The following is a 70,821-nucleotide window of genomic DNA, read 5'->3' as shown; positions in this document are numbered from 1 at the left end:
AGGTTGAGTCTGGGACCTAGGATAAAGGAGGTGGAAAGAGGGAGAGTAGTTGGCCAAGGCTAGGAAGCCCTCCCCTCAGGAGATTGCTAGGGAGTGAACCCCAGAGGTCGAGTCAGGGTCCCCATTTCCCTATTTACCGATGCTGTCACTTGGGCAGGGGCCCAGATCTCTGCTCTCACGTCACCGAGCACACAATGCTCTGAAGAATAGTTGCCACCCAGCTGTACGTACATTGCACCTTTGCTTACACACAGTAGGCGCTTAATCAATGTTCTCTCCACTCGCCAGTCTCACTGGTGGCTCATCTGGGAAGACGATCTTTGCTTCAGGGCTCAAGAAACTACGGAAAACCAAAAGTTAGGGGATTACTTTGGTCCTTGAAGAAGGCCTCTTTGCATATGTCATGTTCAGAGTTTTGCACCTGGTTGGCCCCAAGCAGGCAGCCCAGTTGTCTGAAGGCATCAGGGGGACCCTAGATGTCCAGAAGGACCCCTTTCCCCAGGTTTCAGGGAAGAAGGCTTCCTTCAAGGACAAAGCTGAGGTTGAAGATGTTCTTGTGTGAGGATCTCTCTCTCTCTCTCTCTCTTTCTCTCTCTTTCTCTCTCTCTCTCTGTCTGTCATGGGGCTTGAATTCAGGGCCTGGGCTCTGTCCCTGAGCTCTTGTGCTCAAAGCTAGCACTCTACCACTTTGAGTTACAGCACCATGTCCAGTTTGCTTCTGGTAGTTAATTGAAGAGAGAAAGTCTCATGGACTTTTGCTGCCTTGGCTGGCTTTGAGCCCCGATCCTCAGGATCTCAGCCTCCCGAGTAGCTAGGATTATAGACGTGAGCCACTAAGCGCCTGGTCTATGTGAAGACCTCTGATAGAACAATGCCAGCTGTGCAGCCCACGAAGGAAGATTTTATACCAACAACTGTAGTAATAAAACTACAAGCACAAGGCAGACACTTAACATTAATAGCAGGACAGTTTATCAGCAGAGCACTCAGCGGGCCTTAACTAATTAAAACTGCTTCAAGGTAAGCAGTTATTGATTAGTGAGGAAAGATTAAAAGAGCTCCACATAGAGGTACTGACGTCCAGCCAGGCTGAACAATGAGTCAGTCGAAGAACACATCTCTTGGTGTTCAGATGGCTTTGTTCCCAGGGACTGGTGGCAATGCTCACTGGGTGCTGTAGGAGGCGGAATACTTGGAGGGCTTGGGTCCCCTAGTATGTATCTACTGCAGAAGGGAGACAGCTGTCCTTGCTCTCCTGGGTGGGTGTGTGGGGTAAGGAGACGTGCTGTCAATCACAGTAACATTTCCTACTATAAACAGAACACTTGCTATGTGCTGGAAGTATTTAGTTACACATCTCATTTCATAGGAACAACCGCTCTACCTGGGAAGTTCTATTGTCCCCGATTAAAGATTGAGATATGGAGGCTGGGAGAGATGAGGTCATTTCCCCCACGGCCTCTTCAGTCTCTTCGTTATTAGGGGAAGAGCCTTATCTCAGTATTCCCCTGATCCTTGGCTCAGAATACATCTCTATTTGGCTCTTAAAAAAAATCAACCTCGGGGCTAGGAAGGTTGCTCAGAGGTAGAGCACTTGCCTTGCATGCATAAGGCCCTGGGTTCGATTCCTCAGCACCACATAAGAAAAAAGAAAAAAGCCGGAAGTGGGGCTGTGGCTCGCGGTAGAGCGCTAGCCTTGAGCTGAAGAGCTGAGGGACAGCGCCCAGGCCCAGAGTTCAGGCCCCAGGACCGGACCCCCCCTCCCCCCCAAAATCAAACTCTTCCAGGCACTGGTGGCTCATGCCCATAATCCTTAGCTACCCAGGAGGCTGAGATCTGAGGATTGGATTTCAAAGCTAGCCAAGGCAGGAAAAGTCCATGAGACTTTTTTTTCTCCAGCTAAACTACTAGAAAACTGGAAGTGGAGCTGTGGCTCAAAGTGGTAGAATGCTAGCCTTGAGCAAAAGAGCTCAGGAACAGTGCCCAGTCCCTGAGTTCAAGCTCCACAACTGACAAAAGGAAAAACAAATTAGCCTCTGTCACATGTGTAATCCTTGTTATTCAGGAGGCTGAGGTCTGAGGACTGTGGTTCAAAGCCAGCCTAGGCAGGAAAGTCTGTGAAACAATGATCTCCAATTTACCAGCAAAAAGCCAAAAGTGGAGCCGTGGTTCAAATGGTAGAGTGCCAGCCCTGAGCGAAAAAGCCAAGTGAGAGAATGAGGCTCTGCTCTGCTCTCTCTCTCTCTCTCTCTCTCTCTCTCTCTCTCTCTCTCTCTCTCTCACACACACACACACACACACACACACACACACACACACACACAGAAATTAACTCTGGGTAAGCAAGTGTTCTCCTCTTACAGATGGGGAAACTGAGGCCCACAAGAAGGGCGCCACTTTTAAGTGGTGGGACCAGGGCACAAGTGTTTGACCCCAAGACCCCTTCTGTCTTTCTTCCTTGCTTGTGAGGAGGGCTGCACTGGAGAGATGGCTTCTACGTGGCGTGGTGGTGAGCATGTGCCCTCCTTTCCACCTATTAGCCCAGGGGGCGAGGGTCATAAATTCGATTCTCTTATCCTTCTGAGAGCGCGGGCTCTTCCCTGATCCATGTCCCCGCAAGGTGACTTCCAGTCCGCAAAGTTCTCTCGTGTTTTTTTCTCAGTGCTGCCCCAGGCAGGGTCCAACCCCCCAGGCAGACCTGCCATGGAGCTTGGAGACAAGACTCTTTTGCTTCCTGCCTCTCAGGAACAGGGTCCACCTCTTTGAGCTAGGATGACAGGCACAAGCCACAGAGTCCAGCTATTAATCAAGAAAGGCTCTGGGAGCTTCTTTTGTCTGAGCTGGCCTTGAACCTTGAGCCTTCTCATCTCAGCCTCCTAAGCAGGCTCATCAGTGTGAGCCGCTGGTGCCCGGACTTGGACTCCATTGCCACATGGTCTACCTTCCTTCTGTAGCCATGTATATCAGCATGTCTGTCTGCCCTTTGATCCTCACTCCTGGGACCTTGTCCTCTTGTGAGCCTCTTCCTTCCCGTTGGACTTGGCTATGTCATCAGTCAGGGATTGCAAAGACTCCATGACTAAAGACTTGAGCAAGTTACGGTGGAGGGAAGCATGGAGAGGAGGTGGTGAGGGAGCAGGGAGGGTGTGGGTGTGGGGGACGTCACTCCTGTGGGGCCTGACTGTCACCCAAATGCTGGCATTTACCACCAGCAGATGAGGGACAAGTAGCTCTGATGCCCAGTGCTGGTGGACTTGGGCTTGCGTCTGGCCATTGGCCTGAGATTCCCCTGGATGCTGATCTGGCTAGTCTTAGCCCACTGCCCTTCCCAGCATGCCACAGGACAGAACTCCTCACGGAGGCAAAAGGGACCTAATGTGCATAGGCTCTTGAGCGAAGGAAGAGGGGGCTCTCTCTTCCACATCTACCCATCCATGGATGTGAGGGGCAGAGGTCAAGAAGAGCTTTAAGAGTGAGAAGGGCTAGGGTGGTGTGTAACACCTTTTGAGTAAGAGGATCTTCCAAGAGGATTGTTCTTTCCAGGCACAGGTGGTTCACGCCTGTAATCCTCGTTAATCAAGAGGCTGAGATCTGAGGGCTGTGGGGCAGGAAAATCTGTGAGACTGTTTGACTAGAAATCAGAAGTGGAGGTGTGGCTCAAGTGCTAAAACTCCAGCCTTCAGTGCCAAAGCTAAGAGACAGCACTCAGGTCCTGAGTTCAAGCCCCAGTACGGGCACAAACAAAGTAATGAAAGAAAAAGGAGGATTATTCACAAGGCTGGACCACTCCCCCGAGGTCTGCTCTGCCGTGTTCACAGGGGAGTTCATCACCAGGGAGTAAGAGGCAGTGTGCACCTCACACACTCCTCCTCCTCTTCCTCCCCCTCCTCCTTAGTCCTCCCCTTTCCCCTTTCTCCTCTTCCCTCTCCTCCTGCTCTACCTCCTGCCTGACCTCTTTCTGCCTCAAGCAGAAGCTGTAGTACACACATGTCCTGGAGAGAGAGAGAGAGAGAGAGAGAGAGAGAGAGAGAGAGAGAGAGAGAGAGAGAGAGAGAGAGAGAGAGAGAGAGAGAGAGAGAGAGAGTGAGTGTAGATGCTGTGATCCCCAGCAAGCATCCAGACGCAGTTGCGTTCAGGGCTTCATGCTTTGGGTATCTGGCAAGGCCAGGGGTGGGTGCAGGATCTATCTGGGCCTGGCATGCCATCCCATCCACCTTCCTGGACCCAGGAGCGGTCCTGGGTGCTCTTCTTGGGCAGAGAGCTCAGATAGCGCCGTTTTGTAAGCAGGCGGCCTTCTGCAAGCCCTGCCCAGGCAGATGTTTGTATCCAGAGCCATAAAGTGGGACTAGGAAAGAATTTACAATCTCGGCTGTAAAGTGATATCAGTAATGAGGCCAATTCGTTGGGTTCAGATGGAGGTGAAGGAGGAGTTCAGAAGTTCAAGACCTCCTGGTGTTTCCTGCGTGGCTGATACCCTTCCTGCTTTGAGGCCTGCAGGTGTGCAGCCCCTGGCTTCTCCTACTCTGCAGCCTTTGTCTGAATTGATGAACCCCTGCAGTGGCTCCCCAAGATAGGGGAACGGTTTCTCAACTTCCATTCCATTCTGGATGCTTGAAGGGAAGGGGAAGAGGTTTAAGAAGCATGCCTGCCTTGGTGTTCTGACTCTTCACATGGCTGTGTGGCTTTGGGCAAATCCCTCTGCTTCTCTGGTCCTGTTTCTGCATCTGCTTATGGGGAACCTCACACTTTGTGTAGCTGAACTTAGTGCTGGGGCACCCCAGGCTCTAGTATCTCAAGCTCAAAGAATTGGAGTCAGGATCCAGCTTGGATATTTCCTAGCTCTGACCTCAGGGGGCTTACTTAACCTCTCTGAGTCCTATCTACCCCTGCAGATGGCAGATTTTGTGTGTGTGTGTGTAGCGGGGAGGGCTGTTCATTTGGTCTTCCTGCTCTCCGAGAGGAGAACAAGGCCTTTGCTTTCATTGATGCATCATTTATTGGTGGGGAGAATGAGTCCAAAAGGGTTGGGTCAAGATCATGGGGGAAAAATGCTTCACCCAGCCAGGCACCTAGTTGGTGTGCAATAACTGGTAGCCATTTATACGACTCTTATCAATAGACGCATGGGTTAGGGAGGTGATTTTTTAGGCTTTGTTCAAGTGAGCAAGGGCTCGGATAGAATCCCATCTCCAATAGTAGGGGTGGGATGGCCTGCAGGAAATGAGTATCTTGTGGCTGGAGGCATTCAAGCATTTGTGTGTGGAGAGCTGAGGGGTCACTGCGTGGTAACAAGAACACTTTCCAGCTGGAAGAGAAATCGCTTGGCTGTGGCTCATTGGCTTCTTCAGCCAGAGAGGTTAATCCTAAGACTGAGTTTTCCTAACCCTGTGTAGGAAAATGCCGATGTGTGAGTCCCTAGCAAGGAATCTGGATCCAATAAGATAGGGAAGCAAGGAGGCTGAGCTCTGAGGATCACGGTTCGAAGCCAGCCCAGGCAGCAAAGTCCATGAGCTCTTCTCTCCAATAAACTACTCAGAAAAAGCCAGAAGTGGCTCTGTGGCACAAGTGGTACAGCGCCAAGGCCAAGTTCAAGCCCCAGGACCAAGGGGGGCAGGGGTGGGGTAGGGTGGGGGGGTGGGGGGGAGATTGGGAGGCAGCAGACACTGTTTTTTCTTAGAGATTCGCTACATCTTATCTGCAAATGCAAGTCTCTGAGCTGACCTGCTCATGGAAAATCACCCAAGAATGTGGTTTTAAAATAGAGCCTCTATTCAGGCATGACAGGGCAGTTGCGTGTTGAATAGAACATGTTCTAGAAACATCTATTAGCAAAGTTCCCACCTTTGATGTTTGTTCAAGTTGGTGACCCACCCAGACCCTTGTGAGAAGCTTCTGGAATGGCACCCTCTCAAATGCCCTGTCATTTCCAAAGGGTCGTGCATGTGTAACTGTGAAATCACCCCGGCCCTTGTGGCCAGCTGTTGGCTTCTGTGATGGGTGCTAAGTCACAGATGGAGGTGAGTGTGGGTCTGCCAGACATTCAGAAAATGGGCAGGAGGAAGGCTCCCTTGGGGCTTTTTGCACAGGGCACAACAGCAATTAAGGAATGACAGAGCCTGGGGAGGACTTACCTCTGGCTCCCATGTACAAAGCCGCCCAGGGTATACAGCACTGGTCTGGTTTGCTGCTGGCTCTTCAGGACGAGGATAGCGTCGGGCACATAGTAGGTGCGCAGTGCGAGCGGCTGAGCGAAGGAACATCTTGTTCTTGTTCCTGAGGGTCATATGGAAGTGGAAACTGAACTTTGCTTTAGGGTTGTAAATGTAATTTCAGAGATCCCATACTTGATAAGGAAACAACTTTGTCCTGCCTGGCTGGCGACATTGTGACAAATTCAAAGACAGCCCTAAGGATGGGTCCCAGGGATTTCCCAACCTTCCTCCCGGATGGGCCGGCCCTCCCTGCCTTCCCATCGGCCTTCCCTTCCTGCCTCAGGGACCTGGTGCATTCTGCCTCTGCTCTGGAAAGCCCGTCCTCCACATCTGTCTGTCAGTCAGTCTGCCTCTGTCTCTCTTTCTCTTTAGTTCTCGGGTCAGTTAGACATCTGCCTGACCTTCATGACATCTCCAGACCCCTCAGCATTTGCTCCCCTCTCCCCTTTCTTGAATTTCTTTGCCAGGACTCATTTTGCCACACTTCTGGGCTTTGAGGGGGGTTTCACCACCTCCTTGCCTGTAATAGCCTGGCTGTGAGGGTCTAGCAGCGAGGCAAGATATTATCATTAAAGAGAAACAGATGAAGCATGTGTGGGCCCACCTACCCTTATTCCTTACAACATAAAGAGCACCCACTTGTCTCCACCTAAAATTGGCAGTGGAAGAAAGCATGGCTGAATGCAGGAATGGTAACTTCAGGTGGCTGGAACTAGACAGTGCGGGCTCAGAAGGCAGGTGTGGCTGGAGACTGAGGTCTGCAGGAGATGAGGTTGTAGGTGAGGCCTGCGGGAGCCGAGGATGGAGAGGTGAGGATGGCGTTGGATGGTGGGACAAGGCTCACCAGAGACTGGGCCTCTGGCCTTTTTCCCTAGACATCCTGGCAGGGCTGGATCTTGTGCACATTGCCAGGTTCGGGGCAGTGGGGCTTGAGCTCTGGGTCTGGGCGCTGTCCCCGAGCTCTTCAGCTCAAGGCTAGTGCTCTACCACTTGAGCCACAACGTCATTTCCATTTTTCTGGTGGTTTATTGGAGATAAGAGTCTCATTGGGGCTGGGAAGGTGGCTCAGTGGTAGAGCGCTTGCTTTGCATGCATGAGGCCCTGGGTTCGATTCCTCAGCACCATATAAGCAGAAAAAAAAAAGCCGGAAGTGTTGCTGTGGCTCAAGTGGTAGAGCGCTAGCCTTGAGCTAAAGAGCTGAGGGACAGTGCCCAGGCCCAGAGTTCAGGCCCACAACTGGACCCCCCCCCAAAACAAAGAGTCTCATGGACTTTTCTGCCTAGGTTGGCTTTGAACTGTGATCCTCAGATCTCAGACTTCTGAGTAGCTAGGATGACAGGCGTGAGCCACCAGCACCCGGCTTTCATGCAGTGTTTCTGTGGCGAGGGGTGCAGTGGGTGATTCTGGAAATGGGGGTGGGGGGGTTATGGCCCTTGAAGCTAGGTGGGGGTAACCTTCCATGTGGCACAGCTTGAGCCTTGCTTTTAAGGCCATTTTCTAACGCTCCCTGCCAGCACCCCTTTTCTGTCTCAGGGCTGAGAGGCCAGAAGCCAGAGGAAGTCCAGGGGCTCCCCAATGCCAGCTCCTCTCTCCCTGCTCCCAGATATCAGCTGGGAAGGTGACAATGGCTCTGTCCTTGAGCTTCGGGCATGGCTGCAATGGAGGGGAGAGGAGTTGACTGTATATGTGTGTGTGTGTGTGTGTGTGTGTGTGTGTGTGTGTGTGTGTGTGTGTGTGTGTGTGTGTGTGTGATCCTGTTCTTTAAAAAACAATTAATGACATAAAACAATAGCACAAAATGACACGGAGAGGTAGCTGATTGTAGCAAGGTGCTACCCCCGGTGTTCTTTCACCCAGTAGACTCTGAGGGGCCACAGGGCTGGCCTGTCACCCCCTTCCCCTCCTCTTGGTGCTCTCCCGAGAGGTGACATTCAGCCCTCCTCCTGGAAGTGAGGACCTGGAAGTGAGATCAGAGGCAGCTCCTGGTGTTGAGTGGTTTTGCTGTGACACCCAAGACCTCAGAGAAGGCTCATCCACGGCTCTCTTTCCATCTACAGAAGACGTGAGCGCGGGGTGTGAGGCTGCTGCTGTTTAGAACCCATCCAACAGGACCCCATCTAGAATCTTCCCATTGGTTGTCTCCTCTGCCCCCCTGCAGCTTCTCAGAGGCTTTGCCATACACTAGAGAACAGGCTGGACATGGTGACACGGACAGCAAATCGCCATGCTGTTGTCCCCACCTGACAACCCAAAACGTGGGACTCTTCAGCTTCTGTGGAGCATCAGAGCGGGGAAACCTCCCAGGGCCCTCCTGGAGGGCTGTGCCGATGGGGGCAGGTGGCTGAAGGAGGACTAGCTGATGGTGATGTGACAGTCTTTAATTCCAGCCTTCAGCTCACTGAAAGGCAAGGAATAGAGTCTCCAGATGACAGCGGATTGCATTGGGGGTTGCAAGCTGGGCTCATTGATTCGGAAGGCGCTGCAGGGGTAGTCCAACCGTGGCTTTGGGAATGCATGTCTGCTATCAGCAAGGGCTATGAACGTCTTCTCCCTAGGTGGGTTACAGAGCAGGGAGCTTTTCTTGTAAGTGGGCAGAGGAACTCTGGTGGGCAGATGGGTTCCAGCGGCTATGGGCCAACATTCCAGCAGAGAGTGAAATTGCTTTCAGCAAGATGAAGGCCAGTGGTGAGGAGGTGAGCCAGAAGACCTGGGAGGTGCTGAGCCCGAGGTAGCCTGGAGGGGCTCGTGAGTAAAGGGACTTCTGGAGTTCTAGGGGTCAGGAACTAAGGTGGAGCAGAGCCATTCCTGGGTGGAGCGTGTGACATGCTCATATTTTATTTCTAAATATGTTTTTATTGTTATTATAAAGGTGATGGACAGAGGGGTTACAGTTACTTAAGTCAGGTAGTGAGTACATTTCTTTTTGGATCATAGCACCCCTTCCCTTAATCATTTCCACTTACACTCATATATTTGAGCCATGAAGTTTCTTTGGTGGTTTGGCGACACTGTGAGCCCCTTTTCCAGTTGTGCTTTTTAAATCTGATGAAATCACCGAGAACTGGAATCCAGCTATCAGAGTCTTCAAACATTTGTAATTCTGTAGTGCATGTGCTTCTTTATTCACATCCAAAATATTTTGAGATGTTTGCAGTCACTGTGGGGGTAGGGGTGGGGGTAGGAATAAGTATGTTGACATAGTTACAAGGCCTTTTTAACGCCATCGTATAATTATTATTTGTATTCATCATGGAAATAAAATGTTTCATCCTGGTGAGAGGTTCATGGAAACACACACACACACACACACACACACACACACACACACACGCACATAGATTGTGGGTGTATAATGAGGAAATAGTCAAATCCACAGGCTCGACTTAATGCTCATATAAATTGATTGCACTTAACGTTAATGAAAAGGTATTAAATAACACCCTTGTTTGCTTTATGAGATTTTTGGTCTGAATCCTTTTCCAATTTCTTTTTTTTTTAATGTGATAGAATGTGCTAAATATATATTTAATGAAAGTAAATGTTTCCTTTCAATATAGGAGGGAAAATGAATTCATTCCTCTCTCTGTTAACCACAGAGAGGGGAGAAAGATACTGGTTGGTTCTTAGGCCTATGATAGAAAACAAGTGACACTTGTCTCTCTGAACCTGGCTTATAGCACTTAACATGATGAGCTCCAGTTTGACCCACTTCCCTGCAAATGACATTATTTCATTTTTTAAATGGTCAAATAATACTCAGTAGCATATATATACTACACTTTATCCATTCATCGGTGGGCACCAGGGTGGCTTCCATAGCTTGGTTATTCTCAACAGCTCTGCCATAAGCTGGGTGTGGTCCTGACTTACATTCCTTCAGGTCTGTGTTCTAGACTGGCATCGCAGGACCCTATGGTAGTTCTGTTTTTAGTTTTTGAGGAACTCCATACTGATTTCCACAGGGGCGGAACTAATGTAAATGATAACAGATAGTACATAACTGTCCCTCAATGCTTGCTAGTATTTGTTGTTCATTTTCTTGGTGATTGCCACTTAGACTAGAGTGAGATGGAATTTGTGTGTGTGTATGTGTGTGTGTGTGTGTGTGTGTGTGTGTGTGTGTGTGTGTGTGTGTGTGTGTATGTGTTGGTACTGGGGCTTGAATGTAAGAGTCTGGGTGCTATCTTTTACCAATTTGGCTCAAGGCTGATGTTCTATCACCTGAACTGCACCTTCACTTCTGGCTCTTTTGTGGTTAATCAGTGGTTCACACCTATAATCCTAGCCCTGATGCAGAAGAATCATAAATTTGAGGTCATCTGAGCTTCTTAGCAAGATCTATATCATCATCATCATCATCATCATCATCATCATCATCATCATCATCATCATCACCTTAACAACAGGTTTAGGCTCAGGCCACCATGTCCATATTTGATTACTGTATAGAAGCCTACAGTACAAAGACACTGATTGGGTAAGTGACTCTACACTCACTTTTGAGCCTATATACAGCACCATGCCATCTAGAATCCTCCTAGCAGCACCAGGAGGTAGACGATAATGATATTCCTGAGGTCTTGGTGGGAAATTTAGGGACAGAGCCTCTTGGGACTTCTACTGTCCAGTAGATGTACAACCTGAAACTTTGAAAATACTAGGAAAAAAATAGAAGAAACCTGAAAAGCGTACACAACCAGTTTCCAACTAGGATTCCAATTACTCAGGAAGTAAGAGCAAGAACTGACAAATGGGACTGCGTCCAAGTGGAAAGCCCTTGCAAACCACAGTGACTCACACCTGTAATCCTAGCTACTCAGGGGGCTGAGACTGAAGGACTGTCATTCAAAGTCTCTGAGATTCTTATCTCTAATTAACAACCAAAAAGCAAGACATGGGTGGTTCAAGTGGTAGAGCTCAGGGACAGCACCCAGGCCTTGACTTCAACCCCCAGGACCTGTGTGCGCTCGCTTGCGCGCGCACGTGCTCACACACACACACACACACACACACACACACACACACACAGAGCTTCTGCACATCAGAAGCAATAAGTATCAGAATCAAGAGACAATCAACAGAACGGGAGAGAATTCTTGCTAGCTATTCAGTAGAGAAAGGATTAAAATCCAGACCATATAAAGAGCTCCAAAAATTAAAGCCTAAAGACAAACAATTCAATTAGTAAATAGACAATTACCGAATGGGCAAATGAACCAAACAGATAGTTCTTCAAAAAAGTATAAATGGCCAATAAGTATATGAAGAAATGGTCCATATCTCTAAATATAAAGGAAGCACAAATAAAAAAATCCCCATAAAATATGGCACCCTGGACTCACACCTGTAATCCTAGTTATTTAAGGAGGCTAAGATCTGTGGGTTGAGGTTCAAAGCCAGCCCAGGCAGAAAGGTCCATGCCTTTACCCTCTGCCATCATCCCACATCAAGTGCTTAAAAGCTTTCTGATTCTCTGACAGGATGTGTATTTCTTAGTTTCTTTGATTTGTACCTATTTCTTTCCTTTCTTCATCAGATTATAAGCACCACAATAGGGAATTTCTCTGGTTTGCCTCTTGCTTGATACCTTTAAATTCTGCTTTGAGCAATATAGATTGCACTTTCTACCTGAATACTCCTTTCCTACAGGGCCTGTCTTTATGTGGCTTACACCCTTGTGCCTTTAAGGAGCTTACTACCTGCTCGTGTGTGTGTGTGTGTGTGTGTGTGTGTGTGTGTGTGTGTGTGTGTGTGTGTGTGTGCACGTGCGCGTGCGTGCGCAAGTCCTGAGGCTTGAACTCAGGGCCTGAGCTCTATCTCTGAGCTTTTGTGCTCATAGGTAGTGCTCTACCACTTGAGCCACAGTTCCACTTGCAGCTATTTTGGTAGTTTAGTGGAGATAAGAGTCTCACAGACTTTCCCGCCAGAGCTAGCTTGGAACCACGATCCTCAGATCTTAGCCTCCTGAGTAGCTAGGTTTCCAGGCGTGAGCCACTGGCATCTGGCTTGCCTGCCCTCTTGATTGTCAGAAAATATCTTCTTCACTGGTCAGTTGTGCCCCATTGGGACCTGCAGAATGTCTCCCTTTAGAGGTGAGCTTCATTGCTCCTTCAATTGATTACCCCATTTCTGATTTGTCAGAAGATTGTCTTTTGCTGCCTTTTCAGGTGCTCTCAGAAAAGACAAAGAAACGAGGGTCACCCCTTTATCTTCCAAAGGTACCTCAGACTTCTAGCTTCCCTGTGCTGAGAAAGACCCTATTTTAACCCGGTGCACCTGTTGCCATGGTAACAGCACCCTCTGGATCCAGTTTCAGATGGAGACAGGAGTCAACATGACAATCAGACTGGTCTCAGTTGCGATTGGAGCAAAAAGCTCAGTGGTCACAGTCCAAGGCCTATAGGTGTCACCGGGTTAAGCTTTCCTACAGATCCTGTTCCACAGACCTTTCTAGAACCCGGGGCACTCTTCAGAGGCCCTCAGAATCTCCAAGACAGAGGTATAGGTCACAAAGTTCCCAACAGGATCCACCTTGGGGTCACTTAAAAAAAATCATCATCAAAGAGTTGTTCACAGGTGTTTCACTTTAAGATGTCCTTTTGTGGCTAGAGTGCATCTTGACTAGAGCCGCCTCTTTCATTCTTCTTCCTCCTCTTTCCCCAACCGGTCTCATCGAGTTTCCTTGTTCCATTTTTGTATGTGACACAGATGATCATTCCTGGCATCATTTTTTTTTAACCAAACACCTATTGACTTGACTCGTCACCAACCACTCGGAGTCCGGGGTATCTAATTTGGGAATTGCTGGGCTGGATGTTGCTCTAGGGTTCTGTGATTCTGGAGTGGAAACTTGTCAGGATGGCCACGATGGTCCTACTTAGTTCCTGGAGAGGAGTCTGACACAGTTGATGGAGGGGGCTTTAAAAAAATCTCTCTCCAGGGCTGTCATCTGTCCTCCTTGTCTCCCCAGATTTTTCCCCACCCCTCAGCCCGGTCCTCTTTATGACCCCCTTCAAATAGCATCATATAACATGTCAGGATTCTTAGGCGATAAGAACCACTGTGTAATTGTTTGGGAGCTGTAAATGACTGACATTGGTTAGGATTCTAATTGCTGCGAAATGACTTTATTGCCCACTGGAGATTACTGAGCTGTAACCTTCCTCCCCAAGGGAAAACAAGTCCCCACCCGTAGAGGGTCACACAGCGGTCAGGGCCCTGGTGGGTGGGGGGTGGGGAGGCAGGGTCGGAATGGGTGGGGGAGGTGAGGGCTTCTTCTCCCAAAGCACCTGCTATCTAGCCTGGGCCACAGGAAGTGATTACACTGGAGACCTCATGGGTTCCTTTCCTCCCTCCCTCCATCACCCCTCAGCTTCCTGGGGACCTTGGCTAGCCCTTGCCTCTCCGTCTGGATCCTAAGCATATCTGTAAAGATTTCCCATCTATTTAGTATAGAAACTGGGACTAGGAGTCCCAGTGGTTTTTTTTTCTCCAGCTGTGCAGAAGTTGTCCAAAGTTGGGGTTCAATATGGGTACAGGGGAACAGAAAGATGGTCATTCACAGAACAGCCTTGATTCCTCACCCATATGGTTCTGGACACTTAACCACTTGCTAGACAAGAAGCTGGAAAGAATAGACTCAATGAATAAGGGGAGAGTATAGAGATCTTCTCTCTCTCTCTCTCTCTCTCTCTCTCTCTCTCTCTCTCTCTCTCTCTCTCTCTCTCTCTCACACACACACACACACACACACACACACACACCCTGTAGACACTTACATAGGTATTATGAGCCATCATGATTTATGTAAGCAAACTAAAGATATCCTCCTGACTGTCCTTGAGATGATTAGAAACTTTGGTACCCGGCAAACCTGAATTCAAATGAGACCCCCCCCCCCCCGCCCCGTGTGAGTTTGGGGAAGTGTCCTCCCCTCTTGCATTTACAAAATTGGTCATTGCACAGGTGTGAGAATGAAAACACCAGCCCATCAGGACTTTAGCCACTTACACACATGACAAAGGTCCACAGGGTTGTGGGAAACAGGGGGAAGACTCAGGATAACAGATAGTATATAACTTATCTGTGATTTCTCTCTGTAAGGATAATATATTGCTTTTCTAAGCTCCATATCATATGCTTGTCATATACACACAGCAGCCATCAGCATAACCTAAGCGCTTGGATTATGTAAAAGACATTCTTCTCTCAAAGGGGACATTGAGGACAGCAGGGGCTGGATGGGGGTGGGGGAGAGGAGAGCCATCTAGAACTTCCATGCAGACAAGAATTACAATCAGCGGGGACAAAGAAGTGCCCACACTTCTGGCCAATGGGATGTAGGGCAAAGGCTGTGAGCTAGGAACTCCAATATGCCTTTAGGATGGCTCCAGGTTGGAAGAATAGAGGGCTCATGGGTGAGTGGGGTGGGGTGGGGGAGGGCGGAGGAACAGCTGGGGAAGGTCCAGGGAAAGGACCTATGGGGAGCTGCTCAGCCAGTTCTTTGTATTGAATGGAAACCTGTCTTTCCATACTTTCCAAAGGGGACCCGGTTAGCACCAGACATTTGAACTTAGGGTTGCAAGGTAGAGCAATCACTTTGTTAATTGCCATCCATTAGTGGAACAAAGGGGCTTCATTTTGATCTGTGCACATGTGCACACAATGCACCTTCATCGGCTCATCCCCTTTGCTACTCTCCCTCCTCCCATCCACTCCCTTCTCACACCAATCCCTGTAAGCCCTGTTGTTCCTGTACTGGACATACAGTATATTCACCACAGATGTGAAGCAAATGCGGTGTTTTTCACCCTCCCCAATTCCCCAGTACCCACACCGCACCTGGACCGCCTTTTATCTTCCTGTCATATGCTTTTATTTTGTGTATGTGTTAATTGTACATGCATATACAGTACTTTAATCAGATTGGCTCCCCCCTTTAATTACTCTTACTTTCTCTGTCTTTACCACTTGGCATTATTTAAGAGCTTTTAGTGAGTTCCATTTTGCTGTCTTCACAGGATTATCAGTTGTATCCTCAGTATCCCTTGCTCCTTGGTATGACTCTCAGGACTTCTCGTTTTCAGAATCTGGGCTTTCCAGATGCATTTTTATGTTCTTTTCTGCCTACATCTTCCTTTCTTCCTTCCTCCCTTTCCTCCCTTTCCTCCCTTCCCTCCATCTTCCTTCCTTCCTTCCTTCCTTCTTTCCTTCCTTCCTTCCTTCCTTCTTTCCTCACTTTCCTCCCTTCCTCCTCTTCCCTCCTTCTCTCCTCCCTCCCTCCCCTCTCTCATCCCTCCCTCCTTTCCCTCCCTTCTTCCTTCCTTCCTTTCCTCATCCCTCCCTCCCTCCCTCCCTTCCTTGCTCCCTCCCTTCTTCCTTCCTTCTTTCTTCTCTCCTCCCCTCTCCCCACTTCCTTCCTTCTTTTCTTCCCTTCCTCTTTCCTTCCCTTCTTCCCTCTATCCCGCTCTTCAAAATAAGTGATTCCTGGATCATAGATTTTTTATTATAGAAAGCAGAGAGGATAGCTAGTGACTCTTAATGTCCATTAGCAAGTTTCAACAACTATAAACTTGGCGTTGGCCATGCTTTCTCCATCTTTCTTCCCCTCCCGTATCTGTGAGTTTGCAGGCTCGAGTCCTTCAGAGCAAACATCAAACACGATGTCTTTTCACCAGTGAGATTTTAACTGCATCTCCGACAGAGGGGCCATGTGACTGTGGAAATGGACACAATTAGCAGAATAGTTTTAAATTCTCCACACGGCCGTTTGCATTCAGAATTATTTAATTCTATCAATTTGTTTTCACAGTTTTGTTTTTAAGTAAAGATCCCTCAAAGCCTCACACACAGCATTTGCCTCACACACAGCATTTGCCTCACACATAGCATTTGCTTGTCATGTCTCCTAAGTGTCTTTACTTTGGCTCTTGTTCCTCTCTCTTTCCCATGCCACAGATTTACTGGAGAAACAGAATCCGTTGTCCTATTCACTGTGCCATGTTTTGAAGATGCTCTATTGCTTCTCCATGGAGTTTCATTTTTTCTATCTTCTATACTTCCTGTAAACAGCTAGTTAAGTCTTAATAATTGGAGTCAATATCAATTTTTTTGGAGGTCTTAGGGCTTGAATTTAGGGCCTTGCACTCATTCAGCTTGCTGGCTTGGCATGTGCTCTACCATTTGATCTATGGCTCAAGCGCTGCTTTCTGCTAGTTGTTTCCGAGATGGAATCTGTCAGACTTTTCTCCTTGGGCTGCAGTTACGATCCTTTGGATCTCAGCCTTCTGTGTAGCTAGAATTACGGGTATGAACCACCAGTGCCCAGCTTCATTACTGCATTTTAATTCTGCAGGGATTGGGTCACCTGCTCAACTGTTGCACCCTGGCCCTCAGAACAGGTGCACACAGTAGGTGCTCAAGATTATGGCTGGCTAGCTGAATGAACTCACTACTGCTTTCAGTTCTTGTTTCTCCTCCCAAGTTGCCACCATAGCTTTGGTATCCTTACCCAAAATTGTTGAGCATAATCACCCAAGATATCCTCCAAACTCCAAAGTCTGATAGCAATCCATTAATTAATTGAATGATTCTGTAAACATATGGCTGAGTCCACCTCAGGGAGTACGAGATAGCAGGGGGATGAGGAAGCAGAGAAAGGGAGGCGGAATTTCTGGGAGGTGGGGAGGAGGGCTCTCAATTTTAAAGGTGTGATTGGGGAAAGCATCCTTGAGAAGTCGATGTAGGAACAAGGAAAGGGGGAAGGTGGATTGAGGGAGCCATGTGGGACTGTGGGAAGAGAGTATTTCAGATGGAAGAGGCAGCTCAAAGGCCCAGGGGCTAGGGATGTCTCTTGTGTCTACTGTACTTTGTTGAATTCACCCATGTGGACCTGTCCAGCCCATATTCTCCCCACATTTCTATGAAAACAAAAAATGGTGTCAAATGCCTCAATGGCAGCCATTCATGGGCCCCACACAGAGTGAGTGACCAAGGTCCCCGTGTGTTTGAAACAGTCCTGGTTCATGTCTCTTGCCCTAGTTTGATGATGACTAGCCGCACCTTTCATTCGCGAAGCTGTCCTGGTTATGATGCTAAATGAGCTGGTCATCCCGATTCTATGAACTCCTCTCACTTGTTAAAGGTTAGTTCGCACACTGAAAGCCATGACTTTCATAGAAACCCCTGCGAGGGATTTCACTGAACTCCATCGATGTATGAAGTCAAAAGGCCCCGTTAACTCTTTCAAGAGCCAGCAGAATGGGCCAACAGGCTTGCACAAGGATTGGACTGGTGGTCGATTTATATTATCTACCAGATTAAATTCCTTTGCCCTGCTGGGGACAGGAACTGCTTGCTCACCTTGTGGAGCAGGAGACATGCGGGTCTCTGGAACTTCTGACAGTGAACTTGATCTCTGCAGAGCTGCTGCAGGCTCCAGACTAAGCAACCCTAGGTGAAGGGCCACAGGGTCCGCTGACTGAGGGGCTTCTCTGCAGACTCGCTGTCTGCTGAGAGGGTCCAGCAGGGCTGGCAGGATGGGCAATGTGGCCTCCAAAGAGCCTTGCTCTTGGCTTGACCTATGCGTCTGTCCTGTTGTAATTCTTAGTGATTATGCCCTAGGGAGCCCTGGCTGTCCTTTGCAAGGGGACACTTCTGACACCTCTTGAGTGTCTCCCACATCCTGACAGCAGCTCCTCTGGCTGCTCTTCCTCTGTGATTTAGTTCCAGACGATTAACCTGAGTACCTCAGGGGAGACTCTATGGAGGCCAGGACCCCAGAGAAAGATCAGAACAACTTCCATCTGTAACTTCTCTGTGCAAATGCCCTGGGCCGGGCAAACCTTACTCTGGAATCCATTCTCTCCCTCTTTCTGGAGAATGGGGAGTCACCACCTGAGTTACTTTCTCACCAGGGTCCTGTAGCTCCATGTTTCCTGGGGAACCTGAGAGTCTGAGCCAACCCTGGCTTCCCACAGCTTGATGGTTCTAGAATCTCAGAGCTGGACAAGATCTCAGAGGCTGTCAGTATGTTTCTACCAATGAGAAAATGGGCTCATTGAGAAGGGGCAAATTAGCCACCACAAGACAGGGACACAGCCAGAACTCCAGGGGTCCTGGATCCCGGCTGGAAGCTAGCCCTATGTGCCAGCACAGGGCACCGGGAAGGGAGGAGGGCGTGAGTGAGGACTTGGAGTAAGTAGAGGGCACAGGAAGCTGGGTGGGCTCAGAGATGGAGTCTTGGGACATAGGGGATACTGAGTGTGAGTTATGCATCCTCACACCAGTCCATCACATGCCACAGGTTTGCCTATGTATGTGCAAAGTGAACTTTTCCCTTCATCCAGCAATTTCTTCCAAATATTAGGTCCTGGACCTGAGGGGAGACCACACTGCCTTCTGTCCTTCCAAATCTATGGCAGTGACAGCCTCTGGAAGGGACAGTTGCCCAGAATGGGCAACCATGAATGGCCCCAGGATCGGGTAGCTTTGTAAGTGACTGACTGGTGTATTGGAGATGAGGGAAACTAGTGTTAGGGGAGATTCCTGCTAGCAGGGTTATGTACCTGTTGAAGGTAGATAGATAGGCACACTAATAGATAGATAGATAGATAGATAGATAGATAGATAGATAGATAGATAGATAGATAGAATGATGACTGCTTCTTCTTTTAAATATAATCAGGCCTGGCAAGCAGGCACCATATCAGGCCTAGGAAGAGCTGCTCAGAGCTGAGTAGTGTCTCCTCAGTCTTAGATAGGATGTGTGCATGTGTGCTACCATAGGTCAGTGGACTGAGGGCAGAGATCTTTGAGTGGCAATGGGACAAAATGAAAAAGTGAGCCAGTGGCTCCCTGGCTGGATGAGGTTTTTATACAGGAATGTACCTTGATACTTTCCTTACTTGAATAGAATCATACTATACAACTTTCTATTTAAGAGCATAGCTAGTGGAAATCTCCCATGACACAGATTTCAAATTCTCTCTCTCTCTCTCTCTCTCTCTCTCTCTCTCTCTCTCTCTCTCTCTCTCTCTCTCTCTCTCTCTCTCTCTCTGTCTTTCTGTCACTGTCTGCCTCTCACATACTGAGGTTTGAACCCAAAGCTTGTGGCATGTTTGAGTCACATCTTTAATCCCGATCCTTCTAGTTGTTTTTGAGATAGGTCTTGATTGAAGTGGGTGTGCATTGGTGTAAGCCTGGGCTCACACTCTCTCTGTTAGGTTTCCTGTCTAGCCAGGACCATAGGCATGCACTACCTTGTCCAGCTCTTCACTGAGAATCATGAATTTTTCTGCTCCGGCTGGTCTCCTTCCAAATTCAGCCTCCAGGGTAGCTGGGATTACAGGGATGAGCCTCTGGTACCTGGCTGTCTCAATTTTCCTCTTTTCTTTTTTTTAAACCAGTGGGATGAATTCATCACTGTAGGCTCAACCAGGTACCATATTAGGTAGTTCCTGGTTTCTGCTGCCATTCTGCTGAACATTCTTATCTACAGTTGTATTTATGGTCATATGTTGCTTTACAACAGGCAGGCATGCTGAGAAATCTGCCAGGTGGTTCTGTTGCTATGTCAACACCACAGAGTGGGCTCAGCCAGATGACAGCTGTGATGTCACTAGGAGGAGCACTGCTAAGGCACCAATGTTGTACATGTGATCTGCCGCTGACCAAAATGTCCTTATGTGGCACAAGACTGCACACAGGCATTAATCAGGCAAGTTCTCCCAAATAGAATTAGAGTCATGCATTAGAATATTAATAGCCAGTGATAAATGGCTTCCAAGATGACTTCCCAATTCAGACTTTCTTATGTGGGAATACCTGCTTCATTCAACCCACACTATTATTGTATCTGCCAATCTCAAAGGTAGAAAACTATGTATTGCATTAGTGTGTGTGTGTGTGTGTGTGTGTGTGTGTGTGTGTGTGTGTGTGTGTGTGTGTGTGTGTGTGTAAGTACTAGGGCTAGAACTCAGGGCTTTGAGCTCTTGCTTACCACTCTTTAACACCCTACCCCTTGCTTGAGGGTAGAACTCTATCACTCGAGCCACGTTTCCAGTTGTTGCATTTTTGCTGGTTAGTTGGAGAAAAGACTCACACAAATTTGTCTCCTGGGTTGTCTGTGAATCTTACCCTCAGATCTCAGCCTCTTGAATAGCTAAGATTAGAAGAGTGAGCCACCAGTGCCTGGCTTATCTGTGTTTTTAATCATCTATGAAATTGAGAATACTTTCCTTTGTTTGATATCCATTTGTACATTTCTAAAAACAACTCTAAAATGTCAATGGATATGAAAGAAATGTTATGATATTTAAAACACTTTGCAGATATGGATTTTAAGTGAAGTTCTAGAGGACCTTGAAAAGCAATAAATAATAGTTTCTGTATCCATCAAGTTTTTTTAAATAAGTACAAAGCCTTAGCAGCTGTCACCTAATATGATCCTCACCGCCATCTCCTGAGGCTGCTCTCACCCCATTCATGGATGAGGAAAGTCAGAGCCAGAGAGAGAAAAGCTACTGTGTTGAAAAAATTTGGAAAGACATTTGAAATGGGCAGATAAAAATCACCAGCAGTAAGCTGGGAGCTGGTGGCTCATGCCTGTAATCATAGCTACTCAGGAGCCTGAGATGTGAGGATGGAGGTTCAAAGCTAGCTGGGCAGGAAAGTCTATGAGACTCATTTGCAATTAACCACCAAAAAGGCAGATGTGGAGCCATTTCTCAAAGTGGGAGAGAGCCAGCCTTCAGCACAAAAACCCAGGGATAGTGTCCAGATGTTCAGTTCTATCCCCAGGATTGGCACTTTACCAGGAGTTGGGATCAGCCCATTTGTCTAGGCTATTTTCCTCTTTCATTGTCATTGAACTATTTTTCAACTCAGGCAAATAGAAAACTGTTACCAGTGCAAATGATTCTTGTCCATAGCCATGCAAATGTACCACAACTGGTGGAGATGAAATCAATAATTCCTGGTGGTTGCTTTCTCTTTGTCTCTATGTGTAATTTATTTCAGTATACTGACTTGCCTGTCCTTTCTGCTTATTATTTTTGTGTGTGTGTGTTTTTGAAATAGGGTTTGCTACATAACCCACATTGGCTTCAAACTCATGATCTTCCTGCCTCAGCCTCCTGTGTGCTAGGATTTATAGGACAGTACCATTACATTTGGCCTTGCATCTGTTTTTTGAATAAGTATATTATTCTTGAAGTTGGTTACAGCTTCCTGTACCCATTTGTTAGTGAATTACATAAAACTTTCCCGCGTATTCATTTTATATTTATCTTAGTTTGTTCAGTCATGTCAGTAGTTAGATGGAGAAGTTAGATCACAGGGAGTCTATTGAAAGGGATGTTGGGACACCACCACTTCCTGTCTTTCTCCATTTTGTTTTCTGGCTACCATGGAGTGAACAGCCTTCTTCTATCACATGCTCCCACCATGATGTACAGTGCCACCACAGGGCCAAAGCAACAGAGCCCAGCAACTCTGGATGGAAAGCTCAGACCGTTTGGCTATATCAGAAGACCACAAACTGGGTAATTTCCATTGCACAGAAATTCATGGCATAGTGTTACAATTCTGGAGGCCAGGAAGTCCACGATGAAGGGCCTGGAATCTGCAGAGGACCTTCTTGCTGTGCCATTACAGGGTAGAGATGGGGAGAGCTAGACTTGAATGGTAATGGGATGGGTTTGCTCATGATGCAGGTAGGAAACTGAGTTATGAGGGTATTAGAATAAAGAAAGAGCAGCAAGCAAACTCAACAGACCCGAACAACTTTAATAGAAAGTTGAAGAGGGACCCCACGGTGATCTGAGAAGAGTCAGGAGACAGGAGGCACAATGGGAGCAGAGGTGGAAGGATCTAAGTAGGGCCCTAGGTAGGCAAGGAGTAGGAGAGGCCTTTAGAGTTTATGGTAATGGCCTGGTTCTGGGAACCTATTGTGCAGGTTAAAGTTCAGCCAGGTGTAGCCTGCTTCCAGGTACTCCCGTGCTTGTCACCTGAGGTGGGGGAAGGGGAGGAGACCGGACTTTCACATTTAGATTAAGATTCTGGGCAGGAGAATTTTGGGGAGGTCCGCCAGGGAGAGTGGGCCATGATATGTGAGCAACCTCGAGTCATGAGAACAAAGCAAATTCCCATCCAGATGCAGCCTGGCTTCCTCTTCAAGATTCTACCTCTTAGTACTGTTATGACGATAGATAGCTACATCTCCCACACTTTTTTTGGGAGGGGGATATGGAAACTCTAACAAGATTTATTTGATTTTAACTTAAGCAAAAGTTATCCTTGTCCTTCTCTGAAATCTCCAGTCCTCACAGCTGGAGTGGAAACCTGCCAGGTCTCACAGGGGTTCTTTATGATTCCTAAGGCTTTGCCTCAGAACTCTTTGAATAGCAAATGAAAGCAATGAACTCCTTTCCCTGGGAAAGTTAAACACAGCCACCCATGACTTTGCCCAGTCTCTCTTGAGAGTTCTTTGGCCTTTTACAAAGACTTTGGGGTCAGAGGAGCTGCTCAAATATGGTAGGAGAGGCAGAAAAGGGGTATTGGGGCAAATGACTTCTTTCTTAACATATATTAAGTGTCTTTATGAGCCAACTTATTTAGCCCCAAGAAGCAAGGCGCTATTGTCATCCAGAGAAGTTAACAGTCACTTGCCCAAAGTCATGAAAAGCATTCTACAGTGGTTCATCTGTCCCACAGATGTAAGGTAAAGGGGATAAGACAGTTCTTGGGTGAGTATCCTTAGGGAGGAAGAAATGCTGCAGCAAAATCAACAGCCTCTGAAGAAGCCAAGCTAAGATACTTGCTCACTGGAGCCTCTGAGCAAGAGGAGGGGTACACAGCAGGAGAAGGTGAGAACCCCGTGGCAGGGGGCTCTGTACTTCTCCCATTCTCCTTGGGAGGATGAAGATGTATTGTCTCATCTCTGATTCTGCTGCACACCAGGGTGTGAGGAGTGGTCCTGAGAGGGCAGCAGCGGGAGTGGGTGAGATCTGGGCTGGGCCCCAGACTTCCCTGGCCTTGGTGTGGGGTGGGGAGGGTGGCAAGGTGGCCATAGACTGGAGAGCAATATATTGGCTAGGGAGCTCGCATGCCCAGGATGGGGAAGCTGCTGCAGAGGGATGATGGTGACCCGCCAACAGGGATTGAGGGAGGCAGTGCGTGGGCAGGGTGGGGAGTTCAAGGCAGATCCGAGTCCAGGGCATGAGGCACACCTCAGTGAATCCTGACTGAGGACTGGGCTAGACTGGGCTGGAAAGTGACATTTGAAATTTTTTTTCCCCCCAAATCAACATGTTAGTGTCTGAAGAATCAGTAACCTAGAAGCTACTAGGACAGATTCTCTGCCAACAACGTAGAAAGTAAATGTAGTTATATGCAGCAATTAAAAGTTATATTTTGCACATTGGTATCTAGGGCCATAAAATGGGAACCTGTGCCATGACTTGGATTGTAAATGTTTTCCAAGGCCAAGTGTTAAAAGTTTGGTGGCCGGCCCGGGGTGCCATTGTGGGGTGGAGGAAGCTGCAGGAAAGGGAAGTTAGACCATTGAGGGTGGTCCTTTGAAGGGAACATCGGGGCTCCGCCCCTTCCTGTCTTTCTCTGTTTTATTTCCTGGTTACCATGAGGTGAAGAGGCCTCTTCCATCACATGCTCCTACCATAAAGTACAGTGCCACCACAGGCCCAAAGCAACAAGGCCCAGCAACTCTGGACGGAAAGCTCAGAAAGCACTAAATGAATAAACTTTCTTTCTTTTAAGTTGATTGTCTCAGGTATTGTCAGCGACACAATGCTGACAACACCCTCTGCCCAGAGTTTGAGCGACTCGCCTGTGATGTGAGCTGGCTTTTCTTCCCTCAGCCTCACCTTTTCCTTTTATCCAAGTTGTCAATCACAGCTCTCACAGGCTTTGAGAGATGGCACACTTCTAAGTTGGAGGAGCAAATCCACATTCTTTGAACTGCAGTCTGCTTCTGCGGTACGTTGTGAAGGCAGAGCTGATGTTACCGCTTTCAACTCATGGACAGGCAGACTGAGGTCCAGAGATTTGAACAGTAAGGTCACATAGCAAATAAGAGGACATGCAGAAATAATAGTTTGGCCTCTCAATTCCTGGTCCAACTTCAGGGTGGGCTAAGGGCCCCGGGCAGGTTGCAGAGGTTCAGGAAAATTCCTAGAACTCACTGAGGACTTGGACATAGAGGCTGAGCTTGACTGCCTAGCTTAGGGGTAGTTCAGCAAGCAGGTGCTCTGCAGTGGGTCCAGCCTTGTGTCCTGCAAAACCCACTCACCTCTCAGGGGCTCCTGATTTCCCTGCTGGGCGAGGGAGGCTCAGTGTGCAGTTTGCACAGACTCTTGCTCTTGTCACCAGACTCTCTCAGAGTTGAATGGCTTTCTAGGGAAGAGAGAGGCTGGCATTCTGGCTGGGCCCTGGCACATGTCCTGGGAAGAGACCCTAAGAAGAGCCTTATCTTCCTCTTCCCGAGTACCAGCTATGGCACCATCCCTTCCCAACCCAGAATAACTAGACAGTGAATTCTTTTGCTGTTGTTATTGTTGGTCGTGGGGCTTGAACTCAGGGCCTGGATGCTGTCCCTGAGCTTTTCTGCTCAAGGCTAGTACTCTAGCACTTTGAGCCACACTTTGCTTCTGTTTTTTTGGTGGTTAATTAAAGATAAGAATTTCACAGACTTTTCAGCATGGGCTGGCTTCGAACTGTTACCTTTCCATCTCAGGATTATAGGCAGGAGCTACGAGAGCCCAGCAAGTAAATTGTTTTAAATTAAAAGAAAAAATTCCACCCCCTCCCACTCTGGGATATTCACATCAAAACTCTATTTCTTTATTTCTTTATTTATTGTAGGTCCTGGGGCTTTGAACTCAGGGCTTGGGTGCTGTCTCTGAGCTCCTTTTGCTCAAGGCTAGCACTCTACCACTTGAGCCACAACTCCACTTTTGGCCTTTTTGTTAGTTTAGTGGAAATAAGAGTCTCATAGACTTTCCTGCCCTGGCTGGCTTTGAATTTCAATCCTCAGATCTCAGCATCCTGAGTAGCTAGGATTATAGGCATGAGCCACCAGTGTCCAGTCACATCAAAGCCTTAAAGAATGTGTTAGACATGAGTGAAGTGCAAAGCCACTGAATTTGGCTTGCAGGTGATGGTCAATATCGCCCTTCAACCAACCTGGACAGACTCTGAGTCGTTTGGCTTCATATCCAGTTCCATGGGTGGAGTGTTCAGTAGGTGCTCAATAAATGCACATTAAATGCATGCTGATAGGAATGCATGAGTCTCCTTTTTGCCTTAGTATTTCCCATAGATCATCCTCTCAGATCCGGGGAGAGAGGTGTTATCAGAAGTCAACCATGCAACTACTTTGTATAATAGATGAGGTCCAGAGGGGCAAGTGACCAGCTGGAGGTCGTGCAGCAAACTAAAGGAAGCTCAAGGAAGACAGAATTCCATCCTGGAGCCCATCATGAGCTGTCATGTAGCCAGTCTTTTTGGTGGTACTGGGGGTTTGTAATCAGGTTCTTCTGCTTTTTCAGCAGTTGCTTTATGGCTTGAACCACGCACCCAGCCCTTTTGCCTTTAGTTAATTGTCCAGATAGAGTCTGACTTCTTGTCTGGAGCTGGCCTCAAACTGTGATCCTCCCACCCCTGCCTCCTGCATAGCTTGAATTACAGATATGAGCCACCATGCCCGGCGTGCAGACAGTCTCCTGGACCAGGAGGGCCACTTCTGCTGGCAGAGATAGTGCTGTCTCTGTTCTGATTCACCCTGTGGCCCTGGTTTTCAATGACCTGTTGATGGCAGCTTTCTGGGCCGTGACCATCTCCGGATGGCGGGAGTGATTTTCTCTGATGCCCAGGGCATCATCTGACACCTGCTGTCACTGGGAGAGGAAGAGCAGCTCACTTGGGGAGAGGGTGCCTGGTCCCTATGTTGAAGTGGCACAGACACTGCTCCACTTGGGGTGTGAAGGCAGCAGGACACAGAGGTCAGGAATGCACGTCTGTGAGACCCGAGGGCCCAGGAAGGGCTGCAGCTCCCATGGGTGCTGGGGGACCAGGGTGATCCGCGAAGGGAACCAGGTGGAGGTCAGTCTACTTTGAGCTGGTGGGTAACACCCGATGGGAGGAGCCAGCCTGGGCAGAGCGGAGGACGTCAGCACGGGGTCCTGTCACAAGAAGAAGCCAGGGGGAGAGGTGAGACCCTAGCTTTACCCGGCACCTCCCTGCGGTCGCCACGGCTCAGACATGCAGAGTGACTGGCGTGACCGGCTTGGTTTGCCTTGCTGGGACGTTGTGGGTTTGATAATGACTGTCCTGTGTGGCCCAGGCCCGCCTGAACAGGTGGTCACATAGGAAGTGGTCACCTTGTTCTTCAAAGCCCTGTTTCTGAAGTAGCAAACAAATGGGTGAATGAAAAATCCCACCCCAGTGCAGGTAGGGAAACCCAGGGAGGGGCAGGGTCGTCTGGCCGGTTCACTGCTCCGATCTCTACCTGGTGCCCGTGAGGGCTCCACAGGACAGCTAATATTTGGGGAGGATTTTCCTTGCTTTTGGTACTGTAGACACAGCCCCGAGGTCTTTCTCCCATCTGGGTCTGTTTGGCACGGTTCCAGACAAAGGTCCCTTCATCCCCCACCTTGCTGACCGCAGCCATGTCCAGCGGTGAGGGCAGGGCCAAACTGCCTTCCCCCAGTGGCTGTGGGGCACCAAGGCTGCCGGTTTTTTCCTGCTTCCGCCACTTTGCTCGTTGATTCTGGAACCAGATCTGTGGTTAGGGGAAGCGGAATAGAGACATATAAAAGCGGTGTTCCTCCTCTAGGCGCCCGCCAGGCACCTACTAGATTACAAGCACTTGATAGTTTATAAAGCTACATTTGTGTAGGATATGTTGGGATCTGGAGAGAAGCCCAGAGTCACAACCTTTGGTGCCTTCGGGGTCTGGGAGCGGGGCAAGCGATACTTGGGGAGGGGAGGGCCTGGGGTGAGCACGATCGAAAAGGGACAGCTTCTAAATCTCAAGCTGACAGCCATCTCCTGGAAATGTGGATTCATCCGGTTTCCAGTGTGGAAATCTTGGACTTTTAAAAATCGTTGCTCATGTCTGGGTTTGAAAATCTGGTACAGACCACATAAAGCCCATCTGCGGGCTGTTTTCTGTCAGCAGGCCATGCGTTTGCAACCCCCGTGGGCCACTTGGCATCTATTGGAAGAACATTGGCAGTTCCCTGCATTCATGAACGCCCCAGTGGTCCCTGACACAAGGCCATTTCTACTTGGTAATTCTATGGAGGCAGGTGTTGAATTCAAGGCTTTACCATAGACACAGGTGCTAAACACTCAGCTGGGGCCTGATTCCAAAGGGAGGGAAAGAGGAGATGTCTTAGGACAGGGCTGGGCCTCATCCAGAAGGAAAGAAGGTTGGAATGGTATAAACAGTGGAGTGTTGACTTAGGCCATGGTTTAGATTTTTTTATTAAAACAGATTATTGCTTTATTTTATTTTATTTTTTGCTGGTTCTGGGACTTGAACTCAAGGGTGTGGGTACTGTTCTAAAAACTCTACTACTTGAGCCACAGCTCCATTTTCCAGCTTTTTGGTGGATAATTGGAAATAAGAATCTCACAGACTTTCCTGCCTTGAATTGTGACTCTCTGAGCTCAGCCTCCTGAGTTGCTAGGATTACAGGTGTGAGCTACCAGCATCCAGTGTATTTCAGTGTTTTTAATCATGGACCAAGCAATAGACACTCTGGGGTGAAGACATTACAAGCAATAAAGTAGGCTGTTGGTATTCAAACCAGGCTGTATCCATGGACCCTGGGTCTGTCCAACTCTCAGCTTCTTCCAAGAATGTCCATGTGGTCTACTTTGAGGGTCACCAGTAGCAACATTTAGGAAAAAAATCTTCCCTTCCACATCTTTTTTGAATGGCCTATGAGCTAAGAGTAGTTTCTACATTTTTAAATGGTTGTGGGGTGTGGGGGGGAATCAAAAGAAGATGAATATTTTGTAATATATACAAAATGTGCAGAATTCAAATTTCAGCATTCCCAAATAAAGTTTTATTGGCACACATCATGTTCATGTTGTCTGTGCCGCTCTTAGATACTGTGGCAATAGAAATTGGCTGCTTTGCCAGTGACTGCATGACCATAAAACTTAAATTCGTTACCACGTGGCTCTTTATAGAAAAAGTTTGTTGACCCTGGCCTAGAGGGTCATGGCCTGTTTTGTGAATGTGACTGTATGTAAATGGGGGGGGGGGGGAGGGAAAGGGGGCAAAGGCAAAGATGGCTGGAAATGGATGGTGTTTCCCTCATTCCATTTCCACCCCAAAGGATTTTTTGTTGTTGTTGTTGTCAGTCATGGGCTTGGACTCTGGGCCTGGGTACTGTCTCCGAGCTTCTTTTACTCAAGGCTAGCATTCTACCACTTGAGCTACAGTGCTACTTCTGGATTATTATTATATTTTTGTGATAAGAGTCTCATGTTCAAAAGGAAATGTGCTCATTACCAGATTCATGTAACTGTCACCCCTCTATACATCACCTTCACAATAAAAATTTTTTTAAAAAAGAGTCTAATGAACTATTATGCTCAGGCTGGCTTTGAACCACAAGCCTCTTGGGTAGCTAGGATTATAGGCGTGAGCCACGGGTGCCTGGCGACAGAATCATTTTATAATAACCTGATCTCATTTCTTGGAAAGTACTATTTGGCCATGACGACAGTACTCATGAGATAAAGTGGCTGGACACTGTCTGCCCCAGAAGGCCTGGGACAAGCACCTAACAAGGCCCGGGGGTCCTGGGGCTGGGCAAAGGGCTCTGTACCTGGACACGAGCTTCTGGCAGATTGATCCTGGCAGCCAGCTGGGTGCGGACGTGGATGTCAGGGTAGTGGGTGAAGTGGAAGAGCTTCTCCAGCTCCTGCAGCTGCTCCGAAGTGAAGGTGGTCCGGACCCTGCGTTTGCTCTTCCTCTCTTCTGCACGAGATAGGGTCTGAGCTGGCTCAGTGGCTTTGGTGTCAGCCCCTCGGTGAGACTTATATTACCTTGTTTTCTCTCTCCAGCCCACAATGCTACTACTGAGACTTGGCTTCTGGTTCTCCGGGCTTGGAGCTTTGTGTTATTCTCTCTCCCAATAAACAATCTCTCAGCTGATCCTATCTCATCTACTCTGGACAGTGGAACCATTCACTTTCTAGAAAGTTCTCTCTGACTTTATGCCTTGTTGCTTCTCCAATGTCGGCAACTTGTTCCTTGGCTACAGCACGAGATGGCAAACTAGGGTCTGCAGGCCAATCCCACCCACTGTCTGTTTTAAATAAAGTTTTATCGGAACACGGCTCCAGCCATTGGCTTATGGATTGTCTCTGACTTCTTTTGCATGATAAAAGCAGCATTGAGTCATTGCAACAGAGACCATATGGCTATAAAGACTAAAATAATTACCAGCTGGCCCTTTGCAAAAAAACCCTTGGCCTACACAATGCAGGCTGAGCTCTGCAGCAGTCAAGCCCTTGACAGTTTGTCTCCAACCTGCCTGTCCAGCCTCAATTCTACTCAGGGCTGGCTGTCCAGTGCCAAAGGAAAACATGAGACACCTCCCTCCCTCCCCCGGTTCAAAAAGAAGCTAAGCTTTTGCCTCTCTCTGTCTCTCTGTCACTCTCTCTGTCTCTCTGTCTCTGTCTCTGTTTCTGTCTCTGTCTATGTCTCTGTCTCTCTCTGTCTCTGTCTCTCTGTTTCTGTCTCTGTCTCTGTTTCTGTCTCTGTCTCTGTATCTCTCTCTCTCCATCTATCATGGAAGTCTTTTAATTTGCCATTTAATGTTGAGGTCCCCTCAGAGAAAACAGGGAGCATCCCTGAGGAAGTACTGACCCACCCCTGGGCTTGTTGACCACCCTGAGACAGGGGTGCCAGCGAAGACCCTTGGCTCTATCCTGATCTCGATCCTCATGGAACCCATGCCTGGCCCTTTGCAAGCTGCAATGGGGCTGCAGTCTCTGTGAACACCAGGGCCAAGGGCCCATTCTAGGGCGGCTGAAGTGAGGGGAACACCCTGACTGGGAGGAGAGGCTCCAAATTCCGAGCTCCTGGAATATGGTTTGTTGTGCCATCAGATTTCATTGATAAAACACAGACACAAACATAAAATGATTAAGAATTTCAAGAGGTTCATATAAGCATTCTGTCTCACTCATGGAGTTTTCTCTGGGAGCAGGACCCTGTGTGCCATGTTGGGCCTCTGCATCCATGGAGATGGACTGACCTTCACTACTCTTCCAGCGTGTGCACCTGGCCTCATTCAAGTTGAGGTACTTCCCACCTCTGCACCCATAACACCACAGGTGTGTCTGTTTACTTGTCTCCCTGATTTTCCTCTACTCCTCCATGTGTCTCAGATTGATCATCTCTTTTTCCTGAAATTCCATTTTTGACTGGTTCTTCAATTCCTAAATTCATTCTTGTAATCCATCTCCAAATACTCTTTCCTGACCTTTCCAGCTATGGCTGAGTGTATGAGAGAGATATAAACAGGTCTGCATGTGACTCAGAGGACATGGCGGTCATTACCCCAACTGAGTGAGGAAGGCTTATATTTTGACTCACCTGTCCGGAACCTTCTTTTTTTGGGAGGGTGGGTAGAGGGAAAGGTGAACAAGTAACTCCTCTCCTTCTGAAAAGTATTCTTATAACAAAACATGTAGTAAATGGATTTAGTTCCAGGGTTCTGGCCTGAACTGGACCTATCAGAAACCATCCCTGATTATATTTTTAGTAATGGAATAGGAAGGAGACTTAAATCTCTCTGATGGTGGCAGAAGTGGAATGATGTGAATCTTGAGTCATCAGCCACCACCTCCCTTGTCCTGCTGCTGAAGTTGCTTGCTGGGAGAAGCTATGGCTCTGGTTGTTGGTTGTGTGATTGATTCTGCAGGGAGGCTGCCAGAGTGTGTTGATGGATTAACTATTGGCTCACAGAAATCAGGGACAACTCTTCAGCTTTGGCTTGAATATGAAAGCAAGAAAGGAAAAAGAGAGAGGGAGGAGGAAGGAGAGAGACGAGAGAGAAACAGATGGGGAAATCAGTTTTAATTGGACATGTTAAGGTTGAGATGCCTATTATCTATTTAAGTGTAAAGAACAGGCAAGTGCATTTGTAAGTTTGGAGTTCAGAGGGGGAGCTTGGGGGTAAATTCCAGTGAGGAGGCCGTAGTGAGAAGGCCTCGTGCCTTTGAAGCCACAGGAATGGATGAGGTCTCTTAGAAAGTGTAGGTGGAGGGGCGGGGGGAGGCTGGGAAGAGATGTGAAGGGTAAACAAAGGAGGAGGCTGCAATGCTTGATAAGAAATGTACTCATTATCTTGCCCATGTAATTGTAACCCCTCCGTATAGTATGTTCACAAAAAATAAAAAAATTACCACTTGAAAAAAAAAAAGTGGAGGTGGACGCTGGGGATTTGGCTTAGTGGTAGAGTGCTTTTCTAGCATGCATGAAGCCCTGGGTTCGACTCCTCAGTATCACATAAACAGAAAAAGCCAAAGTGGTGCTGTGGCTCAAGTAGTAGAGTGCTAGCCTTAAGCAAAAGAGAAGCTCAGGGACAGTGCCCAGGCCCTGAGTTCAAGCCCCAGGACTGGCAAAACAAACAAACAAACCATAAAAAGGGTAGGGGAGAAAGAGCAGAGGATCTGGGAACAAACCCAGGACCCCCTCTGCTTGATAGAGGTCCAATAGCAGAAGCTAATAAGGTGCTGAGAAGGAGAACCTTGAGGAAAATGAGGGAGCAAGCACACTCAGGCTAGGCCTATGTGTCTCACTCAGGCTAGGCCTATGTGTCCGCTAGACTATGATGAGGATAGAAAAGTGGGCCTTGAACTTGTACCTCCCAGGGACAGCTTTCAAATAGAGGAATCAGCCAGTGTTGTCCATAGATTCCAACTGGAACCAAATGACATTGGATGTTGGAAGCAGGACGAAATCCAGAAATATTTGCTTTGTTTATCTGACCTCAGATTTATGAAGGTAGGATGCAATTCTAGCTCTAGAACAAAGGCCACATGATAGTATTGTAAAAGCAACAGAAAAGGCACCAAGCTTCTGCCTAAATCACCTTCACTTGTGGAGGCCAGGGGATTTTTTTTTTTTCTCCCTAGCATTCAAAATGGCAACGCTGCCTCTCGTGATTTTTTTTGTCATTCCTATAACAAAAATATGCTCTCTGAAAATGAGGGCGCACCTCTTCCCAGGGCATGCGGCACTCACGGTGGGAGGCTATGGAATTCTCAAATGAGCAAGCCTAGACTTGTCTTCTGTTGTCTCACTGCACCAAGTACCCCTGGTGGGGTAGGAGTGAGGATTAGATTAGGGGACACGGGGGAGGGGGTGCTTAATTGATATTTGCTCTAAATGAATAAACATGAAATTCAAGTCCAGTCCAAGCCTGTGGGTCAGAGAAGATAGCTCCACATAATTGGTCTAACATGTTGTCAGATGTCACAAGTCAGACAGGATAAGTCAAGAGCCGAAGCTGACTACAAGGAGGGCGGGAGTCTGCGCTCCAGCTGGAGCCTCTTTCCTCCTACCCAATCGACTCTCCTTGGGTTCTAATGAAAGAAGAGGTTGGATCATTCCAAACCACAAACTGGAGAAGATACTCTAGAAAATGGTAATGATTTTGACAACTGAAAAAGATAACCTACCTTCTCAATTTTTTTCCCTTTTTCTTTTTTGGTACAGTTCACCTGCAGACTTTTGGACCAGAGGAAGCTCATTCATCAAGAGGTTGGAAATATGAGCTCTTGGATGGAGCTGTCCTAGGCATAAGGTGGGATTTTTCTATCCTCGGGGAGAATCAGGATGTTCTAGACCCCTTGCTCACAGAGGACAAGGGGGGTATTGGATTGAGACTGAGAAAACCCATTAGCTTTTCTTTAGGCTCAGTATCTACTCACCAGGTTCTTGGCAGAGAAACCAAGAAGCAGGTTCCTCCAACCCAGCCCACCCAATGCACCAAGGGAGCAGGGAGAGGGGATGAAGGTGGCAGGGAGCTGCCACCCCTTTCCAGTTGCTTCTCTCCACATTGTTAATTGTGAGAGCTGTGAATCACACTTCAGTGGGTCTTCAAAGAGAACAAGTCAGCAGAACTTAATTAAACCTGAGCTGTTTAGCACATTGATCATAAGAAATACACAATTTACACAGGTGATTAGGCCACCTAATTATAAACCGATGTTTCTCTGCGCTCGGCTCCTTCCCCTGATTGCTCCTTCTCTGTGGTCTGCTAATTGGCCCTGGCTGCTCAGCTCAAGGCTCCAGGGGGGCTTTGCCACTGGGTGATATCTTTGGAAATGGGTCTGTCCTTGTCTCCCAAGGCAGAGGGTTTACTGTGGAGATCTGCAGCACATTTGCAGTCTTCTTGCATGTTGGAGACAATGCCTCAGATATTGAAGGTGGGGTATAAGCTAAGAGTCTCCCCAGGACTGACTTGTACTGGCCTGTTCTCTCAAGTCAGGTCATGCACTTGCTTTAGCTCACTTATGCCCATCGGGAAGAAAGTCAGCATCTTAGCATGGTGTTCAAGGCTTTTCCCATTCGGCTTTCGAACACCAGCCTTTTCCCTAACCTTCAGTTCTGTGATTTCAATCCCACTTGGCCATTTCTAGATTCTCTCAAACTGCCCATGGCCTTTCATTCCCTAGATCCTGGTCCCCAGCCCCTGAATCTGCAATCCCCTGTTGTTCTTTGTCTGGTGATCTACTGATCGATCAAAGCTCACACCAATCAGATGTTTCCTTCTCGCCAAGATCTGTTGTGGTTTATATAGTGAGAATACAAAAAGAATGGCTTTCTTTTAAATAAAAAAAATAAATCCAAGTGCTGTGTTTCCGCTTACAACAAACCAGCCAGTATCTTAAAATTTTTATCTGTTTTGACCATGTATCAGAATTATTAATAGTGGTACATTTTCTGGTACTTTAAAAAATGTGTATTTTCTGGGTTTTGTTTTGTTTTTGTTTTTTGGTACAAAACAGGCATACCTTAATGTAAGCAAACAAGAAAAAGTAAATTTACACATAGGGAGGAAAGAGAAGAGGAGATAGGAGTCGCATTGTGAAATAATGGAGAGAAGAGCCGAGAGAAGATCCACCAGCATTGGTGAGATTGGATGGGGAAAGTGCTTGGCTTTCCCTCAGAGTTCAGCATCTTCCTAGAATACAGTGTGTTCTGATCCTGCTCCCAACAGTCACAGGCTTAGCACCTGGGGTGCAGCTCATGTCTGCCCTGGGTATAGTTCCCATTCAAACATGTTGTATGTAGGATTCCATACCATACACACACTCCCCCATCTTTACTCACTTGTATTGGTCCTTTACCCACTTGTTCCTTTTTTATTTTTGGCAAAAGAGCATTTTTCTGACTTACATCAGGGACCCTCGGGACCCCTCTTCCAGGTTAGCTCTGCTCATGTATCTCAATAGAAGCCTGAAATTCCACAGACATGGTTTTATTTATTTATTTATTTTTAGGTCTTTCAAAAAGCACTTATTCATAGCATGTACAAACAGGCAAAAAAAACCACACAGAAACATCATTAGTCATAAGAGAAGTTGCAAATCAAAATAATATAATAAAAAAAGAGAGATAATAGTAAGTGTGGACAAGGTTGTAGGAAAACCGTAACCCTCATACATTTCTGGAGAGAATGAAAGAAGGCATAGCCACTTTGGAAAACTTTCTTGAAAGACGCTTAACATAAATTTATCATATCACTCAACCATTCCCTTCCTAGGAATTTACACCAAATAAAGACTTGTACAAAAATGTTTGTAGCAGTTCCATTCACAGCAGCTAAATATAGAAATGACCCAAATGTCTATCAACTGGCAAACAGATAATCAACACCAAACATGGTTTAAAAACTGCTGATGTACACAAGTAAAGGCCAAAGTTCTCAGCTTGGCACATTCGACCTTCAGTCTATCGGCTTCAGTCTTTTGGCTTCTCTGCTGTATGATACTTAGACTCTAACTATACTGAATTTTGTTGTTTCTTTTTTTCTTTTTTACTTTTTTGGTCAATCATGGGGCTTGAACTCTGGGCCTGGGCACTGTCCCTGAGCTTTTCAGCTCAAGGCTAGCACTCTACCACTTCAGCCACAGCACCACTATTGGTTTTCAGGTAGTTAATTGGAGATAAGAGTCTCACAGACTTTCCTGTCTGGGCTGGCTTTGAACTGCGATCCTCAGATCTCAGCCTCCTTCAGCCTCCTGAGTAGCTAGGATTACAGGAGTGAGCCACTGGTGCTCAGCCAATTTTGTTGTTTCTTAAAAGTAATATACCTTTCTGTTCCTTGTGGCTACTGCACAGGACTCTTGCTGTCGTGTTCCACTCTTGGCTTGGGACCATGTCTCCAATGGCACCTACTCTTTGAAGCTCTCTGGGTGGTCTTACAATGGAGCTTATTATTTCTTCTGTGTTCTCACTTGGCTGGGGTTGATTGTTACGTTTATATCATGGCAACACGACTCCCAGGACAGTGTTCTCTGGTCTGGGAAGAGGGTCAATCATGATGTACCATCCCAGGCCCAATGCAGTGGGGTGAGGTGGAGTGTAGCTTATGGTGTTGGGGAACCACAGGTTGTTTTCACATGCTTTGATAATGCTCTCATTTTAATTGCTGTGTGTTCATGTGTGTGCATGTATGTTCCCTCGCCTCTGAATACACCTTGGATCCTCTCCAATCTGTGCTATAACAATGCAGTGGAACAGCTGGACAATGCAGAGGGTGGAGCTGCAGGTTGATTTCAGGGCATGACACTGGAAGTGCCGGAGAACTTGTTCTTATTCTGTGGGGGGAATCCATTTTTAGTTACCCCTTCCTGTCAAAAACTGAGGATGAGTTTAACTGCTCTCTCTACTAAACTAAATAAGGAAGGCCAGCTCTGACCATGCTAGGTGCCAAGATTAGGGATGGACAAAAATCATCCTCTGTCCCCAAAACAGAAGGAAGAAAGTTTTCTTGCAAAGAATTACTAACAACTGCCTTTTTACAAGGAGTATTAGAAGGAGAAAACCTCTTTGGGAGCATTAATAGAGAAATGGGAGCGTTCCATAAAGGAAGACTACAAATGACCTATGAAGACTTGTGAGGGTCCTGCAAGGGAAAAGTGCTCTCCTCCTGACAGTCAACAGAAGACTTCAGACCATGTCCAAACACACCTATGTCACCAGTCAAATCCTCTGGCCTCAGCTGACTGGTTTAGAGGCAGATATCTCAAGTTTGGCCAATAGGCCCCTTTTCTGGGACTTTTGGACTTCAGACTTTAGAGTGTTTGATGATAGACGCTGAGACTGATGTCATTCTTAGAGCTATCGGAAGCCACTTAGAGGATGCTGATTGGCCGTGAGAAAGCTGAGCCCACAGGTAGAGGGAAAGAGCAAGACAGACTAGAAGGGGTTATCAACTGTCTCATGGTTCTCTAAACCTGCGTGTGTGTGTGTGTGTGTGTGTGTGTGTGTGTGTGTGTGTGTGTGTGTGCGTGCGTGCGTGCATGCGCGCACGTGCGTGCGTGACAGGGGCTTGAACTCAGGGCCTTGGGCACTGTCCCTGAGCATTTTGTTTTTCTCAAGGCTAGTGCTCTACCACTTGAGCTACATCTCCACTTATGACTTTTGGTAATTAACTGGAGATATGAGTCTAAGGGATTTTCTTGCTTGGGCTAGCTTAGAACCACGATTCTGAGATTCTGAGATCTCAGCCTCCTGAGTAGCTTGGATTACAGGCATGAGCCACCAGGCCCCGATTAAAATCTGTTTCTGGTTGTACCCTTTCATGGGTGAATTTGGAAAATGACTTCTTAGTTTTCTTCAAGGTAGTTCATTTTCCTCTCCATTTTAGTTTACCTAAGACATTTTTGTTCACCAACAAGAATCAAAGAATTCTTACCAATATCGCACTGTACATTTCCCCTCCTGAAACCTACATAGTGGTTCTTCATTCAATATAAAACAGAATGAAAATGTCTCTGGTAAGATCCATTGTGGGTTGGCCTGGTTTTGGTTAGTGCCAGGCTTTATCCTGTATCCTTGAACATCTTGTCCACCACTAGGTCCTTGTCATGCCTTCCTCCTCTCTCCTTTGTCAGCCTACCGATTGTAGATCAATTCTTATCTCCTCTGGAAAGCTTTCTGTTATACTTCAGGTCTAGAATGCCCCTCAAAGGCTAATTTGTTAGGATCCCTTAATGGTAGGGTTATAGGGAAGCTGTGGAACTTTGAAGAGAGAGAGGTCTTCAGGTCACTGAGAGGGGATAATGCCACTTCCTTGACCAGGAGGTAGCATTACAGGCCCAAAGCAATGGGCTAACTCTGAAACCTCTGAAACCATGAGCCAAACAAAGCTTCTCTCAGTAAATTGATCGTCTCAGGCATTTGTTATAGTGTGAGAGGCGGCCTCCTTCTCCCTGAACTTCCTGACAGATCAAATCTCTCCTTGAACAGGCTTGTAGGGTACCATGTCATCATGTCACTCCAAGCCTAGCACTTGTGATTAATTTGATAGTTATCTTGTCTCAACTTGAGATAAGAGAGTGGCTGTGCATATCTTTTGTTCTCCTTACCACCCCTTGCTCCTGACATAGTACTGCTAAGTTGTAACTGCAAGATAGATTTGCAAATTGTTTTACATCACTCCCTTTAGATCCTTTTTATTTTATTTTTTTTTTGGTCCGGTCGTGGGCCTGAACTCTGGACCTGGGTGCTGTCCCTCAGCTCTTCAGCTCTACCACATGAGCTACAGCGCCACTTCCGGCTTTTTTTTCTGCTTATGTGGTGCTGAGGAATCAAACCCAGGGCCTCATGCATGCAAAGTAAGCGCTCTACCACTGAGCCACCTTCCCAGCCCTCCCTTTAGATTCTTTACCAAACTTGGCAACTCCTTTCTAATGACTACAGTGCAGTAGAAGTGATGCTCTATCACTTCTGAGATGAGGTCATAAAAAAGATGACATCCACCTTCCACCTGGCTCTCTCTCTCTTTCTATGTGCTTGCCTACTTTGTGAGAAGCCGTCTGCCATATTGTGAGGATACTCAAGTAGCATGTGGAGGCCATTCCATGGAGAGGAACTCCGCTTCCACCAAGAGCTGGTACCCCATAAAAGCCGTGTGCATGAACCACTGTGGGAGCACATCCTTTATCCCAGCCAGCCAATTGACTTCAGCCCAAATATTTTAACACACACACACACACACACACACACACACACACACACACACACACCAGTAAAGGGGGGAAGACTGTGTATGCAAGACAGAGGCAGAGCTGGATCCAAGAAGGCCAAGGCTTGTAGGAGCCAGTGCAATTCTGAAGAAAGGCCTGGATAGGATTCCCGTTGGAATCTTCCCGGAACCTATGCTGCCCATGCCTTCATCTCAGACGTCCAGCCTCCAGACCTTGAGGGAATATGTGTCTGTGTTTTAAGACATTTGCTTGTCATGACAGGCACAGAAATTAACACAGAAGGGGAGGAAGAAGGCAGAGAGGAGGAAAAGGAGAACGTGGGTGGAAGAGCTAAGTCTTCTAAAGGGTGAAGCTGGGAGAATTTGAAGGGAGGAAAACTGTGGAGGTCCCAGAGTAGCTCCACTCACCGTGAGGTAGAATATGGGCTCAGGGCTGGAGATGAGCCTGGGGACCACTAGGACCTCTAACAGAAGGACTGTGAGTGCCCCATCAATGGATTAGGGAAGAAATGGATGAGCTGCCATGTGAGGGCCAAGTCCAACCTAGTATCTGTTTTTTTTTTTTAACCTAAAGCTTTATTGGAACACAAACACATCTATCGCTTTGCACATCGAATCGTCTATAGAAGCTTTTGTTTTGTGCTAGTAGTGGGGCTTAAAGGTAGGACTTCACTTTTTGTGCTTAACTTTTTCTGCTCAAGGCTGGTGCTCTACCTGTTGAGCCAGCTGTATGCTGGGTACTTGGAGATGAGAACTCTTGGATTTGTCTGCTTCAGGTGGCTTTGAACTGGCATCCTCAGATCTTGCCTCCTGAGTAGCTAGGAGTATAGATGTGGCCCCCAGTCACCAGGGCCTTTTAAGATTCCAATGATAGAGTCAGATAATTGTGACAGAGACCCTCTGGCCATCAAAGCTTGCAGCTACTTTCTGGCATTTTGTAGAAAAAAACTTTGCCCAACCTCCGCTATAGGATATCACCCAAATACCCACAATGTCACTGTACCCTGGCCAACTGCACTAGAGGAGTTGGACAGAAGCCAGCACTGCCCCCAGGTGACACTGCCAGGCCTGCTGTGGTGGTAGTCAGTCACTGATTCTGGTTTTATTCCCCTACATTCTCCAGCCTGGCCCAGTGTAAGCCCTTAGCAGCTCTTCATTGGGCAAACAAATGACTGGCCTAGGGACATGTGGGGGTTGGGCAATCTATATAGATCAGGCCAGGTGGTCCTGATGGATAGGTGGTCTCTGTCAATCTTTCTTCCCCCTTTCTCCCTGGGGTCATGATTTCAGAGGGTCACCAGTGGGAAAGGTGAGGAGATGACTCCTTTCTTTTCAGGGACTGGCTCTGCAGGATAGAAGCTTCCTTTTGACTGGGTCTTCCTTGACTGTGGAGGGTCCCCTGGCTTTGGGGAGCTTGCTCCTCTCAGAAAGGAAGGATGGAAAGCCAGGATCTCACCTTTACAGTTAGGAGGAGCTTCTTCCATAGTCTGGGAGGGTTCAACTCATGCTCCCCGGGAATGAGCGGATGTGAAGAGGAGGCCCAGCCCCTCGCTGTGAGACACAAGGCAATCGTGGAATACTACAAGAACCTTGGAGCCTGGAAACTTGGCCTGGCCCCAGCTCTGGTGCATGCTGGCTCTGTGGCTTGGCTTCATTGAGCCTCAGCCTCCTCAAAGAGTGACCTTGGACTGCCAACATCACCATGTGAGGCTTTTGAGAGCATAGGTTCCTGTCCTTGTCTTTGAGCTCATGTCACAGTCTTGCATGCGAGATGCCAAATGCTGCATTTTTAGAAGCTCCCTGCATGATGGTGGACAGGAAGCAATGCCCACCAGCCCCTTGTGGAACCTTCTGCCAATGTTAAGTGAGACCAATGAGAATTCATTCCTCCTTTGCCACTATTGGAATGTAGAAGATACTGCTATTTCTAGTCCTGTCACCGTTGCTGAGAGCCTTTGCACAGGAGAAGGGGATAGAAAATGGGGAAGTGGGGGCAGACATCAGCCAACAGCAACATGCATGGGGTCTCCTGTGGGGACAGACAGGGGTGGGGATGCCAGTGACACACTCCGGCCTACCTGGCATTGCAACTGCCCTTGTGCATGGAGAAAAGCCCTGCCACACACAATGACCACCAGGGAGCTCTCCCTCCAACAACAATTACTCTGCAGGTGAATCTGTGAAGGGTGTCAGATCTACAAGGGGCCTTATGGAAGTTCTCACTCTGCTCTTTCATGTTACAGATGAGGAAACTGAGGTCCAGAGAGGGAAGTGACCTGCTTGAGGTCTTCCTGTGCAATGGTGCCCTATCTGGGCAGAGAGAGAGAGAGAGAGAGAGAGAGAGAGACAGAGACAGAGACAGAGACAGAGAGACAGAGAGAGACAGAGAGACAGAGAGAGACAGAGACAGAGAGACAGAGAGACATACAGACAGACAGAGACAGAGAGACAGAGTCCTCAAACTCCTCACCCAGCAAGTCACACAAACTCCAGTCTGCAATTTCCGCAGGTCGTCACCTTTGTACTTGCTGACACATTTGGTACTTCGTCTCCATTATTATTTGCTTAGCATTTTTCCAGGATAGACTTCTTTTTGTTCGTTTTGCTCAAATACATTTAGTTTAAAATAAATGTATGACCACTACTGGATCATAACCAGCACTATTGGTCATCATGGAGCGCCAGTGCAGAAATAATTACCGAACTAGTGATGTAATGCTGTGTGTGCATTGCTACCTCTCCTGCCCTCCAGCCATCTTGAAAGTATAAATGGGGATCTTCTCCATGCTTCAGGGATGCTGAATTCCAGCAGACTGGGAGATGGAGACTTAGACTACATTCAGGAATAACCCAGAGTGGATGGCTCAGGGAGTTTTGGCAGGTGATTTCTCTTCTCTTCTGCGTTTCATTTAGAGAGTGAGGAGCATGGGTGTGACTTAGCTTGCCATAAGGGCCATAGGGCATCTCCAATATTATGACTGTTAATTTGGCCAGCACTTTCTGGGGTCCAATTTGAGGCCCGCAGGAGTGCACATGGGATGTGCCAGAATATTCAGTACAGGCCTAGGAAGCCTGGCTTCCTTTTGGCCATGGGTCTCATCAGGCTGGAGGATGGGAAGAGGACCAGACCAGTCCTCTCCCTTTCTGTCCTGTACTGTGGCTCAGAGGGGAGGTGTCATGGATTTTACATAGCTATAGCAAGAGAGCCCCAGGCTAGAGACCCAATGAAATTGGCTCTGTGAATCCTCAATTGACTGGAAGATATTAATGAACTTGTGGAAGTTCAGATGGGCCCCTTTCTCATTGACAGGTTCAGATCCCCAGCTTTGGGACAGATAGCCTTCCTGGGTCTGCCCCCGGCCTGTAGCCAAGCCCTATCAGGCCCTCTGGAGGAGACTGGGCTAGGCTGGGGCTCTGTTGTAAGGGAGACAATATTATCCGGGCTCCCTGAACTTCCTTTCCAGGGTGAAGGGGAAAGCGAACTGGAACCTCACATGAGCTGCTGTGGGCTCATGGACTCCTCAACCCAGTGGCCCTTGAGCTATCACCAGCACCAACATTTTTTCTTCTTTTGCTCCAGCTGTTTTGCTGGGATTGATGATGAACCCAGAGTGGACTGGAACTTTCCTGAGGTCACACAGCAGATCAGAGCAGAATGGAGACCCGTACCCAGGCTCCCACAGCAGGGTGAGACCACCTCACTGGCCCCGTGCCGGCTTTCCTGTCTTTTAGAGTCAGCTCTACAGGGCCTGAAATGTATCTCGCCATTGTTACTTAGGGATTTGGCTTGGGGTGGCCACTGGTTTGGGGGAGAAGGTTAGACTGTGGGCATCAAGTAACAACTGTGCCAACCAAGAATGTGCTGAGCACTGCAGGGTTTGGAGATAGCCAGAGCCAGGCCCTGAATGTGAGGCTATTCACCGTGTATCTTGGAGCACATTCTACCTCTCTGTCACAGATGAATTTTCTTTTTTCTTTCTGTTTTTTTTTTTTTTTTTTTTTGGCCAGTCCTGGGGCTTGAACTCAGGGCAAGAGCACTGTCTCTGAGTTTCTTTTGCTCAAGACTAGCACTCTACCACTTGAGCTACAGCTCCATTTCTGGCATTTTCTGCTTATGTGCTGCTGAGGAATCAAACCCAGGGTTTTGTGCATGCTGGGTAAGCCCTCTATCACTGAACCACATTCCCAGCCCCGTAGGTGAATTTTCTTAGTGGCGTGGTTGTGAGCATTTATTCTACAAAGAAGAGATGATGCCCACCATTGCAGCCATCTTTATGAACAGTAAGTCACATTCTCAACCCCTGGCCTGGTTACAAGAACAAGGCTTGTGTTCCTGCATTTTGCAACCTACTGGAAGGTTGATCAGACAGCTAGCCCTGAACCCAGAATCCATCTGACTGCTACCACTCTCTGTTCTGTTGCTGTGAACTGAGCCACCTTCTCTCTGCTTGAGCCCCACAGGATGAAGACAAATGGCGTGAAGTTGCTTACCTTGGGGCTGGTCCTGTGGAGGACTCACCAGGCCCGAGCTGGTGGCTGCCTTGTGCCCGGGATCCTCTCCGTCTTCTCCTGGTGGCCTGACTGTATCCCTCCTCTTCGGGGGCCTTCTGAGGATTGCCTCAATAGAGAAGGACAGGCCTAGCTTCTTTGGGTCCTCACAGAGGCCTGAGCTCTTTCTCTCCTTGGCCCCGTGGAGGGCCGGGCCTGCCGTGGCACACTCCATGGGCTGCTTCAAGGAGCGGGTCTCTGTGTGTGCCCGGGGTGACACCAGCAGAGGGTGGCTTGCTCCCTCCCCAGAGGCTCCTGGGACCCAAAGGGCACGCAGAGAAGGAGACTAGAGAGCCCCCTGCTGGCTTATCCAGGCATAATCCTATGGACGCCGGGACTTCCATGGACTTCCAAAACACTAATAGGACCAAGGAAGCAGCTCCCAGAAGCAGGGCGGAGAGTTGCTGAGTCCTGTGTTTGTGCCTCTTGTTCACAGCCTTCACCAGCCAAGGTCCAAGGAGGCTCCATGCTGGGGTTCAGTGTACCAGAGCAGGGTCCATGGCTGTCAAAATAACCAGCCCAGGTCAGGATCTCCTAGGTCACTCCCCAGGGGGAAAGAGGAGAAGACAAGAAAGCACACAGTAGGCAAGATCAAGTTGGACCTCCAGAGGGTCTACCTTAGCCTTCTCTCTGGTGTGAGGCTCTTTTCTCCTGGCTCTGGCAAACCTCCCAGAGGCTGAAGTTGTTCTTGTGGGTCCCAGGGGCCCAGCCAGGTCCTGGGCTGCACTATGACTTGAGAGGTTGTTCAAGATGTCTTCCCCACTTCCTTCAGTTCTGCTGCTTCAGTTTTCTGGAGAGTTTCTTCTAGGGTGTCTGAGCCTCTGCTCTTCTGCAGGTGGCGGTTGAGGAAGGGTGGCTGGGTCACTGCCGAGCCTTTCCCTGGTGTCTCTGGGCTGGCGCTGGCTTTCTTCTGGTTCAGATCACATGTCGAGTGCTCTCTCCTCCTGCCTGAGGGTCTCTTTTTTAAAATTTCCCTCCAAGGTCTGTCCGCTTCTCTTCTGCTTGCTCTCCCCCTTACCTGTCTCTGAGACAGTACTAAAGAAAGCCTTTGTCTCTGTCCAATAAACTGCAGGCTGGGGGGGGGGGGGTGGACAGGCATTGGTCTGTCCTACCAGGAATTCTGTTCCAAATTACTGTGTAACCAAAGAGAAAGGGGGTAGTAAATGGGTGATAAGAGAGGCCTGGGATGCAGGTGTTGGGATAGACAGGGGGCGGGAGGCAGCGGGGATTTCAAGATGGACATTGGATGCCGGGGATAGGTGTGGTGCTAGGGAACTGGCCAGGTTGAAACAGGAGAAGAAAAGGCGGGGACAGAATGGCCAGCCCCAATAAAATGTGTTTACTGCAGCTAAGTGAATTTATGGGGCAGGTAGAGGCTGGAGGCTGAGCCAGGGGTGCCATGGGAGAGTGTTACATGCTTTTCTTCATCTTGTACGTATCAGCCCTTGTGGTATAGGTGGGGAAACTGAGGCCCAGGCTAGCGGGGTCCAGGGGATGATATGTCATGTTGGACCCAAACAGTTCCCAAGGAACTTGCCACCAAAGAGCCAGTTTATATGAAAGTGAGGGTGGATGTCCTGGTAGAGACTGCATGTGAACGTGGGTTCGAGTCCAGACTTCCTCACAGAGGTGGGAGTGGGGGGTGGTGGAGAGGCTGGTCCCCACTCCCTCAGCAGGGAGAGCTAGGGGAAGGAGGGACTCAGGCCTGCTTTTGTTTGCTGAGGCCCTTGGCTGAATCCGGCTCTCTGGGTTCTAGCTCTGGGAGAGGAGGACTTGCAGCGGCCGCTACAATTTCAGGGGCAACAGTCTGACATAGCAGGGCCTTCATTCAAGAACCTTCACCAGTCAAAAGAGAGGATTGTAGTGAGTCAGAGAGGAAGTGGGCAGTAGAACTTCTGCTCAGATTCTGGGGCCAGGGGACTCCCTTGGCGCTGTCCAGATGCCAGGGCTGTGGGGCTCTCCTCTGTGCCAGGAGAAAAGGCGGCCAGGTGGAAGCAGCATGGTGATCTTCATGGTGAGGGACAGAGCCCCACAGAAGCCAGTTCCAACGGTGGGCAGCCAAAGGGTTTGCTGTGCAGAAGGGCTTCATCTGTGTGGTGGGTAGCCAAGAAGGACAGGAACTTCCAGTGCAGCAGGAGCCCAGGCAGCAGCAGAGGGAGGTGAAGAAGAGAGAGGTGAAGAGTGCTTTTTCAAGCTGGGCACTGGTGGCTCACACCTGTCATCCTAGCTATTCAGGAGGCTGAGATCTAAGGATGGCAGTTTAAGGCCAGTCCAGGCAGAAAAGTCTGTGAGACTCTTATCTCCAGTTGACCACTAGAAAATCGGAAGTGGCACTGTGGCTCAAGTGGTAGAGCACTAGCCTTGAAGAGCTCAGGGACAGCGCCCAGGCCCAGAGTTCAATGACAGACATTAAAAAAAAAGAAAAGCAAACAGAGTGCTTTTCACATGCTGGTTGTTGTGCAGTGGCTGAGCCCTCACTGTCCCCTTGAATCCCCACTGGGAGGTCAAAGACATCACTAAAGTGTCATCAACCTATTCTATAATTGAGATGAAACCAGAGAGATGGAGGGGTGGGTATGAGGCTGCACAGCTGACTAGTAGAAAGTTCTAGACTATGCCTAACTCTAAACCCCATGTTCTTCCCACTTGGATGCATCTAGCCCTCACATGTTGCAGGGCTGAATAGCAAAGATGGAGTAGTGTTTGAGTCCCGCCAGCCGTTTTCATCATCTTGTTTGATTTCCTTTGCTTTTTGCCTCTTTGGGGGTGAGCCTCGTCCCTGTGCAGGTAAAGAAAACAGCTTAGCTGTGCGCATGGACCCAGATCCTACTTCTCTTCCCAAGCTGTCTTTCACAGGCGAACCACAGCCCTGACTTTCTAACTTCTGGCCTTTTATCATTCATGCAAGGTGTTCATTCCACAGGTATTTCCTGAGCACCTACACGGTGCCCACACTAGGGATCAGTGGAACCCAATAAATGTCGTCATTGGAGAAGCTTCTTTTGACACGTGTGTGTGTGTGTGTGTGTGTGTGTGTGTGTGTGTGTGTGTGTGTGTGTGTGTGTGAAAATGAAACCTTTGAAGAAAAGGAGTCAGTGAGGGTGGGGATCATCACTAACAAACTTATTCTTGAGCTGTCTCATCAAATCCAATCTAAACGCAAGCCCACAAACCCTGTGAAAGTAGGTATCTTTGCCCATTTCATAGGAAGTCACTAAGCTGAGATTTTAAAAAAAAGATGTTAGTAATTTTTAATATTTATTTTCAATGATTTCCCTTTTTATTTCATTGCTGTTATTATTTCTTTAGAATGACAACAGTTGTATTGATTGTTTCTCTGCACTGAAGATCAGACACAATGCATAAGAATGTTAGCAATGTATTTGATCAGAATGATTTGTATTATAAACTGAATTGTAATGAATCAAGATTCAGTTAAATATTTGTCTATTTGGAAATGTAATTTGAAGACAGTGCAATAGATGTCTGTGACTAAAAGCACATACAATACCACTGTATCTAAAATTTTCTAAGTGTAGCATATTTATTTGTAGTTAAAGTGTACAAGCTTAAGCTGAGGGTTTTTTGTTGTTGTTGTTGTTGTTGTTGTTTTTTTGTCCATCATGGGGCCTGAACTCTGGGCCTGGGCGCTGTCCCTCAGCTCTTCAGCTCAAGGCTAGTGCTCTTCCACTTGAGCTACATTGCCACTTCTGGTTTTCTGGTGGTTTATTGGAGATAAGAGTTTCACGGACTTTCTTGCCCGGGCTGGCTTTGAACCGAGACCCTCAGATCTCAGCCTCCTGAGTAGCTAGGATGACAGGCGTGAGCCACTGGCGCCCGGCTTAAGCTGAGGTTTTAAGCTCCACAGGTAGGAACGAGAAGAGCTGAGTTCTAATGTCTAGCTCTTTCTGTTGCATACTTGGGAGGCAGGATTTGAATAGCGTGGTGAAGAATGAATTGAGAAGCAACAGAAACTTGACATGGGGTATGTAGCTATGAATGGTGCACACACTATTCCTGATTTATTGACAGGAGTCAATCTTTAGAGGTGCTCATGAAGAAAATGCTGGAAAGGTTGAACAGAGCCATCTGCTTATTTATGCACCTACCAAATACTTTCTTTTTTCTTTAGTGCTAGTCCTCAGATTTGAACTCAGGGCCTGAGCATTGGTCCCTTAGTTTTTTATTTTTCCTCAAGGCTAGAGCTCTACCACTTGAACCACAACTTCACTTCTAGCTTTTGGTGGTTCATTGGAGGTAAGAGTCTCATAGACTTTTCCACCCAGGCTGGCTTTGAATCTCTATCCTCAGATCTCAGTCTCCTGAGTAGCGAGGTTTATAGGCACGAGCCACCAGCGCTCAGCTACATCACTGAATACTTTTTTTTTTATGTTGGTTGTGGGTCTTGAACTCTGGGCCTGGGTACTGTCCCTCAGCTTTCAGCTCAAGGCTAGCGCTCTACCACTTTAGCCACAGTGCCATTTCCATCACTGAATACTTTTAAACTACGCACTGTACAACGTCAGACAGTGAAGCCCACTCAGGAGAGACACTTGCATCGAAACTGACAAGGTCCCTAACCAGAGGAGCAGGCTGGCCATGAGACCAGACTGACTATAAGCAGATAACAAACTGGCAATGTACCTTAATTCATGTAACTTCCCTTCACGGTACTGGAAGATAAACAGAGACACAACTGAATTTGAAGAGTTTGAGTGATTCATGAAATGGGCAGCTCCAAACCAGAAGGGGTTCTAAGACTCTGCTCAGGTGAGGGGGCATAAGGGATAGGCTCTTAGGGAGTGGTCTAACACAGTAATATTTTATGTTCTTACCACTATATTTGATTGATTATAGTGATCAAGTGGCCTTCTTTTTATCTATTCGCATCATAAGTATATTCAGTGCTTCTTCCAGTGGAGCTTAAGTTCTGTCTTTAATACAGGCAGTTTTTGTTTTTGTTTTTTACAAGAAATGGCTCTAATTTAGTTTTGCTATGTCTGTCCATCAAACAAGAAGAAGGCCATTGATGAAGACTAAGTGGTTTTGTCTGTTTGAGATTCTTTAGGTCGGGTCTCCATTTGGATCTACTTTAACAGACATAATGCCATCAGTAACTCAGGTGGATCTACTTTAACAGACATAATGCCATCAGTAACTCAGGTGGATCTACTTTAACAGACATAATGCCATCGTAACTCAGGCTGGGTGCATCATGAGAGAAGAGCCTGGGGAGGAAAGGTATTTTAGCTTTTCCGGTTTGAAATTGACTCCCAGGCAAATAGAGCGGCCTTACCACCTACTGAGCGGCAGGCAGAGGAAGCCTGGGAGAGCCCAGAAGGACGGGGGTGAGTGACTTGTGTTGGGGTCTGAGTGGGAGGAACTCTGGGCCTGAGCTCTGCATGAGATCGAATTCCCACCTTGCAGAGGCTTACACTGGGGCAGGGATAGGCTGTTGGATCCAAGCTCAAGGTTGAGGCCCAGTGCTTCTTAGCTGCTTTGCAGTCCTCAGGGTTGTTGGCTCATTATATTTTTTAAGATTTACTTTTTAAAGTTAAGGTAAAATCATATATATCTATGGTGCATAATAGGATATTAAAGAATATACATTCCTTAGAGAATGGTTATATTGGGTTAACTAACATATATTTTACTTCACATACTTTTATTTATGTTGCAGTGCTAGGGATGGAATCTGGGTTGTTTTTTTTTTTTTTTTGTCAGTCGTGGGGCTTGAACTCAGGGCCTGGGCACTGTCTTTGAGCTCTTTTACTCAAGGTTAGTGCTCTACCACTTTTTTTTTCTGTTTTTTTTTTTTTAATTTATTTTTTATTGTGAAAATACTGTACAGAGGGGTTACAATTACATGGGCAAGATCATGAGTTCATTTCTTATCAAGCATTGTAGCCTCCTCCTTTGTTTCCCCTTCCCATCCCTTGCCAGCCTCCCTGCCCTGCCCCCCACCCAATTCTCCCCCCCTCCGCCAAAGTTATAAAGTTCGTTTTCGACATGACAACTTGTACTTCTCATTGTAGCAACAGGTCCACCTGTATCCTTATTTAAATGACTTGTTTTTCCCCTTCCCCTCCACAAATTATACCGACATCAAATACAGTGAAAGCAGGGGTTATACTGTGGGGGAGGGACATACAAAGCAACAAAGAAATTTATAAATGTGTTAGAAACAAATGCATGAAAGAAAAAAAACATTTAAATACATATCTTAGGGTTCATTTTCCTAACATCACCTTATCTGACCTTTTCTGCTTGACTCATACATATACTAGATATTGCAAATAAGGGAAACCATGAGACCTATGTTTCTTAGTGCTCTACCACTTTAAGCCACAGCTCTACTTCTGGTTTTCTGGTCGTTAACAATAGGTGTCTCATAGGGACTTTCCTGCCCAAGCTGGCTTTGAACCGAGATCCTCAGATCTCAGCCTACTGAGTAGCTAGGATTACAGGTGTGAGCCACCAGCACTGGGCAGGAATCTGGGGTCTTGCGCATACTAAGCAAGCACTCTACCACTATGCCACACCCCCAACCCCTCATATTCTCCCTCCCTGTCTCTCTTCCCCTCAACCTCTCCTTTCCCTCCCTCAACCTCTCTTCTTCCCAAAATTTGTGGTAAGAATCCTTAAAAGTTACTCTTAGGGCTTTTGAAGAATAGAATTCAGCTGAGCACTAACCCAGGAGGATGAGATCTGAGCATCATGGATTGAAGGCAGCTGTGGAGGACCAATCAGAAAGACTCATCTCCAGTTAACCAGCAAAAAAGTAGAGGGGTGGCTTAAGTGGTAGAGCCTCAACAGTGACTGGAAAAAAAAGTTGAACAAGAGCACAAGGCACTGAGTTCATGGTCTTTCGTCCTGGCTACTGTACACAGAAAAGAATAGAATAGGTTATTACTAATATAGTAATATATATTGTTTTATCTATCTATCTATCTATCTATCTATCTATCTATCTATCTATCTATCTATCTATCTATCTATCTATCTATCTATCTATCTATCTAATCTATCTATCTATCTATCTATCTATCTATCTATCTATCTATCTATCTATCTATATGTTGTGCCCCTCTCCCTTGTAGCCTCTGCCCATCACTATCTCTTTGCTCCTGTGAGTTACTGTGTTCTAGAGCCCGCTGTCAGTGAGATCCCGTGCTGCTGTGTTTTTCTTTGCTTGGCCTATGTCACCATGTTCCTCTGTGTGGTTGTGAGTGACAGGGTTCTACTGGGTGGATGTGCCACATTTCTTGGGAGCTTGTTTGGAGGTCCTGTCAGGGGATCACAGCTACTCCTCTATCGGGGATGGTCGTCCTCTTTGACGGAGCACAGCTTTGGGAGGGACACACATGGTGTGGTGACAGGAGAAGGGGACCCACCTAGCCAGCCGGATCAGCTGAACCAACCCTGGCAATCCATGGGTGACAGTCAGATTGCCCTCACATCCCACATTTCTTTGTAGGCCTGAGAACAGTCACCTGGGCTGGGCCCAGCACAGAGCTGCTGTGTTGAGTGCTGTACCCAGCATATTGGTTCCCTTTTCCTGCCTGTTTCCTCATGGCAACTGGGTGGTTGCTGTAGCTCCAGCTCTTATGCACACATATTGGAAGGCTGGAGAGAAAGGATCTCTTTTCCTTCTTTTTTTTTTTTTTATCTTTTATCTTTTGTTGTTGTTGGTTCTGGGGCTTGAACTCTGGGACCCGGTGCTGTCCCTGAGCTCTTCAGCTCAAGGCTAGCCATCTATCACTTCAGCCATAGCCCACTTCTGTTTTCTGGTGGTTAATTGGAGATAAGAGTCTCACAGACTGTCTTGTCCAGGCTGGCTTGGAATCTCCATCCTCAGATCTCAGCCTCCTGAGCAGCTAGGATGACAGGTGTGAGCCACCGGCGCCCAGCCATCCTCTTTCTCCTGGAGGAAAACCTTTCCAAGATGTCACCTAGTAGATTTCCCTTTCATTTTTTCCCCACTGCCCAGGATTGAATTACCTGCTACTCTCGGGTCCTCCTATCAGTACACTGCTCACATTTGTCTATAGCTGGCCCATTTCCTAAGCCCACTACCAATCAGTGCTTAGTCTCTAGAGGAAGTGGAGGTGCTGGTTTCTACTAGACTTGGTCTCCTGAGCCCCAGGAGACAAGTGGCCCACCCAGGGTTGCTGGCCGGCATCATCATCACAGTCCAATCATCCCGCTGGCTGGAGATGGAGAGAGTTGAGGTTTATAGAGAGGGAAGGTCTTCTGCCCTGAATTTCCCTCTGGAATAACTTTCCAGGGACAATCCCTCTGTGGGCATCTGGGATGCTGATATGCAGCTTCCTGAATGGAAGGGGCTGTTGTCCCGTCAGCTCGGTTCCATAGGCCCAGAGATCTGGGACAGTGAGCCACCTAGCGATGGTCTAGTGAGAGGATCATGAGTTCTCCGTGGACCCCCAGGCATCTTGCTGTTTTCACTTGCAGCTTGCATTGTATATGTTTCCTGGGGGAAACCAAGATGCTGCTTTTCTGAGATCATGTGCTGCTGTGGATTCTTTCGCATCCTGCATTCTGTTGAGTACACTCAAAGTCCTCCTATAGTCTGCCAGGTCCTTAAATAAACACCTTCCTTGGGGATAGAATCTTGTCTCTCCAAGCAGGATTTGGAGGTGGGGGAGAGACAGAACACAGACAGAGAAACAAGCCCTGTTTTGAGGCTTAGTGAACAGAATCTGGGCTTGACTATCATCGCTCTGGTGGGTTGGGTGTGGTCTGCTGAGACTTTGGCTTGTGCTATTTACACCACATGTTTCAAGTTAGTTTATAATAATCTCTGCTGGCTAGAGTATCAGGACTGAAGTCCTACTAGAAGTGCTGTGGAATAGAATAGACAAGTAGATAATATATTTTAAATTATAGCCAGTAGTCTGAAGGAATCTGGGTTGAATATTGTATTACAATTTGGCATATCTTAGTTATTACTATATTCAGAAAAGTGGTTTTCTGGGCTGGGAAGGTGGCTCAGTGGTAGAGTGTTTGCCTTGCATGCCTGAGGCCCTGGGTTCCATTTCTCAGCACCACATAAGCAAAAAGAAAAAAGCTGGAAGTGGCGCTGTGGCTCAAGTGGTAGAGCACTAGCCTTGAGCTGAAGAGCTGAGGGACAGCACCCAGGCCCAGAGTTCAGGCCCCATGACCGGACCCCCCCCCAAAAAAAAAAAAAAAAAGAAAAGTGGTTTTCTTTCTTTCTTTTTTTTGTCAGTCATGGGACCTGAACTCTGGTCCTGGGCACTGTCCCTCAACTCTTCAGCTCAAGACTAGCGTTCTACCACTTGAGCCACAGCGCCACTTTAGGCCTTTTCTGCCTATGTGGTGCTGAGGAATCGAACCCAGGGCCTCATGCATGCTAGGCAAGCATTCTGCCACTGAGCCATCTTCCCAGCCCTAGAAAGGTGGTTTTGAGCAAGGGACAAGATGGTAATGACCTTCCTACCTAAGTCCCAGAAATTACCATGAACTCATGGTTGCAGCAGAAAGAATGGGGTGCTGGGCTGGCTTTCAGCTGTGATCCTCAGCAGATGTGAGTCACCAACACCCAGCTTTATAAGCATCTCTTGAAATGCCAAGAGGCCCCTTGCATATATTCCTTCATTCCTTCACTTGTTCCCAGTGGGGCTGTTGGCAACGTGAATTGGCTTTGTTAGCTTACTTTGATTTAGGTTAATGTAGACAATGTCCTTTTAGAGCTTAGTTTGATCAACAATATCAGAAAGCAACAAGAAGAAAAACAGAAAGTGCAGCCATCCTTACCTGGTGCCCGGCACTGAGCTGCCTTGGAGGGAGGTAGAGTTTGGGGGTGGCACAATTGTTATTATAGAATTCAGATCTTGAACTCTGGGCCTGAGCACTGTCCCTCAGCCCTTCAGCTCAAGGCTACTGCTCTACCACTTGAGCCACAGCACCACTTCTGGTTTTCTGAGTGGTTTATTGGAGATAAGAGTCTCACGGACATTTCCTGCCCTGGCTGGCTTTGAACCACCATCTTCAGATCTTAGCTTCCTGAATAGTTAGGATTACAGGCATGAGCCACTGGTGTTTGGCTGTGCTTTGGGGATTTTGTAACAGCAACACACAATAAACTGAGACATTGAGTGATATATACAAAATATCCAAATGCTACTTTTTTTTTTTTTTTGGTCAGTTGTGGGACTTGAACTTGGGGCCCCAGCATTGTCCCTGAGCTCTTTTGCTCAAGGCTACTGCCCTACCACTTTGAGCCACAGTACCACTTCCGGTTTTCTGGTGATTACCTGGAGATAAGATTCTCATGGACTTTCCTGCCTGGGCTGGCTTTGAACCAAGATCTTAGCCTCCTGAGTAGCTAGGATTACAGGCATGAGCCACCAGCACCTGGTTCCATTATTACCATTTTTAAGATGTAATCAAGATAAGATTATGAATGAGACAGTTTTGCATTCTCTTTTTGCTTTGTTTGAGATCTGATGTGTAGTTTACAGTTGTCATCTTGGACTCACCACATTTCCATGAGCAGCAGCCAGATTTTATATTCCTTTGACTCTCTATATGTGACTTTACATGGATGGACCCAGAATAGATGATCTCACTATGTAAAAATGCCCATCCTCCGTTCTCTTGGTTTACTTGACTTTCAAAATACACAACCTGCTAATTTTCCCTTTTAAAATAATAAGTCTGGGCTCCTCAGGTTGGTGTGTTGTTTGAGAAGCCCCTAGGTTTCCAGAGAATTTATTCCACCCTATTGACCTTTTCTAGACGTATCACTTGTGCAAAAATCTGTCAGGAATGGTAGAAGAATTATAACAGCCGTGACTGAGTTTGGCCTTTGACTCAATGGAGAGAAACTAATTACGTGGAGAGAAAGCAATTATGGGCTAAACGACAGGCGCTTGATATTAATCCCCACCCAGCCACAGGTGCTTAGACAGAATGTGCACTGTAACACAGCATGGGGCTGGGCTGAGAAGAAATAGTGCCCAGCGGTCAATAGAAAGGGGTGGACAAATGAAGAAGACAGAGCGGGGACAATGCCATCAAGAATCCAATGTATATCCTACAAAATTAAGAAGAGTGAGGGAAGGGGTGGGCAAGGGAGGGATGGGAGAGGATGTTGAAAGGGGGAGACATTGATCAAGATATATGGTATTCATAAACGGCTTTGTTAAATGGCAACTTATGTGTACAATGACTTAAAGATAATGATTTTTTGGGGAAAAAAAAAGGATTATTGTCCTGAAGAACCAGGTGACAATGCCAACCGCAGCATAAGGGCAGTGTGCTTCAGTCCCAGCTCTCTTAACAGGTATTTAATGACTTGAAAGATTTTTGGATGAGCTAGATGAATGCCCTTTGGTTTGGGGAACAGGAGGTTAGAAGTCTTCTCTATGGAGATGACATGGTTTTATTGTCATGAGTTGGGAATGGCCTCATTACTGGGATTTTTATTTTTAATGGTCCAGGGTGAACAGCTTGCCATTTTTGGCAAGCATCCTTTAACACGGAGTTGGCTTTTATTCAACCTGGAATTGCACTACTCATTTAGTCACTTAGGTATACATTTTCCTACCAAGACATCTAGAGATTCACTGGAAATGTATTTAGTTGGTTTTCAGATTCTTTTTCTTCTCCTCTTTAAACAAAATTATCTTTAAGTAGTTGTACAAAGGAGCTGCTGGGGCTGGGAAGGTGGCTCAGTGGTAGAGCGCTTGCCTTGCATGCATGAGGCCCTGGGTTCAACTCCTCAGCGCCACATAAACAAAAAGAAAAAAGCTGGAAGTGGCGCTGTGGCTCAAGAGGTAGAGCGCTAGCCTTGAGCTGAAGAGCTGAGGGACAGTGCCCAGGCCCAGAGTTCAGGCCCCACGACTAGACCCAAAAACAAAAACAAAAAACTCCAAAAAAAACAAAGGAGCTGCTATTTAACAAAGCAGTTTACGAATATAATATATCATAATCTGTGTCACCTTTCAACATTTTCACCCATCCCTCTTAATTTGCTAGGATATACATTGGATTCTTTCTTTCTTTTTTTTGGTGCTTATGGGGCCTGAACTCTGGGCCTGGGCGCTGTCCCTCAGCTCTTCAGCTCAAGGCTAGCACTCTACCACTTGAGCCACAGCACCACTTCTGGCTTTTACTGCTTATATGGTGCTGAGGAATGGAACCCAGGGCCTCATGCATGCAAGGCAAGCGCTCTACCACTGAGCCACCTTCCCAGCCCTACACTGGATTCTTGCCTGCATTCTTTCCCCTTTTTTCTTCATTTGTCTACTCCTTTCCCCTTGACCCCACCCCACTCCTTTCTAGTACCTGCTTCCTGGTGTCCCTTTTTCTGAATTTTGACTTTCCTGTTCTACGGAATTACACTATTTGAGTTTTCCCTATTGCATGTACCCTATTTCAGTTAATCCATTTGTATGCACTTGCCTACCAACCAATGTATTACTTATATAAGTTTATAAGCTAAAATCTAGAACTTTAGGTATCTCACGGGTGAGGTGTTAGTTTCTTAAATCTTTCTTGGGAGATAAGTTACCTGTACTTCAAAAAGCATGTAAGCTAAAACATGTTAAGGCTTAGAACTTGATGAATGATCCCATGGTTTCCCGGTGTAAACTCTGGTCCTTAGTAATTTTCTCAAGGCAAACAGATTTCCAGAGATATTCCCACAGGGTATTTCACCAGGGATTCCACATCCCACATGTATTCCTACAGACATCATTATGGACATCCTCATACGTATTCCACACCTGTTCCCACACGTATTCCAACAGACATGCCCACAGACATTCCTCCCCTTGATTCCCAGACATTCCTACAAGAGAGCAATGTGTACATTCCACAGATATTTCTCCTCACATTCCCACAGACAGTCCCCCACTTAGTCCCACAGGTATTACATTCTCATAGCCATTCCCACAGGTAGACATCCCTATGGGCATTGTCAAGGACATGTCTCCATTTTTCTTATGGCTGTTCCCCAAGGTATTTCATAGACAGTCCCACAGAGCCCTCCTCAGGCATTTGCACAGATTTCTCATAAATACCCTTGTAGGAATCCCCACAAATAATCTCATCCATATCCTCACCGATATCCCCAAAGACATGCTCACGGGTATTATTACACAGTCATTTCTAAAGGCGTTCCTGAAGACATGCGCACAGGAATTCCCACAGGTGCCTGGCTTCTCTTTGACTGGGGTTGGGGGCTTGGTTGATTGTCAGGGCCCTGGGAGCCTCCCTCAGCTGGTGTGGTGGAATGTCTGTGCCACAGGCCAGTTCTTACTGCAGCAAGGACTTCAAAGGACTCTCTGAACACATCACATCCTTAAAGAGATAGAGAGAAAAGGCATTCCCCAAAGTGCCTTTGTAGGAAGGGCTTGGGCCATCCTAAGGCTCTGGCAATGCTTCTTTTGGTGACAACTCACAGTTAAATTCTCTTCAGACCACCCAGTAGGAAAAGCCATGTTCTGTCATTCATGTTGTACCGAGCACTTGTAAGTGGCTGTGTGTCTCTCTTCCTCCTCCTGTGGCTACCAGGAAATGAAGCATTAAAAAAAAATCTGGTTTCTCTGATCTTAGAATGTGCTGGACTTTGTCTTACTGCTGCTGCCTTCTCTTTTCCACATCATGATGTCTTTGTAGAGTCCTTGCTTAAAAAAAAAAAGTGCTGAGTTGTATGTGTTTATATCGACATCTTCACCATTTTCCAGGATGAGCGGAGCTACAAATACATACTACATATGGAATTCAAGCCTTCATATATCACCCAGAACAGCTCGTGAGGGTGGGGACAGGAGCAGGTCTCCCTTGGGCCTGGCCAGTGGCTTCCTGTTGGACCCTGGACTAGGCACCAGGGTTTCATAATAACAGCTTCGCTGTTGGGGAAGCAATAAGCTCCTGCTCAGGCCCATGTGGGACACAGAGCTTTCCATGCACAGTGTTCCAAACTGCAATGGTGGAACCTGGGAACCCGTGCTAAGACAAAACGGTGATGCACACGTGTGCGTGCGTGTGTGAGTATTCTGTTCACTGATAAGGCAACAGTGAGCCCCAAACCAGCCAGCAGTGAAGGATGGGTCCAGGTGGAAGGGATGGACCCACTGCAGCCCAAGAAAAGCCCACAAAAGGGGTCTGGAGCTGGTGGCTTCACACCTGTAATCCTAGCTACTCAGGAGGCTGAGATCTGAGAATCACGGCTCCAAGCCAGCGTGGGTTACAAGACTTTTATCTTCAAGTAACCACCAGAAAACCAGAAGTGGTGCTATGGCCCAAAGCAGTACAGTGCTAGCCTTGAGCATAGCATCTAGGTCCCAAGTTCAAGCCCCATGGCTGACATTAAAAAAATAATAATAAAAAGGAAGCCTTCAAAAGGGTCAGTGTGGGAAATGCTTCTTCCCCATCCTTGGGGTCAGGCCCTGGGTCATGGGACAACTGGAGTACGTGGACTTTGATTGTGGTGGCTCTGTGGTGGGGAGAGACCATGCCCTGGGGATGTGTGTGTGTGTGTGTGTGTGTGTGTGTGTGTGTGTGTGTGTGTGTGTATGTATGTCATCAATTGCACAGGAATACAGGTATGCTTCGCCATCTAGAATGAATCACTGAGCAATGAGGCCGGTCAAATCCTCTGCCTATCTATGGTGAGTTGAGCACCCTCAGGGTTCCAGAAAGCAGTACTCCAAGGAGGGCAGTGCATCCTCTCAGACCAGGGAGGTAAGGGGCAGGTGCTCACCTGAGCAGGCGCAGGAGTGCAGGTAGATGCCAAGGCTTGGATCCCCTGCCCAATTTGGTTGTTGGACTTGCCCAGATGTGTAGATCCCTGCGTCTTGGTTTTCACCCCTGTAGGAAAGGTGCTGGAGAGGGCAGGGGTGAGTAGCAGGAGGTTGGACCTTCCTGAGTCTCCATCCCTTGGTGTGTGAGCTGGGCTGAGCATGGCTGCTGCCCGGGTATGTCTCGTGGAGGCTGAACCCAGGCAGAGCTGGAGGATGGTAAGGTCAGCACACATAAGGGGCTAGGGGCCGGGTAGGGGAGGTGAAGCTGTGCTTGCTGGCCCGTCAGTGTCCAGCCGTCACCGCCACTGACTCCAGACTCCCTTTTGCAGCCGTCTCCCTGGTGACAGTTGCTATGGTTGTCTCCGAAGTTCAGCAGCTGCCCCCCCATGGTGCAGGGCCCCACGCGCTGCTGTCTGGAGTCCTTTTAACCCACAATTTATTAGGTTTGTTGTCCGTGATGACTTCTCCAATGAGCCCGTAAATTAGGAATATTATAAAGCATCCCCGGGGTCTTAGACAGATAACTTGTGCCACAGGGTCCATTTATGGACCAATTACGATCAATTGACATTTCCCTCAGCATCACCATCCATTGAGATGCAAATGGCTCTGGGGGTGAAGGGAGATGTCTGCCCCCCTGTGCAGTGGTTAGGGTAACCTGAGCATAGCTTCTTCTGTGCCTACAGGTTCCCCATTACCAAGTCTAGGACTTAAAGCCATGTCATGCTGGTAGGGCCCCTTCTGCCTTCCAGAGCTTTCCCTGAGGGGCTGTTGTGTTCACTCCCTCCTCAGTCATGTATTCATTCACTTATTCACTTGTTCACTGGTGCATGCACTCATTCACTAACTAATTTGCTTACTCACTTTTCACTCATTCATTCATTCACTCAGTCACTCATTTGCTCATTCACTCACTCGTCATCTGGTCACTCATTCATCCATTCACTCATATGGTCCCTTGTTCACTCATTTCCTTCCTTATATTCTCACTCAGCCTCTCAGCCAATTACTCATTTACTCTCCTATGCATTCATCCACTCATTTACTCATTTGTTCACTCATTTACTTATTCGTTTATTCATTTACTCACTCATTCACCCATTCATCCACTCACTCATTCATTTTTTTTCTCCTTGTAGAGCGTCCCTCCTTCCTTGGATGAATGTTTAACGAGTAGCCTTGCCTCTTTGGGAACGTCTATAATGGTATAAGTAGTAGAGAAGATGATGATTGAAAAAAAATCCTATAAAACTTTGTCTGTTTCTGAGTATTCAGGTCTGCCAGAAATGTCCATTGTCCAGAATAAGAAACCAGGGCATGCTTGCAGTAGAAAAACTTGCCTAAAATCAGAGAGGAGAGGAGCAGGGAACTTTGGGAAAGTTCTGTTTTACTGTGTGCTTCTGTCACTGCTTTTGTAAAACAGGGTACGACAGAACCTGGGTCTCAGGGAGGACCCAGAGCAGCTTTGCAGCATTTCTCTGAGAGGATTCTTTAAAAAGAAGAGAATACAATTCTTTCCTTACGTAGGGACTGCTAGCACTTTCTAGAAATACCAGTAAGTCACCCAGAGATTTTTGAGGAAAAAGTTCCAGCTGTGAACCTGAGGAGAAACAATTTTCCCCAGGCCATAGGATCAGTGGTGGGGCAGAGCCAGGATGGGGGCTCAGTCGATTTCATAGTATAGAATGTGCCAGAGCCCAAGGACTCTGGGGCCATCTCTCCCAGTGCCAACAGCAGACAGGGGAGATGATCTGCCCGGCAAGTGTGCAGCCCAAGGCATGTCCTGTCTAGGCAGGACAGTCCCAGCTCTTAGTCCAACCCCTGGCTGGCTGTGTGAGTCTTGTCTGGTGACTATGCAGACTCAGTGTTCTCATCCCTTTAGAAGGACCAATGGCTTCTGGATCACAGCCTCCTTATAGTGTTAGGTTTCAGGCACTGACCTGGGCACCAAGTCTGGGCCCTGATTGGTCCACACCAAACCTCATGCTGGGCTCTGATTGGTCCACACCAAATCCCATGCTGGGCTCCAGGGGGTCCACACCAAACCCCATGCTTGATCCCTGACTCCCTCTCCTCACACTGTACACCCACCCCTGGCAAACGCTGCTGCTCAGACCTATGCCTGGTCTCCAGTCCCCTGATACAGGGCCTTAGCGCTGCTGGGCCTTAGCACCTGGGCCATTATCCTCGAGTCCCCTGCTTCCTTCCCTCCCATTTCAGTCCACCAAGGCTGGCTGTTCTGCGAAAGGGCCTATCCCGCCTGCCATGAATCCAAGTAAGGGACAGTGGCCCACAGACTTGGACCCTGACTCAGTTCCCGCTGCACAGCCCCGCTGGCTGTTTCTTGGAACATGTGAGACACACAGGAGCCTTTGCATTTGCCATTCCTTCTGCCCAGAATGCTTTTCCCTGCACCATCTCAGGCTCATTCCTTCCACTCTTCTCAAGTACCACATTTTCAAGCAGGCCCACCTGCTCTGTCACCTTTGTCACTGTCACTCCGGGCCTCCCTCTTTCTTTTCCTGTAGCCCCTATCCTCACATGGTTGGCAAGCTGTGGGCTAAAGCTGGTCTGAGCCCTTCCTCCTGCCCTCCCCCCCCCATTGTTTTATAAGTCCGGAGGGCTGGAAGGTTTGGGAGGTTTAGTTTGCCCTTGCATTTCAAACACAGAGCCTGGTGCCACACACACATATCAATCCCAACTAATATTCATTCATCCAAATGAAGGAAGTTGAAGACACTGCTTTGAGTTTTGCTCCCCGCCCCCCGCCCCTCGTAGTGTTTGCACTACCTTTCCAGTCGTAATACCTACAAATTTGTGTCACAAGCCACGAATTGTCTGCGTGAATGTCAGATCCTTCTGTCCAAATGTGTCTTCCCACTAGGCTGACCTGTCCCGGAAGCAGACAACAATGTGATGAAAGGAGGTTCATTGTGTGCCATATTTAACACTATTTGGGTACAATTAAAATTCTTACTAATTGGTTTTTGTTGTTGTTGTTATTGTTGTTTCTTGGGTCGGGTCGTGGGGCCTGAACTCTGGGCCTGGGCGCTGTCCCTCAGCTTTTTGGCTCAAGGCTAACGCTCTACCATTTGAGCCACAGCACCATTTCCGGCTTTTTTCTTTTTGTTTATGTGGTGCTGAGGAATCAAACCCAAGGCCTCAGGCATGCAAGGCAAGCACTCTACCACTGAGCCACCTTCCCAGCCCTGTTGTTGTTTTTGAGAGAACAAAGAATGAACCACATGTTTCCTTTTGGGGGGAATTTTTCTGACATGATGGCATAAAGCTTTGTTAAGACCAGGGTCACGTCTGATTGTTTTTCACAGCCCAGTTAGAAAGAGGGTCTTTTTTTTTTTTTTTCTAAAAATGCTTGAGGGCTTCATAAATTTTCCTGAGGGCCTCTATTAGAACTTTGATATTTAAATTATTCTCTGTGGAGGTACTTACTCATTATCCTCATTGATTTTTCTCTTTGTTAATTGTTAAGGGTCGAATCCTTCTGCATAGCAACTAATAAGTAGCTGTTTTTGTTTGTTTTTTTCTCAGTCATGGGGCTTGAACTCAGGGCCTGAGCACTGTCTCTGACCTCTTTTTGCTCAAGGCTAGTGCTCTAACACTTTGAGCCACAGCTCCACTTTTGTGTTTTATTTTTATTTTTATGTTTTTAGGTGGTTAATTGGAGATAAGTCTCATGAGAACTTTTCTGCCCAGGCTGTCTTTGAACCACAATCCTGAGATCTCAGCCTCCTGAGCAGCTAGGATTACAGGCATGAGCCACTAGTGCCTGGCAGATTTTTCTTTTTTCTTTTTTTAGAACTTACCATGTGCCAGGCTCTGCCTGGATACTCATGGATTTAGCTTTACTACAACTGGGAGGTTATATTATGATGTGTGTGGTATAGGGAAACTGAGGTAGAGAGAAATCAAGTAACTTGTTTGTGACTGTGCATCTGGTCAGCAGTGTGCTACAGCCAGCTTTCTGTGACAAAGTCTCTGTGTGTGATTTGAGCCACACTTTAAATTGCTTTGCTCTGTCTCAGAAATCCTGCATTCTCGGTGAGATGTGTGTTCCCAAGGGAAATGAATCTGCATTTCAGGTGCATGGTATTCTGGGATGTGAATGTCCCAGATGGATGGATTCATGACTGACACAATAACCTCAGGCTGTGGAGAGACTGGTGTTAGATAATGTGGAGGAGTTGTTATGTGTGGACAGGGAAGAAATCGCACAAGAACTCCTGTAGGGAGAAGTAAGTTCGTGGTGATGTGAGTGAAGAGCTCAAGTGAAGAGCTTGGATTCACTTTCTCCCGTGCTGGGAATTCAGCCATGACAGCTGGATGTGGCAGGCCGGGCTCGGGTGGTTGGGAAAGAGAGGGAGGGAGGCATCAAGTTAGCCTTGTCTGCCCGTCAGCCCTGAGTGGGCTTCTTGTGTGATGTAAGCAGTCTCAAGGACAGGCCAAGATAATGTGGTTCCCATGTTCCCGGCATGGGACGGGGGAGTTATGCGGCCTAGGGCACTGAGAGAAGGATTGGAGTTGGTACATGTGGGTTTCTCAAACAAGGCTTCTTGAATTTAAATTTTTATAAGTGTATCACCTCTGTCATGTTCCACTTCCTCCCTCCTTCCTCACTGCCTTTTTTCAGTCATCCTTCGGTGATTTCATGCTGCTTTATTCATGTATATGAAGGAAACATCCATCCTGTTCACCCCTCCGAAGCCCTTCCCTTCCCCCACCACTGATCCCCTCTCTTACATTTATGCATCATTATCATTATCATCTCTCCATTTTCAGTCTACACTTCACAAATGAGCAAAAAGATTCGATATTTGGCTTTTTTGAATCTGGCCTAATTCCATCTCCATTTCATTTTTTCCATAATTTCCATTTTTTATGACTGAGTAGTATCAGTATCTCATGATTCCTGTGTGTGTGTGTGTGTGTGTGTGTGTGTGTGTGTGTGTGTGTGTGTGTGTGCGTGTGCGTGCGTGCACATCTAAATTCTTTTTCTATTCATTTGTGGTAGGGCACCTTAGTTGATTCCAGGCTTTGAATAGTGATCAGAGCTGAATATAAGGATGCAGGTGTCTCTCTTGTATATTGATTTCCCTTCCTTCCTTCCTTCCTTCCTTCCTTCCTTCCTTCCTTCCTTTCTTCCTTCCTTTCTTTCTTTCGTTCTTTCTTTCTTTCTTTCTTTCTTTCTTTCTTTCTTTCTTTCTTTCTTTCTTTCTTTCTTTCTTTCTTTCTGTCTCTCTCTGTCTCTCTGTCTCCTGTCTCTCTCTCTCTCTCTCTCTCTCTCTCTCTCTCTCTCTCTCTCTCTCTCTCTCTCTCTCTCTCTCTTTTTCTTTTTCTTTTGTCGGTCATGGGGCCTGAACTCTGGGCCTGGGCATTGTCCCTTAGCATTTCAAGGCTAGCACTCTACCACTTGAGCCACAGCGCCACTTCCGGCTTTTCCTGCTTATGTGATGCTGAGGAATCGAACCCAGGACCTCATGCATGCAAGGCAAGCGCTCTACCACCGAGCCACCTTCTTTCTTTTTTTGATTGACTTTCCAGTGGATCTATGACCAGGACTGGTATAATGGCGTCATAGTTCATAGCTAAGTCTATTTTCAGTTCTTTTGAGGAACCTTCATATTGATTTCTGTAGCATTTGCACTAATTTACATTCCCATAGCAGGGTATAATATTTCCTTTTTCTTGCATCCTTGCTAGTGTTTATTCTTGTTTGTTAACTTGACAAATACCATTTTGACTGGGAAGAGATGAAAATCTCAGTGTAGTTTTGATTTACTTCATGTCTAAGTATGTTGAACATTTCTTCATGTATCTATTAAGCTATTTGTGTTTCCTCTTCTGAGAACTGTCTGCTCAGTTTATTAGCTCATTTATTAATTGAATTACTTGTTCTTTTGCCGCTTAATTTTTTTTTGCCAGTCTTGGGGCTTGAACTCAGGGCCCGGGCACTGCCCTGAGCTTCTTTTGCTCAAGGCTAGCACTCTACCACTTGAGCTACAGCGCCACTTCTGGCCTTTTCTGTGTATGTGGTACTGAGGAATCGAACCCAAGGCTTCATGTTTGCGAGGCAAGCACTCTGCCACTAAGCCACATTCCCAGCCCCACTGCTGCTTAATTTTTTTTTAGCTCTTTGTGTATTTTAGATATAAATCTTTTATCCATTTAGGAGCTGGCAAAGATGTCCTCCCATTCCATAGGTTGTCTCTTGATTTTGCTAATTTTTTATTTTATTTTATTTTTTCTGCACAGAAACTTTTAAATTTGATGCAGATCCCTTTTGTCAGTTCTTGCTTTTATTTCCTGGGCCATTGGGGTCTGTTTGAGAAAATGATGATGTATGCCTAGATCTTTCAGAGTCTTTATGTCATTCATTAAGATCTTTGATCCACTTGGCGTTGACTTTTATATAGGGTGAGAGAGAGGGGGTCAAGTTTCAGTCTTCTGAATACCCAGTTTCGTGACACCTTTTGCTGAAGACGTTTTCTGTTCTTCAGCGTGTGCTTTTGACTCCTTTGTTAACGATCTGGTGACTGTAGTCGTGGGGGTTTGTTTCTGAGTCTTCTGTGCTGCTCGGCTGGTTTTTGTGTCTATGTTGGCAACCGTGCCAGGCTGTTTTTGTTACCATGACTCTGTAGTGTAATTTGAAGTCCAATATTGTGATGCCTCTGGCATTGCTCTTTCTGCTCGGGATTACTTTTGCTCGTTGGAGTCTTTTGTGCTTCCCTGTGCATGTTGGGATCGATGTCTCAATCCCTAAAAGACAAACCCAGGTCTTTGGCAGTGTCCAGCAGCGCCTCACTCAGGGCAGAAAGATGAGTTACGCAGGGAGTGGCGTGTGAGAAGCCAGGCTTGTTGGTAGTGAAGTGACTAGGCGAAACCTGAGGTGACTTTGGCTGGGGTGGGTGGGCGTTGAGCACTGCCACAGAGGGTGGCCCCAGGATGGGAGGGGGTAGAACCCCTGGGAGGGAGCGGGGAGAGAGAGCACACTTGAACTCAGCTCCCCAGCACTTGTCCAGTGCCGCAGCAGCCCTTGGAACCTCAGATTCCTTGTTTGTGAAATGGAGCTCTGAGTACTTCCCCAGCAGGGACCGAGACTACATGTGATCCATACAAGGATGGCTGAGTATGGAGACTGGAACATAGTAGATGCTTGAAATTTTGTCTGTCCTATGGGTCACCAGGTGGTTTCTTATTTTGGGGGAAGACTTTTGGAATGACGGAGGAGGATGGTATTTGGCTGATTGGATTGCTGCCATCTACCCACGCCTGAGGAACGTGTCACTCACCAATTTAGGGACTGTGGTATAATATCTTCTCTGCTGGCCTCAGAAATGTCAGGTCGGCCAGATGGAGGAGAAATACCAGGGATAGAGCAAGGTTTGCAGAGGAGCCCAAGGAACATAGCACGAGTGTTTCCTGATTCATGTACCAATTACGCACAGTGTATCGCATAACAAGGCTAACAGGAAATAAATGGAGAAGCATCTGCCCACCCACCAAGCATGCTCTGCAGTGCCCGGGCCTGGATGGCCTCCTCCTGGCTTGGTTACTGGGAGGCTGTGATGTGGGTCATGGCTTCGGCTCATTGGAAACAGGGCCACGTGTGCTGCATAGTCAGCCTGCACAGGCCGGGAGATTCCCTTGGCCCCTTTGGTTTTCCCTGGTACCTGGGGTCAAGACCATCCTCTGGTCCAGGTGTGGCTGATGGTGTGAGCTGGCCCTCTTCATTCTCCTCTTAAGAAATGGAAATACAACTGACAGCAGGACATCCGGGAACTCTTTTATGCAAAGGTGGGGTTGGGGAGGGTGGGGTCAGAAATGCTTCAGGTTTTTTTTTTTTTTAAAAATTCAGCATATAACTCTGTGGGGATGCTTTCGCATGTAAATGATTTTTAAACAATTGTAAAGCTCTCTATTACTGAAACAACATGCCCATTACTGGTGGCTTGTTCCCAGAACCTGTTGGAGCCCAGGAATTCTGGAGCTAGAAGGAAGAGTTCAAGAAGGACCAGCTCTATCATATATAATGATGCAAGGGGGGAAGATTGGGTGGGAGGGAGGGGAGGATGGGAAGGGGAAACAAAGGTGGAGGCTACAAAGTTTGATAAGAAATGTACTCATTATCTTGCCCATGTAATTGTAACCCCTCTGTACAGTATTTTCACAATGAAAAAAAGTTTCATTAAAAAAAATAAAATGATGCAAATTGAAATGTACTCCAGGATATGGAAACAAGAGGTTTTTATTTGAAATGTTTTTTTAATGTACTATGTGAAGTTATTTCTTTTTCCTTTCATTCCACGCCCTCCCCCCCCATTTGGTATATCCCCTATTATTACTGTTTTTTATTTTGGTACTCGGTGTCTTGTATATACATTTATCTGATTTGGAGCAGGGGAGAGGAATAACAAAATTGAGAGACAAAGGATAAAGGGTGAACCAATGCAACAGTGAGACACTATGTTGGAAATGAACTTCACATCTGGCGGGGAGGAGTCAGGGCTGGGGGAGAGGGAAAGTGGGAGAAAAATTAGGAGGAGGCAGCAAGGTTCGACAAGAAACAAACTCATTACCTTATATAATTGTAACCCCTCTGTAATCCCTTTGCAATACAATTAAATTTAAAAAAAGGACCAGCTCCCTCCCCGAGGTGACTTTGTCTGGGGTTGGTGGGCATTGAGCACTGCAGCAGAGGGTGGCCCTCAGATGGGAGGGAGCGGGAAAGAGAGCACACTTGGACTCAGCTCCCCTACCCCTGTCCAGTGCCGCAGCCCTTGGAACCTCAGATTCCTTGTTTGTGAAATGGAGCTATTAGTACTTCCCGAGCAGGGACTGAGATTCAATGTCATCCATACGAGGATGGCTGAGTACAGTAGATTCTATAGACTCTGAGTACAGTAGACTCTGTGAACTCTGTCTTTAGACTACACAGAAGGTGACCAGAAGGAGGGGCGGGGCTTTCCAGGGAGTGCTTCTAGAACTTCCTGGGCCATGTCTGTCCATCTGCTGGGGTGTGAGAAGACAGGCTGAAGAGGTAGGGGGGACTGAGCTGCAGAGGACGCTGATGCTATGCTGGATGTGCTGGCCACTGGTGGTGGACTGTCCTTCAGCCACCTCCTCTCCTGTTCTTCCCTTCTTGGGCCCAGTGAAGCTGGACCCTGCCTAGGGTTCTTTGCAAGTGGCTGTAATGCCAGGCCTTGCCAGCAGAGGGTGGCAGAGGAAAGGCTCTTCTTGGATCTCCTGCTGTGATGGCTTGTTCCTGAGGCTGGCTGTAAACACGAGGATTGCTTGCACACCACCCAATGAACAGGTCCCAGCCAGTGGTGTGTGTGTGGGGGGGGGGGGCGCTCAGGCTCCTGGGAGAGTCCAGTTTGTGTCCACTCCTTGCCTGCTGGAGTTCCTGCCCCAACAATCACCTAGGGAAACTTAAAATGAAGAGGTAGTTGAGTCACAGGATGGATTCATACAGGTTCATAGATGAACCCTGTAGAAGAGCTGCACGGGGATTCTCTATATTCTTTCTTGCTTCCACCACGTCAAGACCGAGCATTGCAAGCACCATTAGAAGCAGACAGTGATTCCTCCCTAGACACAGCACCTGCTGGAGTCCTGCTTCTGGACGTAACTTCTGGAAGACTGAGCAATACATTTATAGCATGCATGTACCACTCAGCCTGACCTGTTTTGTTATAGCAGGAGGAATGGTGAACCCAGCCAACCTGACTATCACCTGTAGGCCTCAGCTGCCTCCTGCCCAAGGAGGTCTGAACCTCCATCTTAGGGTGGGGTGAGGGGCTTGTTTACATTCATCTCTTCCTTGGGTGCCCTGCCCCAGTCCTGCTCTTTACATCTGTGATTTTTGTTGTTGTTGTTCTCTTTATATTTTTTCGAAGTTAGTCCCTAGCTACCAGCTAGCTAATGATTCCTGGTTAAATTTCCCCTCCCTTGATCTTTCCCACCTGGACCCAAGGCAGGGTACTCTATCCCCAAATCCTATGTGCTTTTATCTTTTGACTAGATCTTGCCTTTATGGCCCATCTGGACTACTAGGAATAGCTATGTTTCCTACCTAGATGGATGACAAGTGTGTACTACCATGCGCAACTTTTGTTGCTGTTGGTTGAGATGGGGGGGTCTCCTAAACTTGCCCAGGTTGGCCTGAAACGAGGACTATCCAGATTTTCACTTCTTGAGTAGCAAGGATTACAGGCATGAACCCCGGCCCCGCTCTGGGCCAGCAATCTTCCCACCGGAAAGGTCAGCTAGCAAAAAGGCCCAGATTTCCCGAGCCACACCACTCTCTGCTGCAGCTAATAATCCTGCCCTGTGGAGGGCTACCCTCCCCCCAGCAGCCACAGACAAAGCATACTCAAACCGTGGCTGCCATCCAATAACATTTTATTTAGGGAATTCAGATTTCCTTTTTTTTTTTCATGTGCCATGAAATATTATTCTTTCCATTTTTTTCCCCCAACAGTTTAGGAACGTGGAAAAACATTCTCAGCTCGTGGGCTATAAAAAAGCAGGCCTTCAGGCTGCCGTTTTCCTGGGTGTCACGTGACACTCAGCAGAGTGATAAACCTGTTTCACAGACAACAAAGTCAGACCCAGGGAGTCCTGGAAACCTCGTAGTCAGGAGACAAGCAAGCCCAGCTTTCTGGTAGACATTGTCTTCATCAACTCTATTGTCCTTCTCAAAGCTAGGCTAGGCTGGCTCTCTACTGAGCAGGTTTTGGGTCAGCTTTTGGCTCTGGTGGGAGGATTCTTGGTGATTCAGTTGTGTGTGTGTGTGTGTGTGTGTTTAGTACAATAATGCGTGCAAATCTGTAGTGCGTAACCCAGGTCATTAATTTCCTTCCAAGTTTATTCTCCACTTCCAGGTACTCCTCCTCCAAGCCAATGCTAACAACCTTTCTGTCTGGCTATCAGTTCTAGGCAGGGCACGGCCAGAGCCTGGAGGTCAGAAGCGCCTCAGCCGCCCTCCTGCAGTCCCTTCTCCCCTCGCAGCCCCCTTTCCCTGTCTGGTGGAAGTTTGCCTGTGCCTAGAGCAATCATTTAGGCTCTGCCTTCCTCCCTCACCTCTCTCTCTCTTTCACTCGCTCCGCACTCTCTCTCTCCACTTAGTGGTTCATTTACTGCTCAATCTGTGATTAATTAAAACAATTTAAATAACTGTGCTGATGCTAAATTCATTTACAGCCACCTCCGCCGCGCTCGGCTGCCTGAGCACAGGGGAGCTGTGGTGCGTACGTGTGGAGACCGCCAGGGGGCGCTGTGGCCCCAGCTTTAACCCAGGCCTTGGCCTTGGCTGGGAGGTGAGGCTTGGTTTGGGATGGGGGGGGGGGGGTGGAGCAAGGAGTCAGTAAAAATGACCATGCGCCCTCCTCCTGCCCACCTTGCCACCCTCCATGTGGCTCCCACCCCTCTCTAAAGTCCCCAGAGACACCCCATGGGACAGTCCAGCCTAGGAGCTGTCAGGGAAACAGGCCCGGCTTATTATTCTGGCATGCTGAGCCCAGGGAATCAGGAAGGTATGGCTCACAGAAGGGGAAACAGAGGCACTGGCAGGAAGACCTGGCAGTGGCCTCCCTTGGTGAGGGAGGAGTGAGCCCTAAATTCAATCTGCGCTTTTACAAAGGGCAGATGCAGAGAGGGTTGCAGCCAGGGAAGAAGGTCGAGGTGAAGAGGCAGACTGGAGGGGAGACTTCCACTGGCCAAGGACCAGCTGGACACTGGTGGAGAGGGAGAAGGAGCCCCCTTTTCCTGTTCTTCACATGCGGGAGACACTACGTTCCTGTTGTTGTAAGCTAACCTGCATGTGCCCTGGGACACGGAGACAAGGTGCTGAGTAATAAAAGGGCAGGCAGGGTCTTGCTGTGTGCCCTGCATGCCACTATTTCCCCCCCCCCCCCAGACCTCGCAGAGGGAACTAGGCCAAATTAGCACCTCTGGTTCCCGAGCCCCATGAAGTGAGAATGGCTGGGCCAAGCTGAAGCAGGGGCAGCTCGCATCCTCAGCTGGTGCAGCGTTCGCTGGGTGGAGGCTGAGGGCTGGACGCTCTCACAAGGCTGGTGGTGGGACCAGGACTGAGTGAGGACACTGTCTGTCTGGGTTGTTGTTGGTGGTGGTGTACACTTCAGTCCAGGCTGGCTGTACACAGGCTGGTTGTACAGTTGGGCTAGCTGTCAGTTTTCTCCTCCTCCTCTTCCTCCTCTTCCTTCTTCTTCCTCTTCTTCTTTTTCCTTCTCTTCTTCATTCCTCCTTCTCCTTCCTTCTTTTGGTTGATCTTGGGACTTGAACTCAGGGCTTGGACACTGTCACTGAACTCTTTTGTTCGAGACTTGTGTTCTACCATTTAGAATCACCGCTCTACTGCTGGCTCTTTTATTTTTGCAATTTATTGGCGATATCAGTCTCATAGACTTTCCTCGGGCTGGCTTCGAACCATGATCCTCAGATCTCAGCCTCCTGAGGAGCTAGGAATATAGAACTGAGCCTAGCTTCCTTGGGTATATTTTATTGAGCTGATATAATCCCAGTGCCTAAAATAATACTTACCAAATGATAGCTGTTTGATAAGCCTTGGTTAGATCAAGCGATATCCTTTTGGCAGCTTTCTAATGCCCTTGGCACCGTCAAGGAGCCAAGTCTGAGAGTGAAGAAGCCATCGTGGCTTTGTCTCGCCCAGGGTTTCTCAATCTTGTTTCCAGAGGAACCTTCCCACCATCTCTGCTCATTGATTGTTCTGCGGAGCTCTGACATCTGTTCCGTTCCAGCCCCCTGCTGGGGATACACGTGGGTGAACATTCTGGAGAGGAGAAGTGGGAACTTTGGGCCAAAGTTGGGCAGCAGGCTGTGGTAAGACATCTCTTTGGGGGCAGAAGCCCTGGGCCTGGCCCAGATGGTCCAGCCCAAGCTTGAGAGCCAGGACACCCACTGTCTGGGTCCATCAGTCTGCACTTACTTGTGTCAGCA

At 47.6% G+C, this 70,821-nt stretch overlaps 1 protein-coding gene and 1 long non-coding RNA gene across 2 annotated transcripts in view; both read right to left on the bottom strand.

The window, feature by feature from the left end:
* Positions 1 to 6,218, bottom strand: part of LOC138811907 (uncharacterized) — a 6,390-nt gene extending 172 nt beyond the window's left edge. The window contains exons 1-3 of the long non-coding RNA XR_011367507.1: positions 6,132 to 6,218; positions 138 to 340; positions 1 to 16 (exon numbers count right to left, since the gene is read on the bottom strand). The exon at positions 1 to 16 is cut by the window's left edge and continues 172 nt beyond it. This is a non-coding gene — a long non-coding RNA (uncharacterized lncRNA). The remainder of the gene's footprint in view (positions 17 to 137; positions 341 to 6,131) is intronic.
* Positions 6,219 to 23,249: 17,031 nt separating this feature from the next.
* On the bottom strand, positions 23,250 to 44,136 carry LOC138811683 (intestine-specific homeobox-like). Its single transcript, XM_069999379.1, has 4 exons — positions 42,977 to 44,136; positions 29,078 to 29,229; positions 26,881 to 27,009; positions 23,250 to 26,410 (listed from the first exon to the last, which is right to left on the bottom strand). Exons 1-4 carry the CDS (start codon positions 43,206 to 43,208, stop codon positions 26,171 to 26,173), a joined length of 753 nt encoding a protein of 250 aa, XP_069855480.1. The 5' UTR covers positions 43,209 to 44,136; the 3' UTR covers positions 23,250 to 26,170.
* Between the last annotated feature and the right edge of the window lie 26,685 nt (positions 44,137 to 70,821).

This window comes from Dipodomys merriami, unplaced genomic scaffold (assembly GCF_024711535.1).
Source record: "Dipodomys merriami isolate MVZ:Mamm:240054 unplaced genomic scaffold, mDipMer1.0.p SCAF_55, whole genome shotgun sequence".
NCBI classification, from domain to species: Eukaryota; Metazoa; Chordata; class Mammalia; order Rodentia; family Heteromyidae; genus Dipodomys; species Dipodomys merriami.
Note: the sequence above shows the minus strand (reverse complement) of the source record. Positions and strands in the feature narration are given on the sequence as shown.

What these genes read in the sequence shown, in the direction of transcription:
- LOC138811683 (XM_069999379.1), bottom strand. Translation starts at nt 43,208, where the DNA reads ATGGAGTGTGCCACGGCAGGCCCGGCCCTCCACGGGGCCAAGGAGAGA. An exon ending in TGCCAGAAGCTCGTGTCCAG is followed by an intron (nt 27,010 to 29,077) that starts GTACAGAGCCCT and finishes CCCTAACCACAG; the next exon opens with ATCTGGTTCCAGAATCAACG. An exon ending in ACATGGCTGCGGTCAGCAAG is followed by an intron (nt 26,411 to 26,880) that starts GTGGGGGATGAA and finishes TTCTTGTGACAG; the next exon opens with GACCCCGTGCTGACGTCCTC.